General features: G+C 42.7%; 1 long non-coding RNA gene across 2 annotated transcripts; it reads left to right on the top strand.

Annotated features, from left to right (window-relative positions):
- The first annotated feature begins 1,544 nt into the window (after positions 1-1,544).
- On the top strand, positions 1,545-53,197 carry LOC142760878 (uncharacterized). Of its 2 annotated transcripts, none has more exons than XR_012883440.1 (3): positions 1,545-1,691; positions 50,022-50,066; positions 52,909-53,197. It is a non-coding gene; the product is annotated as an uncharacterized LOC142760878 (long non-coding RNA). The 2 variants fall into 2 exon arrangements; XR_012883441.1 differs by lacking the exon at positions 52,909-53,197 and adding an exon at positions 50,153-50,616 and having other exon boundaries at positions 1,547-1,691.
- Positions 53,198-72,089: the final 18,892 nt, after the last annotated feature.

Here is a 72,089-nt window from a genome sequence, read left to right on the forward strand (position 1 = left end):
TACACCCCTAAAATGTATATTGAAAACTGAAGATGATGCAATTCCCTAATGACTTTTAGAGATGTTTCCATGTCCCAAAATCATTCCAACACAAGGCAAAGATAGAAGAGGATCTGACCGAAGAGGCTTGGTTTGTTCATCTAAAACATGGACAGTCATTCATTCTTCTGCTGCACGGGAAATGTCTGGCTGGCCATGGCGATAACCGCTGATCACCAAGGGGCAGGTTTATTTGTAAAAACTGGTTTTCTGCATCTCTTCCTCTTCGCATCAAGGCGTAGGCATACACTCAGCCAGCAGACAACCTATTGCCAGGCTTTGTATATGCAGATCCCAACAATTCCAGACATTTGTATTCATATGCAGTATCTCAGTGGTCTTACGAGGAATATGTAAATTGAAGAAGCGAAATTCACATATCTCTTTGCTTTATATTGAAAAAGGATGTAGGGTTGCGGGGGCATATTCAGGAGTTTCTCATAGGTGGGGTTGTTCAATAAAAACCTTTTTTGAATATAATTTTGCAACTTTAGCCATACATCAGCCAGTCCAGACCCGTAGTATGAAGCTCAGCTGGCTGCCTGGCTCTCCTTCTCTCCCTAGCTCCAGCTCTTGTCACTGGCTGCTCACCCTCCCCATCCCGGAGCTCGCCTTTCTCCTGCTCCTCAGTCTTTCCAGTGCTCAATTACTTCACAGCTCAACCCTTGTTTTAGGTTTCTTTCAGCAATTTTACACAGACTTCCCCCTCTCCAATGTTCCAATGTTCAAGCAGGGGGAAGTTTGTTTAAAGTAGCTGAAAGAAAGCTAAAACAAGTGACTAGGCTGTGGCCAGCGCTCAGGTGGAGGGGGTGGCTGGTTAAAGTCTCCCCTCCTCCCCAAACACCGGCTGCGGCCCAGCTTCTTGGCTTCTGTTTTTTTCCAGCAAGTTTACACACACACACTACCCTCTTTCTGTAAGTGCTCGGAGTCTGTGTACAAGTGGCTGTGCAGCTCAATGATTAGGCACCAATCGACAAAGGGGCAGTTTAACCCTATAACCGTGCATGCTCTTGTAGGATTTATCCCTTGCAAAAACATGGGGCTGAATCAATTAACAACCAATGTCTGCAGTCCCGAGCCTAAAACACCAGTCACAAAATAATAAAATAATCTAAATTACTGTCCTGTAATAGTAGACCAAACCTCACAGTTTCACCATCATCACATAATCAACCTTTTTATTAAAATTGTCGGAATGATTAAAAATATTGCTGAGAATAGGATAACAGAATATAACATTATCACTAATGCAAATAATAAGATTACATTTATTGCTTTGTAGCACAGTGAACTACTTTTGCGGAGAATGAATAACTACTGTATATACAAAAATGCTTTAAATTACCACATTTATTCCAATTAAGACTATATCTCATGAAACCTTTTAGGATTTAAGGGTTTATTTTCTCTGAAATCACTATTGTTGATGTTGTTCCATAAATTGCGTATAATAATAGAATTGTTTTCCTATTTCTTTACAGCATTTCCAACAATTCTACCGCTGGTTTTGTAAAATTGCCTATTTTGATGATGGATAGTAGAATGGTGTCTTCTGTGCAATGCATTACAAATCATGTTGCTAATTTCATCACGAATAGAAGAATGTTACAAAAGACAGCAGGCATTTGATAGCAGATGATCAACAACTACAGGTAGGGCCTGTGTGCAAGTAATGGAATGGTAGCATGGGATAAAAGAGACAGTGGAATAAAAATTCTGAAAGCTTTTCCAGAGAGAGGTCTTATGTTTCATAAATTAACTTTTCTTTAGAATCACTGCTTCTTAAAACCATCTTCTGTTGTGTGTAGGGCTCATGAACACTGCATGCTGTGTGTTATTTGTTCAGTGTGCGTCTGTGTAATACAAGATGACAGGATATTAAGGTTATTTCAGGTTCTACTGTCTCCAAGGGTCATAAACCTTCTGCTATGAATGGTAATCTTTTCTAGCAGTCCTAAGTGTAACTGTATAAGTAGGCCAATCGCTTTAGTATTGCCTTTACATTTACAACTGAGGAAAATGAATCAAACTAATTTATTGCTGATACTAGACCATAACGATCCAGATAGTGTTATCATTTAATAATTTTTAAAAAATGGTACCAGAGAAAGTATCAAGTTATTTCTTTGGTGTCGTTGGTTAAATCTATGAAATAATACCTGCTCAGAACCTCTGTAGGATAAATACATGGTATGGAAAATTGACCAATTGATATTTTTACATCTTGTCCATCATACTTAGCTGATGTGAAAAAGTTCAACCATTTCCCTTATGGTCTCACTCTCAAAAATGTCTGCTGCTCCCCTGATGAACACCAGCGAGTATCTGTTGGCTGTCTCCGCTGTCATGGCTAAAACCTTTCCAAAGCACAGCTGCTTCTGTTTCCTCTCCTCCAACTTGTCTAATCCTGATGTTTCCATATCTGTGTTTGCAAGGTCCCCTGTCATGGAATTTACATTGTTTATTTCTGCTACACTTTCTAAAGCGTGTTACTGTCATCTGAATGTCCTTCTCTTGCAATCCATCCTTATTTTACTGTTTATACTGTTAATACCTCATGCGAACTACCTTTAAAAATCAATACCATGAGACATGCACAGGACTGCACAATCTGCACTTGTGAAGGTCCGTATAGTGTCTTATTTTTGACTGATATGTTGCCATATGGTGTTTCATGAGTTCCGATATATTTTCTTCTTCAAACTTGCCAGCAGTTTGGTGAAGAAAATCTGTACTTGTACATTACTTTTATGGAGGATTTACACAGCTCCGAATGCATGGATGTGATTTTTCAGTATCCATTGACTACTCTGGAAAAATCGGCACTCATACAGCATCCAATGGAACATGCCAAGATTCCTTTTGATACTGTGGCGCATGTCTATGCAAACATATGGCAGAACATAAAGGTACATAAACATCCAAAGGATAACATTACTGCCCTATTATGGCTCCGTAGATGTCAGAAGTTGTATGGAGCACTAATACAGACATGTGCATGAACTCTAGGGATATATTTATGCCAAGTTTTTGGGCTACATCGAAAGGATAAGTTTGGTTAGTAAAAAAAGTTGTACAAATGCATCCTGTGACATACCCATGGGTTTCTAAGATAATCCTTTTGGCTTACGTTTGACAGCTTAACATCTGGATATTGTCTCTGGGCGGTATTGAAAAGTACAGTCTACCATGCAATTCAGTACAGCAGACAAAAAAGTTATACGTTAAGGTATATGTCTTTATTACAGTGATAGTCAATGGCAGACTACTGACATACAGTTGAATATATTTTTTCCATACAATTGAGTGTACATTTTTTCATAAGAAAGACAAATATGTATCCCTCAACTGCATGTCTCAAGTGTGGAAAATTGAGCCTATTTCATGGCCTTATCATTCCTCAGCTAGACCATTGTCCAACATTTCTACTTATTATTCAAATAATTAAATTGGATCTGTTTCAGTCCCGAATACAGCATCACGCACCCTCATTATAACTTCAAGACTTCTCCTGTGCTGCCACCTACACTCTGGTCTGTCTCAGACGATCAGACCAACTCCTTTTAAAGTTCATCTTCTTAGGGATTCTAATCAATATCTCATAATTGTATTTCAGTTACGACAGCAGCTTGTGGGCCATAAAGAAACTTACAAACCTATCTCTTCACCAAAATCTGCTGTCATTTTAACTTTACTACACTTTTTTACTCAGCAGTAAATTTTCTCTTATTATTGCACATATACTGTCTGAGTGACTGATATATATACCATTCTTTATACTGTATTTCCCAATTACACTTACAATGGGCTGGTCATGTGGACAAAGTGAGTACTATGGACCTATAGAAAAGGGAGAGAACCTCCAGCTCACCGGTGTGCGTCTCCTGGCAGCGTCAGTCGGATCCCCGCGACGGCCCGCGGTGTAAGACAGCAATTGTAGAGAAGAATTGATCCAGCGCTGGTAATGATTTAAAAGGGAAAACGAAGTCCCATGTTTATTGGAAAAAAGTAAAACAGAAGGGAGACGCAGTCCCAAGGTGTAAGTAGTCAGGGCTTGAGCCTGAGCCTACGCGTTTCGAACACAGTCTGCGTTCTTAGTCATGGCAAATGAGTTGATAACCGTGTGTCTGAGATATCCCTATATGCTAAGCAATCAGCTGGTGAGGCCAATATGCAAATTATGGTAATTGGTAGATACCGTGAATTGAGGAGTGGCTAATGAATATGGTATGAATAGATGTAAATTAAACCATTGCCATCATATATATATTATATATACATTGTTGGTGCAGTTTGATATAAAAGATAAAGAGTATAAATATAACAATAGCGTTGATGGTAGTGGGTAATGAGCCCGTTTGTCATAAATGAATGCATACGGAAAAAACTGAGACACACGGCCTTGTTGGTACTTATGCATACATGAAAAGCAAACATAACATGTTGACAAATCGAAACATTAAAAGTGTGAGAAGGTATAAACGGATTAAAAAAGAAATGAAGAAAAGATCGATAGTGCTGTATTTATAATGTAGTATAATGGACTACTCATAGTCTGTGGTTATTCAAAAAACCTATCTTAATAGTTGTTCAAGAAATCTATCATTATGAGACCGATGCGCATTATATTGGGTAATTTAGTTGTGATAAATAATAAGAGTATCAAGAATTGCGTGTGGCTCAAAAATATAAGCCCAAATGTACGTCAGGAAGCCTGTTGATATCACAGAGGAGCACCTCTGTAGTTGAACAGACCGCAGATGATAAAGAGCTATTGAGAAAATGCACATTAACGCAACAAAATGGGTGTGAATATGGTCTAATAATGTATGCAAATAAATGAACTGCATTTGCTAATGAAGGGAGCATCAAATTAAATCAGATAAAAACAGCTGATAGTTAATGGTGGTAATGTTATGAAGGAAAATAACAGAATATCAGAATAAAAGAATGAGAAATGTAAATTAAACCTTCACGAAAAGACATTCAGTGAGTTCGATGACATGACTCAATATACTAAGGTGCGTTTTGTAGCCAGTCGATGTATGTCACATTGTCACAAATTAATGTAATAATAAATATTGCTAATTGCATACCAAAAGAGCCCCTATAAATGAGTAAACGATAATTGTATATATAACTATAAAAGAACATGTGCAAATAACATTGTTATATTGTCGTAAATTCATATAATGAAGTAAGAGGCTGTTGACAAAAAAGGAATTAAACATTAACGTAACTCAGTGAGTGTGAGTATGTTCTGATAATATATATGAATAAATGGAATGCATAGACTGATATAGGAAACATTAATTCAAATAAGATGAAACCGGCTATTAGTTGATGATAATAATGTTATTATAAGGGAAAGTAACCTAATGTCAAGAATAGAGACTGTAAGTTTAGAATCACAAGAAGTATGCCATAAATTCATTGTCAAAATTGAGTGTGCGGTCTTATGTTGCCATTGGATGCGTATCAAACTATGCTGTTCAGAAAGGTGAGCATTAACATGTCATAGTAAGTGTGATTGTAATTCAATAATAATATATATAAATGAAATGCGTTTTCTGGTGAGGAAGACACAAAATAAAGATAAATGAAGCCAATTAACGATGGATAATAATATCAATATGAGAATAAATGACACGATGTAAAAATAAAAGTGAAGAGTATATATATGATCTTGATCCTCATAGAAAAACATATAATCAATATAATGGCGTGGGTGCGTATTAATGATGACCAAATATGGCCAGTAAATATATGGCAGATTTAAATTGACCTTAGTACATATGGCAAATTGTAAGTATGTGGTCTCTTTATATATAATAAAATTGATGTGAAATGGCACGATACAATCAAGACTACAGTGAATGCCATGTAGGAAAAAATCCAACTCAAAACGAGGCCGAAAACACATGCAGACCAAGCCGCACAGAGATGCACCCCACGACCAGAGCCAGGAAACCCAACCACGACAAGTAAGTAACAAATGTGTTTGGATGATGGTATGAAAAGTCAAACAGAAGTTTTATGAATATATAAGGCTAATGGTAGCAATGTAATGATATAAACATGAAAATGTTGCCCTTAGTTGGTAAATGAAAATGTTAAAATTATCCACAATAGAGCCAGCATAGATAATGACAGTCAACACTGCTTGACTGAAAGGAAAATATCCATGCAGAGATTAAAATCGTATATTGTTAGAAGAAAAACAAATAATGGAACCCAATTACTGTCTATGCAAACCCTATTGGTAATGTGATTATGGGTACCCGATTAAGACAGAGTTATACGAGGGAAGACAAAGTCATGTATTAGTGAGCAAAAAATAATAATGATTAATTGGGTCTAATTGATGTTGTTGTATATATGTTTGTATATATGCTTGTTATCGTCAACAATAAGTATTAGATTCTATAATCTGGTTCATGTATATTTCAATATTTCAATAATGAAACATGAGATCCTTCCTGAGGTTGAGTCCTTTTGGGAAGCGAGTCTCCAAACTATAAATCCAAAAAGCCTCCCTTGTGAGTAAACGCTGTTTCAAATCTCCCCCTCTTTTTGTACCCCTTATTTTTTCAATAGCATATGTGGAAAAAGAGCTAACATTTCTATTATGGCAAGTCACAAAATGTCTGGCTGCATTGGAAATGTTGACAATAGATGGATTTCGTATATAACTGAGATGTTCCAATATGCGAATTTTGAGTTTCCTGGTAGTGCAGCCTACATATTTGAGTTTGCATATTGTACATTCGATGATATACACTACATGGTCACTGTTGCAGTTCATGTATGATTTAATTGTGAAAGTAGTGGTTTCTGAAGAGTTAGAGTATTGTTTGTTAGTTTTAGCAAAAGTGCAGACTTTGCAGGGATTAACCCCACATTTGTAAAATCCCTTATATGTTAGCCATGTAGGTTTTGGGTTATTAGTTGGTAGTAATGATGGAGACAGTATGTTGCCCAGGGTTTGTGCTCTGCGGGATACTATTCTACATCCATCTTTTAAGAGGTTCTCTAATTTTGGATCTTCGTACAGTAAGGGGATGTATTTCAACACCATATTTTTGATGGTATTGAACTGCTTGCTATATCGTAGTACGAGAGTTGGAGTGTTTTGACTTTGAATTGGAATAGTTTGGGTTTTATCCGTTAATATAAGAGAATCTCTATTTTTGGTTGCGACTATGTTTTTAGCCCTTGATAGGGTCCAGTCCTTATAGCCTCTTGCTTTTAACCTTTTACAGATGATAGACTCTTCTTTGGTATAACTCATATGGGAACTGCAATTGCGTTTGGCGCGTGTTAGTTCACCTATGGGAATGGCAGAAACAGTGTGCATGGGATGGCAGCTTAGTGCATGCAATATAGTGTTTCCTGATATTGGTTTGCAGTAGATGCAGTAGACTGGATGGTGTCACCAATTTTACATGTAAAACTCAGGTCTAGAAAATTAATGCACGTGGAGTGGAAATGAGAAGTGAATTTGAGATTGGATTTGTTGTTGTTCATAAATGATATGAACAACGGTATGGCAGATACATCTCCCTCCCATATGAGTAGGAGGTCATCAATGTATCTGCCATACCAATGAATGGAGTCAAGAAATGGGTTGGTTGGAGAATAGATGTAATGTTCCTCCCACCATGCCATGTTGAGATTGGCAATGGAGGGGGAGAATTTGGCCCCCATGGAAACTCCACATTTCTGTAGATAAAAATGATTTGTAAAACTAAAATAATTGTGCGTCATAAGATACTGAGTTATTTGTATCAGGAATGATTGCATGTTTGGGTCGTATCCACTGTATTTGTGGAGGTGATGCCTGAGGGCCTCTAGGGCAACATCTCGAGGGATGCTAGTATAAAGGGCAACGACGTCACAGGTAAGCCAGGTGAAATCACGATGCCAAGTTTTCTTATGGAATGCCTGTAGGACATCCTTGGTGTCCTTGAGATATCCCGGAGTTCTGATAACCAAAGGCTGGAGAAAAGTATCCAACCATTCAGATATCTTTTCTGTAAGAGAGCCTATACCCGAGACAATGGGTCGCATGGGAGGGGGATTCAAACCCTTGTGTGTTTTGGGAAGTGCATGAAGGATGGGAACTATCGGGTGTTCTACTAACAGATATTTAAGTTCTTTAGTTGTAAAAATGCCCAGATTTAAACCTTTATCTAATATCTGTTTTAGAGTGTTATGAAACATGTCAGTTGGATTTTGTTGTAGCTTGGTGTACGTATCTGTGTCATTTAACAATATCATGATTTGGTTGATGTACATATCCTTGTCTAACACCGTGACACTACCTCCCTTATCAGCCATGCGAATGACTATATCCTGGTTGTCATGTAAGGATTTAATTGCCTGTTTATCAAGTAATGTAAGGTTGTGTGAGGAGATGTCATTTTTGACTGTTTCTTGAATTTTGTGCAGCTCGCGTTCTACAATTTGCTGGAATGTGTCCATAGATTCTGTGCGAGAATGGATGGGGTAGAATCCTGGGTTCTTGGTTTCGAATTTAGATGCAGAAAGAGGAGATGAATTGGTATATTGTCCAGCTAAATCTTCCAGATGTAAAAGTGTGGTTTGTTCTTGAAACGATAATTTCCTATATACATTGACAGGTGAGGCTGTTGACAGTGTTTCTAGTGGGGAGATGGTTGAAGACTCTTGAGAGGTTGAGAAGTGTCTCTTAACGGTAAGATTGCGTACAAACTTGTTGATATCAAGCAAAGTGTGGAATAGATCAAAATTTGAGTTGGGTACGAAATTTAATCCCAGTGAGAGAACATGAATCTGAGCTTGAGTTAATGACACTGATGAGAGATTGACAACATCAAGAGTTCTTAGTATCTCTGGTTCCTCAGTCTGCGGGGCAATATGATGTCGGCTGGAATGATGCTTTCGGCCCCCCCTCCTCCCCCGTTTTTTGAAACATCTCGAGTGCGTTTATAGTTGGATCTTGATCGTTGGTTATATCTGGACGTGTCCGTGTCTGATTCTCCTTCTGCCCCATCTGTAGTTTCAGGTTCAGTGGAGCTGAAAATGACTCTGTGGGAGTTGAAGGAATGGTTGTGTGGAGAACGTCTGTTACTCAAAATGGATTTGGTCTTAAATCTGTTGTAATTGGCATGATGCCACGTATAGACTTCATTGTTGCTATAATCCTGGGTATCTCTATGAAACTTTGATTTTTTAGTTTCAGCAATTGATTTCTCCAATTGCTCCAGGTGATCTTCAGTGCGTTTCTGCAGCATAGCGAAGTCTGGTGAGCTGGAAAATGAATTGATCTCGTCCCTTACTTTACTGATGTCCTTTTGTAATTCCACTAGTTTGATATTCTCTTGCTTTGTAATGAGCCGCATGAGATTGAGTGAACAATCCGTCAAGATGTTATTCCATTCCTTTGAAAATTCATCCGAATAGTTGTGTGTAGGCATTTTTCTTAATCTCAGACCCCGAGGGATCATGACTACTGACTACTTACACCTTGGGACTGCGTCTCCCTTCTGTTTTACTTTTTTCCAATAAACATGGGACTTCGTTTTCCCTTTTAAATCATTACCAGCGCTGGATCAATTCTTCTCTACAATTACTATGGACCTACTGTGTCACCCCACTCATCTTTTATTTTATAGTCATTAAATATTGATTTGTTTTTAGTATTTGTCATTGTAAAGAGCTGCGGGATATGTTGGCAATATATGAATAAAGCTTGTTTATTATATTCCCCAGTATGACTATTTGCCATAGGGAAAACCATGACCAATTGTTCCTTCCCCATGAACAATTGTTGGTGTAAGGGCTTGTAAAGCATTCTATAATTGTTTCCTAGCACTATGTTATGGCTAAGATGTGTTCATGGTTTTGCCAAGCATCTATGAACAAGGGAACCCTGGTTAGGAAACACTGCCTTATTATATTGTATTCTACTGCATGACCTTTAACATTCTGAGAACCGAATTTACAAAATGGCCGAGTCACTGCCAGTATCAACTAATATGGCCAAAACCATTATAGTGTGTCCAGTCACAATATCTACAATAAAATTCACTAGTATAATTTTACCTGTTTCCATATCATCTGTAAAACTCTAATGGAGAGTGAAAGTATTTTCCTGGCTACTTCTTTGTGTAGAACAGGATTCCCTTCCTAAAAAAAACCCATAAAAAAAAGATAACTAAACACTTTACAATTAACTTTAGATATGCAAGCACCTTACTTCACATGTGGAAAGAATACATTCCAGCACAGACTTTGTTCTTTTAAGCTTCCTACTCCGTAACTCTATCTGTAGGATCATCATACTACTAGCAAACTACAAGTTCTTGGTTAGTTGATGATCTCATGTAGGTTGCGAGTCAATCTTATAGACTATCAAACCAAGTTTGACTTATGTGTTTTAGCTTGACAGGTCACAGATCATGTTGCTAGAAGGTTTCCATCAAGATTTGTATATCAAGTCAGGAATACATTCTAGATTAGTATTTGATTTTCCTCTTCTAGATGACCTAAAGTTAATAATAAGGACTGGAAAATTAAATATAAAGTCAAGGCTTGTATTTAGACGGCATTCCCAAAATATCTAGTGCTTGAGTGAAGAGACATATTCTGAGAAGATAAAAGAGAAGGCTTGAGATAAAATAACCTGCAATGGCCCTGTCTCTAAGCTTTAAAATATACTTTTTATGTTATTGATTTTCATTCAAGTCCCTGGAGAGTCCAAGCACAGTAGGCCATATAACAAGAAGACAAAATTCTACTTTGTGAACAGAATTTTATCTTACGGTATGTTCTCAAAGGAAACTGTATCAAGATTACTTGGTAAGGATTAAATATTTTTTTTAAACTAAATTGGACCATGAGAACATCTTACAAAGGGAGTTGTGTGGTCATTAGTGATGCAATACCCATCACATTTAGAAGCTGATGTGAATTAATGGAGGAAAACATTCAGGCTTATCATGACCATCACAATTGAATTCTTTTCACAACTGCTAAGGATTAAATAGAAATTGTAATGTTTTCTCTGAATCAATATATAGAGAAAGACTTTGTGGAAATTCAACAGCATATTACAGAGTGTTAAATGTTTTTCATGAAATGGTATACTATACTCAAAAGTGCAGACAAAAAAAAACACTTAAAAAAACTGTACAGCCAATGTATCATGATAGTAAACACAGCTGTAAATGTTGTTTAACCCCTCAAAGACCGCCGTATAGCCTTTTTACGGCGGCCGTTCGGAGTAGTTCTTCTGAAGTAGCTTTTCACGGCGGCACTTCAGAAGAACTTTTCCCGCATCGGGCGGGGAGCTCCTGAAACCCGGGCTGTTACGAACAGCCTCAGGCTTCAGGGCAACGATCGGAGACCAGTATCGGTGGTTTCCGATCATATTTAAACCCTCATGTGGCGCTCAATAGTGATTGCCTGTTAGGCCATGCCAGAGGCCATGACAGATGGCTGTCAGTTTTACACTGACAGGCAATAATACAATGCAATTCAGGAGTATTGCAGTGTATTATAAAAGCGATCAAAAGATCGCAGAGTAGAGTTACACTGCGTATCCGCCCTGTTGGCCACAGGGAATTCTGAATTCTGCGGTGGTTTTTCGCCTAGAATGTCCGCTGTGGAAAATTGCAGCATTTAGCCGGCCTGCTAGCAGGCTGGCCTCTTGAGATGACGTTTCATCCCAGGAGACCTCTGCAGCCTGTGATTGGCTGCAGTGGCGGTCACATGGTATGAAACGTCATCCTAGGAAGCTGGCCCTCTCATGTTATCCAGGCTGGCCTCCTGGGATTACGGTTCATCCCATGTGACCGCTGCTACAGCCTGTGATTGGCTGCAGCATTCACAAGGGATGAAACGTCATCCCAAGAGGCCGGCGTGGAGGAAGAAACACAGACTTCTGGGTAAGTATAACATTTTTTTATTCTGAGTTGTGTTTTTTGTGGTGGATTCACTGCGATTCTGCCACAATAAATGCAACAACTTCTATTTGTTGCGGGTTTTACCTCCCATTGAATTCAATGGGGAAAACCTGCAACAAATAAGCAGCATCTATGCAAATACAACAGACGTGCTGTGGAATGCAAGACAATAAAAATTGTCTTGCATGAAACTGGTCAGGAGGCCTGTGGGAGAGGCACGTGAGGCTGTGTGAAATAACATAGTATAAGTGTGGTCTCTGGGAGATAAGTAAAAACCTGTAAAGGAGTTACCCCTGGTTGGTTAAGTCCTTCCACTTGTTAAACATTTTGTAACAATTAAGGTATTCTGCCCCGTTATGTGTTGTAACCACCGAGATTGTGTGCCTCTTCTGAGAGTTGTAACCGTTAAGTTTATTGTTCCTCAAAAATAGACATAACCATAATAACTATGTGCCACTGTACTTGCAGCTGTGTTCAGTAAAGTTAAACGGTGCAAACTTGACTTGGTCTTCTGGAACCAATCCAAGAACCCCACATTACTTGCTGGATCCTTGTCACTTTAGAGTATGGAAAATGCATACAAGTAGTTAGTTGTCCATTTCTGTGCAATCGTTTCCAGAAAGCCGACATCTATTTTAGTTGTTTACTTTTATACACTTTTTATGTCATGTTTATGTAATTTTTACACAAAAACACAGAAGAAAACTCCAATCTTACTGTATTGTACCTTCTTTGAGCTGTATATACCGTTCAGGCATAACTTTAAAATAACATGCCTAATATAGTATAGGCCCCCCTTGTGCAATCAAAACAGCTCTGACCTGTGTCTAGACTTCTGAACGTGTCATGTGGTATCTGGCACTAAGACTTTAGCAGCAGATCCTTTGAGATCTAGGGAATTTTGAGGCCAAGTCAACACCTTGATTTCTTTGTCATGATTCTCACGTTTTTCCTGAATAATTTTTGCAGATTGGCATGGCGCATCATCCTGCCGAAAATGGCCGTTGCCATAAAAAGGTGTACTTGGTTTGCAACAACGTGCTAAGTGTCACAGTAACCTCCACATGAATGCCAGCACCCAAGGTTTCCGTGCAGAACATTGCTCAGAGCATCACACTGCCTCCCCTGGCTTACTGTCACGGACACTGGGTTTGTGGACCCACTAGGCCCTCCGCCGTAGCGGGGAGGCAGCTGACCAGGTCACAGTCTATGTGAAAGTATGATAGCAAACAGTAATGCTTAGGTACCTGAAATAGTCCGGACGGTGACTGTGGCTTCAGCACGGATGGAGGCAGGTGCGGAAAGTGGCGCCAGACGTGGCGGGCAGTATCCGATGAGCAGATGGCACTTGACGTGGCAGATGACACCTGACGTGGCAGATGGCACTTGACGTGGCAGATGGCACTTGGCGTGGCAGATGGCACTTGACGTGGCAGATGACACTTGAACACGGGTAGGCACAGGAACAATGCGGAATACAGGAACGGTAACAGGGCACGGGTAACAGCTGGAACGGGAGACACTAAGGGACCATTTGCGAGACAGACAGGGAAAGACTAACAACGCTCATGCAAGGATCAGAAGGGCTGGGGCATTCTTATAGAGCAGGGAATCACGTGGGTTAATGATCATTGTTTTCATGTGCGCGCTGGCCCTTTAAGAGCGGGCGCGAGCGTGCGCGCGCACCCTACGGGACCCGGCCGGACGGAGCGGAAGTGAGCGCTGGCATCTCCTAGGAGGGAGACGGAGGCCAGCGCTCACAGATCCATGGCTGCGGGCATCGGGAGGTGAGTGAACCCGACGGCCCGCGGCCATGGGCGCTACAGTATCCCCCCTCTTACACCCCCTCTTCTTGGGGCCAGAGTGAGAGAGGAACTTTTTAATAAGAGCAGGAGCACTGAGGTTCTCTTCTGGCTCCCAGGACCTCTCCTCAGGACCAAACCCTCTCCAGTCCACCAGATAGAAAGTCCTTCCTCCTACCCTCTTGCGGTCCAGGATCTCCTTTACCTCGAATACATCAGAAGGACCGCTGGAAGCAACTGTGGAACTAGAGGTCTTGCTGTAGCGGTTCAGGACCACTGGTTTCAGGAGGGACACATGGAAGGAGTTAGGGATTCTGAGGGTAGGGGGCAGCCGCAGCTTATAGGAAACAGGGTTAATTTGTTGCAGGATCTCGAAGGGACCAAGGAACCTGGGAGCAAACTTGTATGAAGGCACCCTCAAGCGAATGTTTCGAGAGGACAGCCAGACTTTAGTCCCAGGAAGATACTGAGGCGGCTCTCTTCTTTTGGTATCTGCCTTACGCTTCATGCGATCTACCGCCTGCAAAATAGAGAACCGGATCTGTTGCCAGATTTGCAGGAAGTCCCCATATGCAGAGTCAGCAGCGGGTACCTGAGATGAAGTCGACACTGGAAGAGGAACTCTGGGATGTTGACTGTACACGATGTGAAACGGAGTGGAGGTGGTGGACTCACTTGTGTGGTTATTATATGAAAACTCCACCCATGGTAGAAGCTGTACCCAGTTATCGTGCTGTGAAGAGATGAAGTGGCGGAGGTAATTTTCCATGATCTGGTTGATCCTCTCAACTTGCCCATTGGACTGGGGGCGATAGGCAGAGGAAAAGTCCAAACTCACATCCAGGAGTTTACAGAGGGCTCTCCAGAACTTGGAGGTAAACTGAACCCCCCGGTCGGACACAATGTGAAGAGGCAAGCCATGCAAGCGGAAGATGTGCTGAATGAAGAAGCTTGCCAGTCGAGGAGCAGAGGGTAGGCCGGTTAGCTGGATAAAATGTGCCATCTTAGAGAACCGGTCCACCACCACCCAGATGGTGTTGCATCCTGCTGAGAGAGGAAGGTCCGTGATGAAGTCCATAGCGATGTGCTGCCAGGGGGCACTGGGTACAGGCAGGGGTTGAAGCAGGCCGGCAGGCTTGCTGTGAGCCACCTTGTTAGAGGCACACCCCGTGCAAGCAGAGACAAAGTCCAGAACATCTTTAGGTAGCGTGGGCCACCAGAAGTGACGAGCGACCAGGTCTTGGGTTTTACGGACACCAGCGTGCCCAGCCAGTTTAGAACTGTGTCCCCAGCGGAGAATTCTTTTTCTGTCAGCCAACCGAACAAAAGTTCTCCCTGGAGGGATATTTCTAAGCTGCAGAGGATTGGCGGTGACAACGCAGGATGGGTCTATGATCGTCTGAAGGGACTCCACCGTGTCTTCCGTTTCGAATGATCTGGACAGGGCATCGGCCCTCACGTTCTTGTCCGCAGGACGGTAGTGGAGCAGAAATTGGAAACGGGTGAAGAACAGTGACCACCTGGCTTGACAAGGATTCAGTCTTTGAGCGGACTGAAGGTAAGTGAGATTCTTGTGGTCGGTGAAGATCAGGATGGGGTGAGCAGCGCCCTCCAGAAGATGTCTCCACTCCTCCAGGGCCAATTTGATAGCCAGTAGCTCCCGATCTCCAATGGAATAATTGCGCTCAGCAGAGGAAAACAGTCTTGAGTAGTAGCCACACACTACTGCCTTTCCTTTGGAGCTCCTCTGGAACAGAAGTGCGCCTGCACCAACAGAGGAAGCGTCCACTTCCAGTGAGAACTGCCGAGATATGTCAGGGTGATGGAGGATCGAAGCTGAAGTGAAGGCTTTCTTGAGGCTAATGAATGCGGACTCTGCCTCCGGAGTCCACACCTTGGCGTTCACACCCTTCTTGGTAAGGGTAGAGATGGGGGCCGTCAGAGAAGAAAAGTTCGGAATAAACTGCCGGTAGAAATTGGCGAAACCCAGGAACCGCTGTATGGCCCTTAGGCCTTGAGGACGTGGCCATTCCAGGACAGACTTTAACTTCTCAGGGTCCATCTTAAGGCCTTGATCCGAGATGACATAGCCCAGGAAGGGCAGAGACCTCTTTTCAAATGTGCATTTCTCTAACTTGGCATACAAGCGATTCTCTCTTAGTCGCAGAAGAACTTGACGAACGTGCCTCCGATGGGTCAACAGATCTGGGGAGAAGATTAGAATATCATCGACATAAACTACAACACACGTATAGAGGAGATCTCGGAAGATGTCATTAACGAACTCCTGAAATACTGCGGGAGCGTTACACAGTCCGAAGGGCATCACTTGGTATTCGTAGTGCCCATCGCGGGTGTTAAATGCCGTCTTCCATTCGTCACCCCGGCGAATCCGGATTAGATTATAGGCCCCCCGCAGATCTAGCTTGGAAAAATTTTTGGCTCCTCGTATGCGATCAAACAGCTCAGAAATGAGTGGCAACGGGTACTTGTTCTTGACCGTGATCTGATTGAGACGACGGTAGTCAATGCAGGGTCGGAGAGATCCATCTTTCTTTTTAACGAAGAAGAATCCTGCCCCGGCCGGGGAGGAAGATTTTCGAATAAAACCCCTCTCCAAGTTCTCCTTGATATAGGCTGACATTGATAACGTCTCTGGCAAGGAGAGAGGATATACTCATCCACGGGGAAGAGAAGCATTAGGAACCAGTTCAATGGGACAGTCATAACTCCGAAATGGAGGCATCGTCTCAGCCTCTCGTTTGCAGAAGACATCCGCAAAACTGGCATACTGAGAAGGTAGATCGGAGAGTGACTGAGGCAGAGGGGGCACAACAGGACGGACTTGTGACAGGCAATGGCTATGGCATCTGGAACCCCATTGAAGAACTTCTCCAGAACTCCAGTCGAGTGTCGGGGCGTGTAGACGGAGCCATGGCAGACCCAGCAGGATAGGATTGATAGCCTTGGGTAGTACCAGGAAGGAGATCTGTTCTGAGTGAAGAGCTCCGACCCGTAATGTCACCGGCTCAGTGATGAGCATGATTGGATCAGGCAGCGGTAGACCATTCACAGAGGCAACTGCCAGGGGTCTCTCCAGACGGACTGTGGGTAGTTGAAACCGATCCACTAGATCTTGGTTGATAAAATTAGCAGCCGCTCCAGAGTCAAGATAGGCGGAGGAAGGATGTGATGCCTGTCCGGTGACGATGGCCACAGGTATCGATAATTTGGAAGAGGTTTTAACGTTTGGAGACGTTCCACCTAGAGTTGCCTCTCCAACCAACCCTAGGTACTGGAGTTTCCCGGTTTCTGTGGGCATTGACGCACAAAATGACCCTTGAGGCCGCAATACATGCAAAGTCCAGAGGAGCGTCTGCGTTGCTTCTCCTGTTCAGATAACCGGACTCTGTCTACCTGCATGGGTTCCTCAGGTAGCGCACTAGGAGTGGACAATTGTGGTCTCTGGGCAGGGGGTGCTGGTCTGTGGACCCGGCTCTCCTGACAAACCTCTTGAGAGCGCTCCCGGATTCTCATATCAACCCGGGTGGCTAACAGGATGAGGGCATCCAAGGTAGAAGGAAGGTCGCGGGCTGCCAGTTCGTCCTTGATGTGAGAGGACAGTCCCTGCCAGAAGGTCGCCACCAGTGCCTCATTGTTCCATGCCAGCTCGGCTGCTAGGGTACGGAAGGAGATCGCATACTCCCCTACTGTGGAGCCTTCTTGCTTGAGGGTCAACAGAGTGGCTGCGGCAGAGGATGTTCGACCCGGCTCCTCGAACACGGCACGAAAGGACTGCAGGAACAAGGCTAGGTCCGCGGATACAGGTCCTTGTTGCTCCAAGATTGGGTTTGCCCATGCGAGGGCCTTGCCAGCGAGGAGGGAGATAATGAACGCTACTTTAGCCTCCTCGGAGGGGAAGAGATGAGGCCGTAGCCTAAAATGCACCGTGCATTGATTAAGAAATCCTCTGCATGCTCTGGGATCACGTCATAGCGAGGAGGAAGAGGCAGAGGAACTGAGGATCCGGAACAAACAGGGGGAGCAACAGGCAGTGGCACGGCAACAGCTTCTGGAGGAAGAACCGGGGGTGGAACAGCGAGTAGATCCAGGCGGACCAGAATAGAATTCACCGCCTCAAGGAGTTGATCCTGACGAGTGCGTAGGTCATGCATCTCTGTCTGAATCTTCTGTACTGGGGTCTTGGGCTGGCCAGTGGGTTCCATGGCCTGAGCGTACTGTCACGGACACTGGGTTTGTGGACCCACTAGGCCGCTCCGCCGTAGCGGGGAGGCAGCTGACCAGGTCACAGTCTATGTGAAAGTAAGATAGCAGACAGTAATGCTTAGGTACCTGAAATAGTCCGGACGGTGACTGTGGCTTCAGCACGGATGGAGGCAGGTGCAGGTGCGGCAAGAGCGGGCGCGAGCGTGCGCGCGCACCCTACAGGACCCGGCCGGGCGGAGCGGAAGTGAGCGCTGGCATCTCCTAGGAGGGAGACGGAGGCCAGCGCTCACAGATCCATGGCTGCGGGCGTCGGGAGGTGAGTGAACCCGACGGACCGTGGCCATGGGCACTACACTTACCATCTTCCCATAGTACATCTTGGAGTCACCTCTTCCCCAGGTAATCAACACCGTACCTGGCCGCCCACATGATGTAATAGAAAACATGATTTATCAGACCAGGTTACCTTCTTCAATTGTTCCATGTTCCAGTTCAGATGCTCATTGTAAGCGATTTCGTCGGTGGAGAGGAGTCAGCATGGGCACTATAACCAGCCTGCAGCTACACAGCCCAAATTCACCAAGCTGCAATGCCCTATGTGTTCTGACAACTTTCTATCATAGTCAGCATTAACCTCTTCAGCAATTTGTGATACAGTAGCTCTTATAGGTGATCAGACCAGACAGGCTAGCACCGGGCCGCACCGTCCATGAAGCGAGATGACTTTCTCGCCTCGTCCGGTGGCCTGCTACCTCTCTGAGGGGTCGGCGGCGCCACTGAAACCAGCCACTACCCCCTCCTGCAGTATAATTATACCTGCGTCTATGGAACGCAGATACAATTACATGTATAAGCGCTGAATGGGAGGGCACATTCCGTGCCCTGCTATTCATTGCCTTTTAACGATGCAAGCGGCGTGATGACATCACGCTGCTTGCATCGTTTAGCCCCAGCAGACCTGCTCAGAAGAGAGCAGGCCTGCATTGCAAAAGGATGGCGCAGGAACAGTATTTTGTGGGTATGCAACGTTTTTGTTTTTCTCTTAAAAGTGTGAGTGGCATTATCTACAGGGCTTCCAAACTACAGGGGGCACTGGGGGGCTATGTGGAGCACTATAGGGGGAGATATATGTAGGGCACTATCTACAGGGGTGGGTTACATGTTGGACACTATATACAGGGGTGACTATATGTGGGGCACAATCTAAATGGGGGCTATATGTGGGGCACTATATACATGTGGGGCACTATCTACAGGGGGTACTATATGTGGGGCACTATCTACAGAGGGGCTATATTTGGGGCACTATCTACAGGGGGCTATATGTGGGACACTACAGGTAGGGCTATCTGTGGGGAACTATCTACAGAGGGCTATATGTGGGGCACTATCTACAGGTAGGGCTATCTGTAGGGCACTATCTACAGGGGGGCTATATGTGGGGCACTATCTACAGGTAGGGCTATCTGTAGGGAACTATCTACAGGGGGGCTATATGTGGGGCACTATCTACAGGTAGGGCTATCTGTGAGGCACTATCTACAGGTGGCTATATATGGGGCACTATCTACAGGTAGGGCTATCTGTAGGGCACTATCTACAGGGGGTTTATATGTGGGGCTCTATCTACAGGGGGCTATATGTAGGGCACAATCTACAGGGGGATCTACAGGTGCAACTATCTACAGGAGGATCTATGTAGGGCACTATCTACAGAGGGCTCTTTAGGGAGGCACTATCTACAGGGGGCTCTATGGGGGGTACTATCTACAGGGGGCTCTATGGGGAGCACTATCTACATGGGGCTCTATGGGGGCACTATCTACAGGGGCACTCTATGTGTGTGTTTGGGACACAGTGTTTGCTGCTATTATAATCAGGGACACAGTGTATGGTGCTATTATAATCAGGTATGCAGTGTATGGAATTATTAGAATTAGAGGTGCATTGTATGGCATTATTATATTTGGGGGCGTAGTTTGTGGCACCATGAGAATTTTATCTTTGTTTATAGGTGCAGAAATGTTTGAAAAGTGAGGAGCTGAAGACATCTGAGCGGCAAACTGCAGAAATGGGCTGTGGCCAGGAGAAGTCATCATAGAGGACTGGACCAGATGGAGAGGAAAAGAGAAAAAGAACAACTAGAATCTGAGAAGACATCACCGGTGAGTCACTTAATGTATATATTTATTCTGCCTCTAATCAGCACCGTAGTCACTGTATGATCTGCAGCGAGATGAAGGGTGGTATGATTTTTCTTTTTTGGTGAAACAGCCACTCCCAGCATATCCAGCCATGTTAGGAGCTGTAGTTTTATGCTGTACAAACCTATATGGCAGGGGTTTCACTAAATTGAGCTGTATTTGTGCTAGTGCTGTATTTATCTACTGAGATTTGTTCTGTTGCTGTATTTATGTACTGAGCTTTGTTCTGGTGTTGTATATATGTACTGGGCTTGGTTCTGGCACTGTATTTATGTACTAAACTTTGTTCTGGTGCTGTATATATGTACTGAGCTTGGTTTTGGTGTTGTATACAGTGAAGGAAATAAGTATTTGATCCTGTAATGACAGGGATAAGGAAACAGACAAGTGAGCCCTAATCTACCCGCCACTCAGTCCCTGCCTACTTGCAACGACCCGCCCTAGGCGACGGGGTACAACTGGGCGACGGTCCCTACACTCAATAAGTGCACGACAAACAACCAGACAAGGAAACACAGAACAAAGGGAAACGGGGCAGTTGCCCAAGGCAACACCGTGAGCAACAAGAGTAGTAAACGAGCCGAGTCAAACCAGGAGAGTACGAGGTGCCAAACGCAGAGCAGAAGAGTAGTGAACAAGCCGAGTCAAACCAGGAGTGTACGAAGTACCATTGCAGAAGAGTAGTCAGTAAGCCAGGGTCAATACGAAGCAGGGACAAGTAGTTCAAGAAGCTGCAGCAGGGCCAGGAAACCAACAGAGAAGAATCACAAGCAAGGAGGAACAGGAAAGGCAGGTATAAATAGACAGAGGGCAGGAGCTAGCTCCGTCTGGCCAGACTGTGATAGGCTCTCCCACTCCTAAGCCTGCCATCCTGAGTGGTGGAAGATGGAGTCAGTCTCACAGACATAAAAGCAGGTGCAGACTGATTACCTATGGGCATGGATACAGAAGCTGTGCCTGGCAGATCCTTAACAGTACCCCTCCCTTTTATGAGGGGCCACCGGACCCTTTCTAGATTGACCTGGTTTATTGGGGAAACGAAGGTGGAACCTCCTGACGAATACCCCAGCGTGAACATCCCGGGCGGGTACCCAAGTCCTCTCCTCAGGCCCGTATCCTCTCCAATGGACCAGGTACTGGAGGGAGCCTTGGACCATCTTGCTGTCCACAATCTTGGCCACCTCGAATTCTACCCCCTCAGGGGTGAGAACGGGGACAGGAGGTTTCCTCGAGGGAGCCAAGGACGGGGAGCAGCGTTTAAGGAGGGAGGCATGAAACACGTCGTGTACTCGAAAAGATGGGGTCAACTCCAATCGGAAGGAGACAGGATTGAGGACTTCAATGACCTTGTACGGCCCTATAAACCGGGGAGCAACCTTCTTGGACGGGACTTTAAGGCGCAAATTCTTAGACGATAGCCACACCAGATCCCCGACCATAAACAAGGGGTTAGCAGAACGTCTTCTATCTGCCTGAGTTTTTTGTATGCTCTGGGACGCCTCTAGGTTCTAATGAAAATGGGCCCAGACTGTGCACAGTTCCCGATGAACGACCTCTACCTCGGGATTGTTGGAACTACCAGGTGAAACGGAGGAGAACCGTGGATTAAACCCAAAATTACAGAAAAAGGGGGAGACCCCTGACGAGTTACTGACCCGGTTATTAAGGGAAAATTTGGCGAGGGGAATGAATGAGACCCAATCATATTGACAGTCAGAGATAAAACACCTTAAATATTGTTAAGTCCTCTCGGTTTGGCCATTAGTTTCAGGATGGAAGGCAGAGGAGAAGGACAGGTCAATCTCCAACTTTTTACAGAAGGCTCTCCAAAACAAAGAAACAAATTGTACCCCTCTGTCAGAAACAATATTGACAGGGACCCCATGGAGACGCAGGATGTGTTTGACAAACAAGGTAGCTAACGTCTTAGCATTGGGTCGTTTTTTGAGGGGCACAAAGTGGCACATCTTACTGAAGCGTTCTACTACAACCCACACCACCGACTTGCCTTGAGATGGAGGCAAATCGGTGATAAAATCCATGGAGATATGGGTCCAAGGTCTCTGGGGAATGGGCAAAGAACGTAGTAAGCCCGCTGGTCGGGACCTGGGAGTCTTGGACCTAGCACAAACCTCACAAGCGGCGACGTAGGCCTTAACGTCTTTAGGCAACCCAGGCCACCAATAATTTCTGGTAATGAGGTGTTTGGTACCCAGGATGCCTGGATGGCCAGATAGTGCGGAGTCATGATTTTCCCTAAGTACCCTTAGCCGGAATTGCAGGGGAACAAACAGCTTGTTCCCAGGAAGGTTCCCGGGAGCTGAACCTTGATCAGCAGCAATTTCAGAGACTAAATCAGAATCAATAGAGGAAATGATTATACCTGGAGGCAAAATACAAGCAGGATCTTCCTCCGAAGGAGGGCTGGCCATGAAGCTACGCAAAAGTGCATCAGCCTTAATATTTTTAGACCCAGCCCTATAGGTAACCAAAAAATTTAACCTGGTAAAAAATAACGCCCATCGAGCTTGTCTCGGGTTTAGCCTCCGGGCCGATTCTAGGAAAACCAGATTCTTGTGGTCGGTAAGGACCGTTACCTGGTGCCTAGCCCCCTCCAGTAAGTGGCGCCACTCTTCAAATGCCCATTTAATGGCTAAGAGTTCGCGGTTGCCAATATCATAGTTACTCTCAGTGGGCGAAAACTTCCTGGAGAAGTAGGCACAGGGACGGAGATGGGTGAGGGACCTGGTACCCTGGGACAAGACAGCCCCCACTCCCACCTCGGACGCGTCAACCTCCACGATAAATGGCTCCATTTGGTTGGGCTGGACCAACACCGGGGCCGAAATAAAGCACTTCTTAAGGGCCTCAAAAGCCTGGACAGCCTCAGGAGGCCAGTGGAGGAGATCAGCACCCTTGCGAGTGAGGTCCGTAAGAGGCTTAGCGATGACCGAGAAGTTAGCAATAAATCTCCTGTAATAATTAGCGAACCCCAAGAAGCACTGTAACGCTTTTAGGGAGGCAGGTTGGACCCATTCCGCCACAGCCTGGACCTTGGCGGGGTCCATGCGGAATTCATGAGGAGTGAGGATTTGACCCAAAAATGGTATCTCCTGCACCCCAAACACACATTTTTCGGTCTTCGCAAACAGTTTGTTTTCCCGAAGGACCTGGAGCACCTTCCTGACATGCTCAACGTGGGAGGACCAGTCCTTGGAAAACACAAGTATGTCATCAAGGTACACTACAAGAAATACCCCCAGGTAATCTCTTAAAATCTCATTTATGAAATTCTGGAAGACCGCGGGAGCATTACACAACCCAAAGGGCATGACAAGGTATTCGAAATGACCTTTGGGCGTGTTAAACGCAGTCTTCCACTCATCCCCCTCTTTGATGCGGATAAGGTTATACGCCCCCCGTAGATCAAACTTAGAGAACCATTGGGCCCCCTGAACCTGATTAAAGAGATCAGGAATCAAAGGAAGGGGATACTGGTTCCTTACAGTGACCTTATTCAAGTTACGGTAGTCAATGCATGGCCTAAGACCACCATCCTTCTTCCCTACGAAGAAGAAGCCAGCACCTACCGGAGAAGTAAAGGGGTGAATGTAACCCTTGGCCAGGCATTCCTGGATATACTCTCTCATGGCTTCACGTTCGGGACAAGAGAGATTAAATATCCTACCCTTAGGGAGCTTAGCTCCTGGTACCAAATTGATAGCGCAATCGTATTCTCTATGAGGAGGTAACACTTCGGAGGCCTTCTTAGAGAAAACATCAGCGAAGTCCTGAACAAACTCAGGTAGCGTGTTCACTTCCTCAGGGGGAGAAATAGAATTAACAGAAAAACATGACGTCAAGCATTCATTACCCCATTTGGTAAGATCCCCAGTATTCCAGTCAAACGTGGGATTATGCAACTGCAACCAGGGAAGGCCTAAAACCAAATCGGATGATAATCCCTGCATCAACAGTACAGAGCACTGCTCAAAATGCATGGAGCCAACAAGGAGTTCAAAAACAGGGGTATGCTGTGTAAAAATAACCATTAGCAAGAGGAGTGGAGTCGATACTTACTACCGGGACAGGTTTAGGCAAATCAATCAAAGGCATAGCTAGAGACATAGCAAATTCCACAGACATGATATTAGCAGACGACTCTGAATCCACGAAGGCACTGCCAGTAGCAGACCTACCACCAAAAGAGACCTGAAAGGAAAGCAAGATTTTATTAAGTTTCATATTTACGGGAAATACCTGTGCGCCCAAGTGACCTCCCCGATGATCACTTAGACGCGGAGGTTTTCCGGCTGCTTATTCTTACGCCTAGGACAGGTGTTCACTTGATGCTTGTCATCCCCACAATAGAAGCAGAGACCATTCTTCCTGCGGAACTCTCTACGTTGTTGGGGGGACACGGAGGCCCCGAGTTGCATGGGTACCTCTGAGTCTTCCGTGGAAGAACGAAGCAACGGAACCTCGGGAGGCATCATGGGGGAGTCAGAGGAGAAAACACATAAACGTTCATGTTGTCGTTCCCTGAGACGTCGGTCAAGTCGTACCGCTAAAGCCATAACCTGGTCTAGGGAGTCAGAAGAGGGATAGCTAACTAGCAGGTCTTTCAGGGCGTTCGACAGACCCAACCTAAACTGGCACCTTAAGGCAGGGTCATTCCACCGAGAAGCTACGCACCACTTCCTAAAGTCAGAGCAATACTCCTCAACAGGTCTCTTACCCTGACTTAAGGTCACCAGCTGACTCTCGGCAAAGGCAGTCCTGTCAGTATCGTCATAAATGAGTCCGAGAGCAGAAAAGAAAACATCAACGGAGGAAAGTTCAGGGGTGTCAGGAGCCAAGGAGAAGGCCCATTCTTGGGGCCCTTCCTGGAGCCGGGACATAATTATACCCAGCCGCCGGCTCTCAGAACCTGAGGAGTGGGGCTTTAATCGAAAATAGAGCCTACAACTCTCCCGAAAGGAGAGAAAAGTCTTCCGGTCCCCTGAGAACCGGTCAGGCAACTTGAGGTGGGGTTCAAGAGGTGAGGTGAGGGGCACTACCATGGTAGCATCAGGCTGGTTGACCCTCTGAGCCAGGACCTGGACCTGTAGGGAGAGACCCTGCATTTGCTGAACCAGGGTCTCAAGGGGGTCCATAGTGGTGTGAGGGACCAGGGTAGAGTAGGTATATGGGCTTGTGATTATGTAATGACAGGGATAGGGAAACAGACAAGTGAGCCCTAATCTACCCGCCACTCAGTCCCTGCCTACTTGCAACGACCCGCCCTAGGCGACGGGGTACAACTGGGTGACGGTCCCTACACTCAGTAAGTGCATGACAGACAACCAGACAAGGAAACACAGAACAAAGGGAAACGGGGCAGTTGCCCACGGCAACACCGTGAGCAACAAGAGAAGTAAACGAGCCGAGTAAAACCAGGAGAGTACGAGGTGCCAAACACAGAGCAGGAGAGTAGTGAACAAGCCGAGTCAAACCAGGAGTGTACGAGGTACCAAACGCAGAACAGGAGAGTAGTCAGTAAGCTAGGGTCATATGAAGCAGGGTCAAATAGTACAGAAGCTGCAGCAGGGCCAGGAAACCAACAGAGAAGAATCACAAGCAAGGAGGAACAGGAAAGGCAGGGAGCTAGCTCCGTCTGGCCAGACTGTGATAGGCTCTCCCACTCCTAAGCCTGCCATCCTGAGTGGTGGAAGATGGAGTCAGTCTCACAAACATAAAAGCAGGTGCAGATCCTTAACACATATGTTCCACAGAACGTTTAAATCGGTACTTTCCAAACGCTATGCCTAAATGTGATTCTTATTGTTTGTTAAACCAACTGTGCCCTTCTCCCAATATGTGTAATTGGCACCACCGAATATGATAATAAATAATTGTTAACAAAATTTGGAGTGTTCTTTAAATTAAACTATTTACTAACTTATATAAATTTACTGCCTTCAGTTCTGCGATGTTAGCTCAGCAATGTTGAATTTCCCTGCTTGGTTTCCTTCATAACCAACAAATTGTCATTAGAAACAGCTTCATATCAGTTCCCACTCCCCACTCTCTTAGATCTTTTCTTTCAGTTGAATGTAAAGATCTTTTATACACTCCTTAAGGACATAGAACAATTCAGTTGCAGATCTTCTAAAGTTTTTATTTATGATCCTTAGTAGCATCCCTAGTGCCTATGTGTATACCATCTCCCTTTAATCTTTTTTCAAATGTCACTTCAAGAAAGAAATGTATCTAGAGAGAGGCAGATGTATTAAAATCTATAAGAGCACAGTACAAAGCATGAAGCACCTCCCAGCATTTATAAATCTATATTAGAAAGACATATCTCACAAAATAGTTTAAGATCCTGATCTGTTTAGCCTTCTTCATTACTGAAATAAATCTTACCGATGAGCTGGTTTATTTTTATCACTTGTTTATGTTTATTATCTTTGGTTGAGTTTGCACAAGAAATGCCTTTCTCTCATAATTCAACTTTATGTGCATACTGAGTACCACTAGGGTCAGGACTCCATGGCAATTCGCTGGCAAAGTTGCTTTGCCACAGAGCCCTAGCTTAAGGCTATATTCACAAGAAGGGAAATCCACAACGGAAGTACATTGCAATTCATGTGAATGGGGTTTAACAAAATCTTCACAGATTTGAGGGCATGCTTCACCCTGCAAAAATTGTTCAGGAATGGTTTGAGGAACATGACAAAGAGTTCAAGGTATTTGTAGCGCCGGGAGTCGCAGGTCTCCCTCACCCCAGCGGCCGCCAGTTTACCTGTCCCCAGCGCCAGCATCTCTCTGCTCAGGGACACCAGCGCTCTCTACTCTCTCCTCCTTCCCCGGCCTTTGCCCTTAGGGTAAGCTCTCTCTCGGCCCAATTTTTAAAGGGCCCAGGAATATTGCTCCCAGCCTATCCCAGCACACCCTGGACTTTTTTAGGAAATTTGCCCGCTTCCTCAGTGCCTGAGCAATGTTAGTGTTAATCCAGTGTTAGTATGCAAATATTCAGTTTCCAGTTCCCTGAAACCTATGTCTTTGACTATCCAGTATCCTTGTCCAGTTCTGTATCTTGTGTATGTGTCAAATTCTGTATCCGTGTCCAGTGTCTGTGATGACTCCAGTGTCTGTGACAATTCCAGTGTCGGTGACGACTCCAGTGTCTGTCACGAGTCCAGAGTCCGTGACCAGTTCAGTTTCCAATAATCCGTCACAACCAGCATCCGATAATCCAGTACAAAACAGCTTCCGATAATCCAGCACAAACTAGCTTTTGATAATCCAGCACAAGGCAGCTTCCGTTAATCCAGTACAAACCAGCTTCCAATAATCCGGCACCAGCCTGCCATCAAGGTACCATTGACCAGTCACTGTTATATACTTGTCTGTCAAGCAGTTACTTCATTACGCGGAGTAGCCCAGTGGGTCAATATTCCCCGTGGACGTGACAGTATTAACTTGGCCTCCAAATTCCCCAGATGTCAATCTGGCCCATCAGTGGGATGTGCTAGAAAAACCAAATCTAATCTATGTAAGCCTATCACACAACGAGGATCTGATGCTAACGTCTTGGTGCTAGATACTACAGGACATCTTCAGAGGTCTTGTGAAGTCCATTTCTTGATGGGTCAGTGCTGTTTTTTTGGCACGTGGGGGACCTACACAATATTAGGCAGGTGGTTTTAATGTTATGGCTGATTGGTGTTTATAGTAACATCTTAGAGATATCATACCCTAAATGGCATATCACAAACCGAATAATGCCCCGAATGATACTAGTGGTCCTAGTGACTAATTAAAACTAAACCAGAACAAGAAACAAGTCACGACCAGGTGTTTGAAAAAATACAAATAATCTTTATTAAAGTCAATTAGACACATGGAGACAACATATAACACTTAGACATAATAAAATGCCATGGACCCTCGAACACAAACGGAATCCGAACGTAAAAGCAGAGTAGCCCCCCAGATGTAAAAATGGTCTGACACAACCTATATATGGCTAAAGTGCATAAGTACATATTGATAAGCAGGTACTAGGCATGGTACGCTTTGCACAGATGAACACATAAATAAGTATAGAGAATATATATAAGGTACAATCTAAGTAAAAACGACATGTAAAGTAGTATACCTACACCTGCGTATAAGAAGATAAATAGGAGATCAAGACCAGGAGGGGGACCTCTGCTTAACCCAACGCGCGTTTCGCTGGTGCTTCGTCAGGGGTAAATGGCATATCCCCTATTAATCGTTCTATCCCCTCTGCTACATATGAACACTAAAATAAAAAAATACAGTATATGACATAAATTTTCAAGCCATTTTACTGTTAATACAACTATACCACATTGTGGATAATCGTGTAATAAAACAAATAAAATTTAAGCTGCATTGGGGCATTTACAGTAAAGTCACCAGTGACATACAGTTCCATGTGGCTTTAACTAAGCCCCAGTGTAGCTATTCTCCACCTCCTCTACCAGTAGAACTCACAAGAAGGAGGCAGTCCGTTTGAATTGTTATCATTAACACTGTTAACAAGTATCACATGACCCATTGTGCCCTGCTTTACTGTATGTTTTTGGCATTTGCAAGGCATGGGGACATTAGTAATCACTTAAGTCAATGATCATTCTCTTCTCATTCGTCCAACCAGAAGAAATTTGATTCATCTATTGAGACACCCATTTTTTATACCAGGCCTTAGTTTCATAATAGAAAAAGAGACTGACAGCAGAAAAATGAAGTAGTGTAGTGACAATATACAGGCTTCTGTTTTATGTCGGGGCATCTGAAGGGCAGTGGTGGGAAACTTAGGTTCCCTGTAGTAGAAATAACATATTCCTTCTTAAAGGGCATCTGTCACTAGATAGGCCCTGATGTCAGGCGTCTCTCAGATGCCCAACAAATTACTCTTTTGGTGTTCTGGCACCCATCAATGGCCTGCTGGTTTGTTGACCCTTAGGGAGCCCTCTATCAAATGTCACCAAAGGGCTTGCTTGGTAGTAAATTCCATCCTGCATAGACTTCTTCAGAAATAATGTGTTTATGCAGGCAGAAATTATTGCCAGGTGTATTGGATTGGCAGAGAGGGCTCAGAGTTATTAGCATGCCATGTGAGAAAACAAAGAGAACCTCAATTGTAGGATCGGTTTAGTGAGCAAGAATACTCATGGGCTTGTATTGTAGAGAATTTCAAAGATGCCTTAACATCAGGGGCCCTGTCTGGTGAGTAAATACGATTTATTGAATATTCTACATTAGGAGTAGCCACTAAACATTTGCTGCGTGGAATAAAACGCATGCACACCATTCAGAATATTGAATTACAGATAAAGATTTTAACTGTAACATATGCTGAGATGACGAGTGTGAGTGTAGAATAAATGATCTGCTATGCACATGGCAACCACATGATTTCCACTACAGATGTAAAGCAAATTTTTCCTGTAAACAAATTACAAACATCTGAACACAGAACATTTGGCAGAACTGCAGCAAAAATGTAATATGCCATGATATTATTATCGAGAGACTCACGTGTCCAAGCTACAGAGAGCTGATGCAGAATCTCGAGGAAGGGTATAGGGACAAATATGGCCTTGATTACTCATTTCACAATAATTATTGCCATAACTGTGCTGCTATTCTTACGGTAATGAAACAGTCGTATTTTATGTAACTTCGTTTCATGAGCATTTGTTTTAGTTAGAGAACGATTTTAGCCGCATCTGTTTATGAACATAGTTTAATTATAAAAGTACAGTGTTATGTAAATCCGTAAGAAATGAGTCATCTGCAAACAACACTGAAATTATACATTGAAAAAATATTGTATACGATGTGGTTTAAAAATATTGAAAAACACAAAATGAACGTAGTGGTCCACAATTGCCAAGACTGACGTAGCTAAAAAATACACAGTTAAAGTAATTTGGGCCAAATCTATTAAAAGGTGTACGTACGCCTTCAGAAAATTTGTACCATTTCCATCTAGTCTACATAAACTAATAAATCTGGCCTAAACTATGTCTACTTGAAAAACCATGCCCACTTTTTTCACCACTTTCCAAATTTGGCGACCAACAAGAAAAGTTACAAATTTTACCAATAAAATGCTGCATGTCATCATTTGTAATATTTTAGTGGTGTAGTTTACATCAAAAACTGACGAACTTATTACTAAATATGGGCCATTGTCCTTCAACTTATATTGACCCATCTCTAAAAAAAAACATAAAACGATATACGTTATCATGCATCATGTCAGTAGGGTACATAGAAGAGAGGGGGCCATTAACCCCACCCCACATATGACGTATACATACGTCATAGCTGGGTAGGGGGAAATATGGCTGAGCCTACTCTATACAACGCACAGTGTCGGCTGTATGTTGCAGCCGACACTTCACTGTAATGGGCTCGAGCGTGATCCCGCTTGTTAATAGCAACCGTGGCATCTAAAGCGTTAGACAGAGGGGGCGACCCCCTCTGACAGACCTGTGCAACGCGATTGCGGGGGGGGGGGGGGGCGATGTTTGACATGGCAGCATGGAGGCCCCCAGGTCTGCCATCTTTGTACTCCTATTAAGCCCTCCCTCCAGCAGAGCTTAATAGGTGCCTGTCAGAAACACGATATGCTGTGTATGTAGTGAATATGACCCAACGATCGCTGGTTCAAGTCCCCTATAGGGACTTATAAAAAAAAAAAGTAAAAATATGCAAAATAAAGTTTATTTTATGTACAAAAAAAATTAAATGTTAAAAAAAAAACACTTTTCCCCCTAAAGTATTGTAAAAATAAAAAATAATAAACATAATTGGTATTCAGGCATCTGTAAAAGTCTGAACTATTACAATATAACATTATTTAACACGCATGGTGAACACGTAAAACACCATGATCACTGTTTTTTTATTACCTCATCTTACATAAAAAAATTGAATAAAAATTCATCAAAAACTTGCATGTACCCCAAAATGGTAGCATTAAAAACTACAGCACTTCCCACAAGAAAATAAGCCCTCATACCATTTAATCAACAGAAAGATAAAAATGTTATGGCTCTCAGAATTTGGTTACACAAAATAAATATAATTTTATACAATTCGTTTTTTCCTGTAAAAAAACAATATAAATTTGGTATCACCATAATTGTATTGACCCACAGAATAAAGTTAATATGTTGTTTTAATTGCACGGTGAACGGCATAAAAACAAAGCGCAAAAAACTATGATGGAATCACAGTCGTCCCCCCCCCCACAATTTTTTTTCCTAGTACATTATATGGTACAGTAAATGGTGCCATGAAAAACTCGTCCCGCAAAAATCAAGCCCTCATAGGTCTATATCGACAGAAAAATAAAAAAAATTTTGCTTTTGGAAGGTGGGGAGGAACAAAATTATAATCCAAAAAATGGCTGCGGCGGGAAGGGGTTAATTATAGTCTTGAGTACAGCAAGAGCAAAAGGGCCTGGTTTTTATTTCTTGCATTACACCCTTGAGCCGCTTCAGCACCCCCAGTAGCAAAGGTTATGGTGCCAACCAGGGCTGGGCCCCCTCTCTTTACAAGGGCCCCTTACGAGCTGCATTGTTTGCCTCCATAGTATATATGCCCTGACATCATCATAATAATAATAATATAGAAGTTTCAGTTGAGATATAGCGGTCTTACCTCTGCAGCTAATTTTTTTAACATTGACAAAAACTATTACTAGTCTTTTAACTAAAAACTAGAGTTTTTTCTGCAAGTCAATGTAATTAAAAAAAAAAAAAACTAAAGAAAAAAAAGAAATCCCGGACATATCCAGCACACACTAGGATAAAAGAATTATATAACAAGTTTATTTAAATAATGTAATAGCTTAAAAATATTTTTTTTTCTGGTCAATGACCGTAAGTAAAAGGCCCTATTAAAAAATGGAGCCCACTAAAGGAACCTGGCCAGGTATAAAAAGGGACGATAATAGTGCAGCATGCAAATTACAAAATATTCCATTTAAATATACATTCACAAGGGCATGAAAGAAACTCAATGCCGGTACATATAGGAAACAAGATCGTAATTGGGGAAAGGTTATATTAGCCTAGGCTAGTGGGTTAAGTTCACCCCAAATACAATATTCATATTTCACTTGGAGATTGAATTTTCACCAAACAAATAGTAAGATGACAACCCATCTAATTCTTTAAAGATCCCAATAAAGTTCCAATATACGAGCCATTAATCACAGCCACTTGACGCAAAGTCAGTGTACAGAGCCAATCTCCATTTTCATAGCCTCATGAGCAGTTTTAGCCAAATAATGAAAGAACGGAGTATTCTCCGACAGATCTAGAGATGTTTTGAGCGGTAACTTAGGTATTATATATTTTTTTTCCACCTTATTTTTTCACTTCATTATGCATGCCCCACAGAGCAAATCTAGCCTATTCATACAAATTAAATATATGTGGATATCCTCCATTCTCATAGCCTTATAAGCGGATCCAACCACACAATGGAATATCGGAACAGTGTCCGGTAGGCATAGGAGTATTGCACTTTATTTCGCCTTTGGGAAAAGGCTATGATCCACAAAGATTAGCTGGCTTAGGTTACTGTTAAAGGGCTGGTATAATAACGGTGTTCACTCACTCGTGTCACTCACTATTACTACCTAGTTTATAATCAGGGTCACTAGGGTTATGCCTAGTTCCCCTACTTTTTTCTTATACTAACGTCGATCTAATTGCTTTGCTGCTAGTCAAGGGAATAAGACCGTATAGTAAATACAATTGTATAGTGAATAAAGGGTAATATTTATTACTAACAATAATCACACTTACATATAAAATACACCAAACACAGAACACAGTAACTGATCACAGTATAGTATCAGTATACCCCAATACATATAACACATTAATATATATTGAGTATACTCGCACTATACGTAGTACAGTATAAACACGGTATCACAATCCTACCTTATCCCACCACCCACTTACCTAAACATACATATGAATACAGTTACAACACAATACACGCTCACTATTTCTGTCCCACTCTCTCCTAATATAACTGTCCCTATACACTAAGGGTTAATCAGATAAAAGGGTTAACAACGTGTACCAGGGGATATGCAGGTAAGCAAGGGTTGACTCAGGGACAGCAAGGGTTACTGCAAGGGTTACTTAGGGCAGCAAGGGTTAACTGGGACCAGGGGATGTATGCAGGCAAAGGGTTGAAGTAAGGAGGGGAGGAGGGTTACGTGTAGCTGCCGCTACACGTGGATACTTAGCCGTTCATGTGGTCCAAGGTTGGTGAGTTGGTCTCTGAGGAGGGAGGCAGGAAGAAGCGAGTTAGTGTGGGACAGTTGACCCTCTTATACCTTGTCCTTGCACCTCTGTGTGACATCACATGCTCATGCACGTGCAAGTAGGAGGGGGGGGGGCATTTTCTCATTCTTACGGCTTTCACCCCCCCCAGGATGTCTCATTACCTGGTGAGAGGGGGGAAGGGCTGGTAGTGTGAATGCATTGGATGTGTCCAATGTCTTCTCCCCCCCCCTCCCCCAGAGGGAAGAGATACACACCTAACTAATATCTGACATAGAAAACACTTCACTTTACAGTTACTTTACGTAAAAAAATGTTTTTACTTTTTAGCTTTTGATTCTGTGGTAATGTTGTACCTATCATTTTAACAAACGTTTGACATGTTAAATCGGGTTCACATGTTTTCTTGGTACGCTGATTCCAATGCTTTTTCAGTGTTGGAATCAGCGTGGAAAACGTCTAGCTTTTGTAGTTCACACAGCGCTGACTTTTCAGCTCGCTGAAACTCATTTAGCAGCAATGAAAAGAAGTCAGCTGCCCTATCTTGGTGTGGATTCTTTCTTTACATAATACAAATCAATACATCAGTTTAATTGACCGGTATAGATCTACTTCCTCACCACCCATGCACCACAATAAGTGGAGGTTCATGTCTACTAAGGCTCTGTTCACATCTGCGTCGTGCCTTCTGGAAGCCACTCCGCTCCTCCAGGTCCATTAAAGAAACATAATAACACAGTACTTACTATTTAGTATTTATTCACATTTTATGCCCCTCGGTAAAATATTGAAATGAAGCTCCCCATTCAACTTTGAAATGCTTGGTCATGATAAAGCATAATATACTGTAAACTATTACTACTATTGGAAGTCATTTGAGGATGAAAACAGGTGTACGCTGCAAATGCTTGCTATGGGAGTAGTAGATATTGTAGGTCAAATACTAGCAGACCTCCTTCATTGTTGTGATATAGGGGAAAGATCAGAAAATGGTTTTGGATAACTGTGTCTGGAAAGTATCTGTGGCCAGGGTGGTTTTTTTTCCGCAGATCTTTTCACGTCCTCATTTATCTCTCCCCATCAAGGTCTGTCTTGTTTGTTTACTGAGGGAATAAAACCATGACCTTGACTCTGGGTTAACTCTCTATCAAACTGTATAGTAAGCAGACTAGAGAAAAATAAATCAATATGAGTATATTACAAAACATATGAGCAATGCAGAAATGCTGGGAAGTCATGCTGACAGTGGAAATAATTGGGATAATTCTTAAAGCAGCAGCTGGGCACAACTGACTAATGGCCTTAGTTTAGTGATGAATGAGAGTCAGTTCGTACGGCTTTATGGACTAGAAAGCAAATGTATATTTGTTCATCATAAGAAACTTCACAAGGAAACTGAAGACCAGTGGCACAAGATACTTCTGTATACAATGTCTTTTTGTTTTTTTACTAAACTTTTGGCAGCTTAGTGTATTGTATTTCAGGGCATCCTGGAGACTTGTGAAGTTACCAGTCTTTCAGCAGGTCTGGCTCCCGACACCCCCAGGAAACAGCGATTTGGCCAGGGGGAAGCCGCAGCCAGCTACACATTTCCCCTGCAGCTGCCACTGCAGGGTAAATGTAGTGTTAGATGGCAGCCAATCAGATAAATGGCCGTCCATGTAATAAATGGACGTCTTATGTCCGCCAAAGCGACTCTCTGTTCTGACTCATAGAGGAGGGTCCTGAGCGGGGACTCCACTTTATGGCGTTCATATCCTCTTTAAGGAATATCTCAAATTTTAATCAGTTATTTTATAACATGTTTCCTTAAGAGTGTTCAATTAACGATGTTTATTAAAGTTTTTTTAGTGTCCCATTGCGTTATTCAAGTTTTAGTGGTTTGTCAATCCCTGAACAAGTAAATGGGTGAAGCATATTCAGAGAGGCTTTCATCAATCGAAGAGGTGTTGAGGTGCCAAAACAGTAGGAATCCCCCAAAAGTGACCCCATTTTGGAAACTACACCCCTCAAGGAATTAATTTACGGTTGTTACCATTTTGACCCCACAGTTTTTACACAGTACGTATTTTAAATGGAATGTGAATTAAAAAATAATAATTTTTGCCAATAACATGTAGTTTTGGCTCAAAATTTCTTATTTTCACAAGAAATAAAATACCCCATTTTGTTGCCCAATTTGTCTTGAGTGTGGCAATACCCTAATTGTGGCGATAAACTGCCGTTTGGGCCCATGGGAGGGCTCAGAAGGAAAGGACCACCATTTGACCTACTGGGGATTTTCTAGTGCGAAGTCATGTATGCAGAAGCCCCTGAGATACCAGTAGAGTTGAAACTCCTGAGAAGTGGCCCTGTTTTAAAAACTACACCACTTAAGGCATTCATCTAGAGGTGTAGTGAACATTTTGACCGGAGACATATACCCCATAAACTGTAATGTGGTTTCTCCCGGGTATGACAATACCTTACATGTAGAGAATTGAGAAAGAAAAGCACGGCGCCACATAGTGTGAGTAAGCCCAAGAAATAACAAACTTTGTTTGACAGATGGAGGCTTACCACAGGTGAAAATCTCAGGAGCGTGTAGTAGGTAGATAAGTAATGGATGAGTGCTGCTGCCGAGATCCCAGCCGGTCAATCTTGAAGGACCACCGCGATGTAAATGTATAATTTATTTGAAAAAACGGGACCCCATACGGCGCTGCTACTCAGGAACGGATACAGTAGTAGTTTAGAATTGAAACTTTATTGTAGGCTACGCGTTTCAATGCCGCACCGGCATCTTCCTCAGGCCACAAAAGGAAGATGCCGGTGCGGCATTGAAACGCGTAGCCTACAATAAAGTTTCAATTCTAAACTACTACTGTATCCGTTCCTGAGTAGCAGCGCCGTATGGGGTCCAATACCTTACATGTGGCTGTTAACAGCTGCCTGGGCACACAGCAGGGCTCAGAGGGGAAAGACGAGGGGGATAAGCTGTGCGGAGTGCATCATGGTAATTAAAACTGGGGTAGATTAAAAATCAAGGGATGTATGATAAATTTTAAAACACTCTTTCATACAGAGCCCTGGCTTTTCGGGACACGTGTCACATTGATATATTGTGTCCTTCCTTATCCCCCTCTTATAGCAGACTTTGCACCTCTTGACTTTTTCCCTTCTTGCCAGTTTGGGGAACTTCTCCTGGAAAGTGTTGCCCTGGTACGATGCGTGTGGCCTCGCTTCCAGAAATACTGGGCGCCCCCCTTCTTTGTCCCTAAAGATTAGGTTCTTGATAACCACCTCTTGAAATTCCAGGAAAGTTCCCGTCTGGCCTGTACATCGACGAAGCACATACGCATTGTACAATGCCATCTGTATGATGTGCACGGCCAGCTTCTTATACCACACTGCATGGCGCTGTAGGGCTTCAGGACTTGATCTGATATGTCCAGCCTCCCCCCGTGTACTTATTGTAGTCCAGGATGCAGTCTGGTTTGGGGGTTTCTGTACTGGTATCTCATTCTGGTACATGGGTTGGGTACTGGTGTGGCCATGTATTGTTGTCAATACAAGGACATCTCTCTTGTCCTTGTACTTGACGCACAATATGTAGCTGCTAGAATGTGCCCTGCTCTCACCCCTTCTTAGTGTTTGCCCAAGCATTGTCTTAGGGAGGCCTATCAGATTTCTTCTAGCAGTGCCGCATGCCGCAGTACTTCTGGAAGCGAGGCACTTGAAGAGTGGGACACTGGTATAAAAATTATCCAGGTAGAGGTGGTAACCCTGGTCCAGCAGTGGGTGCACCAAATCCCCTACAATTTTGCATGAACTCCAAGTAAGGGGGGGGGCATTCTTGGGGCTGAATACTGGTGTCCTTCCCTTCATATATCCTAAATTTGTAGGTATACCCTGATGCACTCTTGCACAGCTTATACATCTTCACGCCATACTTTGCCCTCTTACTCGGCAGGTACTGGCAGAATTGAAGCCTCCCTTTAAAATGTACCAAGGACTCATCAATAGAAATACACTTCTCGGGGGTGTATGCTTGGGAAAACCGGGCACTGAAACGGTCTAATAGGGGTCTCCATTTATACAAACGGTCAAAACTGGGGTCATCTCGGGGTGGGCACTGCTCATTATCAGTATAATGTAAGAAGCAAAGTATTGCCTCATTTTTGTTATTTCTTAGGTTCCAGTTCAGTTCTGAAGTTGCTTTGAGGGGCCTATATATTAGAAACCCCTATCAAACACCCCATTTTAGAAACTGGACCCCTCAAAGTATTCACAACAGCATATAGAAAGTTTATTAACCCTTTAGGTGTTTCACAGGAATTTAAAGCAAAGTAGAGGTTGATTAACTTTTATTAACTTTTTTTGGGGGCGAATATAAAAAAACCTGCAATTTTGCCACAGTTTTTTGAGTCCTAAAAATACGCCGTTTACCGTGTGATATAAATAACACAATAACTTTATTCAGCGAGTTGCTGCGATTGCAACGATACCAAATTTATATAGATTTTGTATGTTTTACTACTTTTACTCAGTAAAAACACTTTTTTTTCAAAATTATTTGTTTTTGTGTCTCAATATTTGAAGAGCCATAACTTTTTTATTTTTCCGCCGATGCAGCTGTATGAGGGCTTTTGTTTTGTTGGATGATTTGTAGTTTTTATTGGTACCATTTTGGAGTGGATGCGACATTTTGATCACTTTTTATCAAATATTTTTAAGGCAAGATTCAGAGAAAACATCAATTTTTGCATTGTATTTTTATTTTATTTTTGACGACGTTCACTGTGCGGGTTAAATAATGTAATAACTTTATAGTTGGGGTCGTTACAGGCGCGGCGATTTCAAACATTTGTAACGTTTTTTTACTTTATTTTGTTTTTTTTATAATAATAAAGCAGTTTGTAAGGGGAAAAAGTGGGTTTTTCAAATTTTTTTTCCCTTTTTTTTTTTCCCCTTTTTTGCTGGTCCCTCTAGGGGACTTCACTATGCGATTATCCAATCGCATTTATAATACATTGCAATACTTCGGTATTGCAGTGTATTATGCCTGTCTGTGTAAAATGGACAGACATCTGCTAGGCCATGCGTCTGGCATGACCTAGCAGGCACACACTACAGGCAGACCTGGGGGCCTATATTAGGCCCCCCGGCTGCCATAGAAGACACCAAAACTCAGCGATCTTATTGCCGGGTGCCAGCGGGATGAAAGGGAGCTCCCTCTCTCCAAAACCACTCAGATGCGGCACTCGCTATTGAGCGCCGCATCTGAGGGGTTAAACGGGTGAGATCGATACTAATATCGATCTCACCCGTTAGAGCAGGGATGCCCCCAGCCCTCAGCTACCTCTGGTAGCTGAGAGCAGGGAGATTTAACGGCTCCCTGCTCTGTTTATTTTTTCCGATGCAGCGCTGCAAAAAGGCCAGGGCCGCCATTAGGACAGTACTAGTAGTACTCCCGTCAGGGGCCCTGCCACTTGAATGAAGAAAAGGGGTCTGCCGGGCTGTCGTCACCCCCCACTCGGACTGTCGGCCCCCCTCACAACGCTCAAGGGCGCCCCCTCACAACGGTCGTGCCCCCCCTAGCAACGGTTGCGGCCCCCCGTGAATACCTGTTGCAGCTAACCAGCTAACCAGCAACCACGAACTGGATGGGAGAAGCAGCATGTACAGATGCTCCGTGTGGAGATCCCGCCCCCCAGCCAGCTCCTCTACACAGCCGACCGGACCTGCAGGCTGGTGAGTGTTTCCCCCTCTGCATCCTGCTTCCCATTCCTCCTTACCCCATTTGTACAATTTATAAAGTATGTTGAAATGTTTTTTGTTTTTTTTTCGTTTTCCTAGCGGTTTTTTTGCCGCCATTTTCGCAATAGCGGCAAAAATGGCACAGTTTTTCTGCGATTATATAAAAATCGCGGAAAAACTGCATGATTTGCGCCGCGATTGCGAAAATTGCATTAAAAAGACAGGATACAAAACATGAAAAAATAGTGCTGTTAGGCTATATTCTCACAGTGCAGTCAAATCACGTTTTTGCCGCGATTTCGCAAAAATTGGGGCAAAAAAAATCGGATTTGACCGCACTGAGTAACTAGACTAAGGCCTTTTTCAGACAGCCGTGTTTGGTCCATGATATACGGAGCGTAAATTTGGCGTATTTCCAAGGCCGTCCACAATTCATGGAGCCGGACTCCTAACATCACAGTTATCAATGCTGGTGGGAGTCCCTGCCTCTCCGCGGGAATACTGCCCCATACTATAATGATGCTTTCAGTGCGGGATCAGGGACAGTATTCCCGCGGGAAGGGAGGTACTCCTATGATTATAGATAACTGTGATGCTAGAAACCCAGCTCCCTGAACTGTGGTCGGTCTGGGAAATATGGCCGATACACAGTCCATATATCACAGAGCGAACATGGACGTCTGAATAAGGCCACTTACTTGTCTCCTGTTTTTGGTGCGGATTGCGAACTGAAAATACACTACAAATTACAATATAAGGCGATATTCAGACCAACGTGTTGCAAATCAGACGTGAAGAACAGACGTTTTTCACGGCCGATTTGCACCCGTACGGGACCCGTTTTCACAGATCCCTTATAGACTCGAGTCTATTGAGGGATCTGTCAAAACGCACAAAAATAGGACATGTCCTATTTTTTTACAGGCCCTTCACACGGTCCGTTAAAACGACCATGTGAATAACCCCATAGAAATACATGCAGCCATGTGACGGCCGTTAAAAAAAAGTCCTTCACACGGACGATTAACACGTTAGTCTTATAAGCCCAAATAAGCCCTAACTCATGTGAATAGGGTTTGTCAAAACCCCATGCACGTGCAGCAGAAAAAAAATCTGCATGGAATTTAGGACGTGCTGCTGATTTATAACCGTAACTGTACTTGATAAGGGTCAGGTATGTATGGGAAGTATAGATCGAGCTCACGGACTGAGCGCGCTCCATACGCTGGGGGTGACGACAGTGTTACACAGCCGACACCTCACTGCAACGGGCGGAGTCAAAGATCACTTTGATTCCGCCCTTTTAACACCTTAAATGCTGTGGTCAATCGTGACCGCGGCTTTTAAAGTGTAAGGCCGGATTCACACGAGCGTGTGTCAGCCCCGTATAATGCGAGGCTGCGTGATTTTCTGTTTACATTCATAGTTTGACAGCTGTTGCGAGAATCACGCTCGTCCCACGGAAGTGCTTCCGTGTGGTGCGCGTGATTTTCACGCACCCCTTGACTTCAATGGGTGCGTGATGCGCGAAATACGCACAAAGAGCGGACATGTCGTGACATTTTCACAGCGGAATCACGCAACTGTCTGCACTGCCCCAGACTAATAATAGGTCTGTGCGACACGCGTGAAAATCACGCTCGTTGCACGGATGTATATCCCGTTCGTCTGAATAAGCCCTTAGAATCAGGGGGCGCACCCTGAATCAAGCCATTGTATCAAAAAATGGCGTATTCGCAGTTTTTTGCCCATTTCACCCCACAAATATTTTTTTTTCAGCTTCCCAGTACATTATGTGGTACGATAAATGGTGCCATGAAAAACTACAACTTGTCCCGCAAAAAAACAAGCCGTCATATGGCGATATAGACAGAAAAATAACAAAAATAAAGCTTTTGGAAGGTGGAGAGGAAAAAACAAAAGTGAAAATCCGAAAAATGGGAGGGAAGGGGTTAAATCAGCTGCATGCCTATTAGGCTCTGTTCACGCTTCGCAAAAACCGTCTGAAAATAGAGAGCTTTAAGGGAAGTTTTTTTTTCGCTGCGTTTTTCACGGCCGTTTTTGGAGCTGTTTTTCTATGAAAAACGGCTCCAGAAACGTCTGAAGAAGTGACATACACTTTTTCACGGCCGTTTTTTTACGTCGTCGTTTTTCAAAACGGCCGCGTAAAAAAACGGCCCGTCTGCTTCTGATGTTTCCGAAGTTTTTCGGCCATTTATGGCCTGAAAAACGGGCGAAAATAAGCAGTGTCAACATACTCTAATGTTGCAGAACTGTAACGTATTTCATCCTTTACAATGTAAAGGGTTAATTTGCTGTAAATCCCGAGCAAATTCTGTAATGCACACATTGAGGTATCTGGTGCACAAAATCCGCATCAAAACCGCAAGTAAAATCTGTACCTAATAGTGCGTTATTTGATACGTTTTTAGGTGCGATTTTTACATTTTGATGCGGAAAAAGGTGCAGGTTTTCTGCTGCAGGTTTTTTTTATTTTTTTTAAACTAGTCAGAAGAAATTCGCAAGTGGAAATGCAAGATAAAGTGAGATGTAACATATTTTCCAATACGCACTGCAGCTAAATTTTTGTGCAGAAAATGCGACATGTAGATGAGATTTCTTGATTTCATTTACTTTGCTGGGTCTTTATTACACTGCGGAAATACCTGTGACAAATTTATATGTAATAAGTAACATGTGCATTTGGCCTAACAGTTTTGTTTTAACTCCCCCTAAGGCCCCGTTCACACATGTTGGATTTGATGCGGATTCCGATGACATGCCGATGATTCTGCATCCCATGCATATGAGGTTTCCCCAACCCAGTTCACATGCTGCGAAAAAAAATTCACATGTATTTTTGTCCACACCATTAAAAGAAATCCACCACCGCAATAAGTATCATGCGACTTATATTACATGGAAAAGTCAAGGATGAGCAGCTCTGAATGACAATGGGACTTAGGCCTCGTTCGCACAGTTTATTGCAGGCAGAAAAATCTGCCTTGAAATTCCTTCAGGCTTTCTCTGCCTCCCATTGATGTCAATGGTAGGTCAGAGACGGAAATGCCCAAAGAAAGGGCATGTCGCTTCTCTTTCTCGTGAGCGTTTCTTCCCGCTCCTGGACGTACTATTAGGTCATGGCAGCTGTATCGTTCGCGCTCCATGACCTAATAGTACGTCTCGGGAGTAACGGCCGTTTCGGCCGTCCTCCCGACACATACAGGATCTGTGACAGCTGCTGTCTCGTACAGCAGCTGTCACAGCTCCTACAGCGGGGACCGATCGCTGTGACCCCGCTGATTAACCCCTTAAAATCCGCGTTCTATAGAGATTGCGGCTTTTTAGGGGTTAAGCTGCCATCGCCGGCCTGCTACACGATAGCGGCCGGAGATGGTGACTATGGCAACCGGACACCAAACAATGGCGTCCGGCTATGCCATAGACGGAAGCCTAGTGGGTCCTGACAACATCAGGACCCACTATGCTTGCTGTCAGTGAGTAGCTGACAGTTCTAATACACTGCACTACGCATGTAGTGCAGTGTATTAGAATAGCAATCAGGGCCTCCTGCCCTCAAGTCCCCTAGTGGGACAAAGTAATAAAGTAAAAAAAAAAAGTTGAAAAAAGATGTGTAAAAATAAGAAAATAAAAGTTTTAAAAGTATTAAAAGTAAAAATCCCCCCTTTTCCCTTATCAGTCATTTATTATTAATAAAAATATATAAACAAACAAATAAACTATACATAATTGGTATCGCCGTGTCCTTAATGGCCTGAACTACAGAATTATTTCGTGATTTATCCCGCACGGTGAACGCCGTAAAAGAAAATAATAATAAACCGTACCACAATCACAATTGTTTGGTCACTTCACCTCCCAAAAAATGGAATAAAAAGAGATCAAAAAGTCGCATGTACCTAAATAGGGTACTGATTGAAACTACAGTTCGTTACGCAAACAATAAGTCCTCGCACGGCTTTATTGATTGAAAAATAAAAAACTTCTGGCTCTTAGAATAAGGTAACACAAAAAGTGAATGATTTTTTACAAAACGTATTTTATTGTGCAAACGCCATAAGACATAAAAAAAAAACTTTAAACATCTGGTATCGCCATAATCGTATCGCCCCGCAGAATAAAGTGAATATGTCATTTATAGCGCACGGTGAACACTGTAAAAAAAATAGAATAGAAAAACAATAGTAGAATTGCTGTTTTTTAGTCACCACGCAACCTAAAAATAGAATAAAAACTGATCAAAAAGCTGCATGCACCCCATGAAAACTACAATGGATTCCTCAAGGGGTCTAGTTTCCAAATTGGGGTCACTTTTGGGGGGTTTCCAATGTTTTGGCACCACAAGGCCTCTTCAAACCGGACATGGTGCCTAATAAAAAAGAGGCCTCAAAATCCACTAGGTCCTCCTTTGCTTCGGAGTCCGGTGCTTCAGTCCATTACCACACTAGGGCCACATATGGGATATTTCTCAAAACTGCAGAATCTGGGCAATACGTATTAAGTTGTGTTTCTCTCATAAATCCTTTTGTGTTATAAAAAAAATGGTATAAAGAGGATTTTCTGAGAAAAAAAATATTTAAATTTCACCTCTACTTTGCTCTAAATTTCTGTGAAACACCTAAAGGGCTCATAAACTTTCTAAATGCTGTTGTGAATACTTTGAGGGGTCTAGTTTCTAAAATGGGGTGTTTTATAGGGGTTTCTAATATATAGGCTCCTCAAAGCAACTTCAGAACTGAACTGTAACCTAAAAAAATAAATAAATTAGGCAATACTTTGCTTCTTACATTATACTGATAATGAGCAGTGCCCACCCCGAGATAACCCCAGTTTTGACCGTTTGTATAAACGGAGACCCCTATTAGACCGTTTCAGTGCCCGGTTTTCCCAAGCATACACCCCCGAGAAGTGTATTTCTATTGATGAGTCCTTGGTACATTTTAAAGGGAGGGTTCAATTCCGCGAGTACCTGCTGGGTAAGAGGGCAAGGTATGGCGTGAAGATGTATAAGCTGTGCGAGAGTGCATCAGGGTATACCTACAGATTTAGGATATATGAAGGAAAAGCCACCCCCAAACCAGACTGCATCCTGGACTACAATAGGTACATGGGAGGGATGGACTTGTAAGATCAAGTCCTGAAGCCCTACAGCGCCATGCGGTCAGAAAACTGTGTGGTCAAAATGGTAACAACAACCATAAATGAATTCCTTGAGGGGTGTAGTTTCCAAAATGGGGTCACTATTGGGGGATTCCTACTGTTTTGGCACCTCAACACCTTTTCAAACCTGGCATGCTGCCTAAAATATATTCCAATAAAAAAGAGGCCTCAAAATGCACTAGGTGCTTCTTTGCTTCTAGGGCTTGTGTTTTATTCCACGAGCGCAGTAGAGCCACATGTGGGACATTTCTAAAAACTGCAGAATCTGGACAATACATATTTAGTAGTGTTTCTCTGGTAAAACCTTCTGTGTTGCAGAAAAAAAATTGAATAAAATTGAAATTCAGCAAGAAAAATGAAATTTGCAAATTTCACCTCCACTTTGCTTTAATTCCTGTGAAATGCCTGAAGGGTTAAAAAACGTTCAAAATGCTGTTTTGAATACTTTGAGGGGTCTAGTTTTTAAAATGGGGTGTTTTATCAGGGTTTCTAATACATAGGCCCCTCAAAGCCACTTCAGAACTCAAGAGGTACCTTAAAAAAAAGGCTTTTGAAATTTTCTTAAAAATATGAGAAATTGCTGTTTATGTTCTAAACCTTGTAACGTCCAAGAAAAATAAAAGAATGTTCAAAAAACGATGCCAATCTAAAGTAGACATATGGGAAATGTGAACTAGTAACTATTTTGGGTGGTATAACCGTCTGTTTTACAAGCAGATGCATTTAAATTCTGAAAAATTCTATTTTTCACGCTAGTAGAAGGATCCAGCCCTGTTCATAGACATTCCCCGGGCGACGTATCCCACTTTATGCTATAAAGTACGTTTTGGCTAAATAGATAAAAATCCAGAGCATTAACCGGTCACTGCCTGCTTCATTGTTTCCTTTACTGTAATTGACATCACCACCAAAATCAGTTAATGCGAATAACGTACAAACGTGATTGCCACAATTTTCGTTGCCCACCCCCGGTAATGGAGGTGGGGGGGGGGGGCACAGACATCTTGGCTGTATGGGGCCCAGAAATTCCTGATAGCTGCCCTGAAAAAGGCTATTGCATCGGAATAAAATCCGTTAGTGGCCGCCGTAAAAACACTATGGGGCGTTCACTAACTGGTTAATAAATTAGCTGATTCCATTTTATTCATAATAGAGGCGGACACAAACAGTAGAGGCTCCTATGCAAGAACAGTATATACACAACCCTTGCTCTTGAATAGCTAGTCATAAAATATCCTCTTTATATCCCTTTAACAATCTACTAGTATTTGTGAGCTATAAAATGTATTAGCTCAGTATTACATGCAATCTAATAGAGTAGTAGGAAGCTGCTTTGGAAGAAGACAGTGGCCCCTAATATACTGGGCCCCTGTGCAGCTGCACAGATTGCACATATTGTATATCCGCCCCTAATATATACTACAGAAATAAATGCTGTAGAAGAATAATTATAAATTAACTTTGTTTGTTCTGTTAGCATTTCCATTCCTTTGGATCTCTAATATTATAAAGAGCTCATGTGTTTGGATACTAGGCTGCTTGATATGGTATGTTTAAGGCCTCGTTTACACGAACGTATTATACGCGCGTGCGACGCGCGTGCTTTGCACGCATGTCTTACGCACCTATATTAGTCAATGGGGCTGTTTAGACGATGCGTGAATTGCGCTCATTGCGTGTGCGCAGAAAAAAACTCACGACATGTTCTATAATCGTGCGTTTTTCGCGCACTCACGCACCCATTGAAGTCAATGGGTGCGTGAAAACCATGCATGCCGCACGGAAGCACTTCCGTGCGAACTGCGTGATTCGCGCAAGAGCTGTCAAACTCCTGAATGTAAACAGAAAAGCACCACGTGCTTTTCTGTTTACAAACATCCAAACGGAGTGTCAAATTCGAGATGAGCGCCCCGAACTTCACCGGGTTCGGCCAAACTCGTTTTGACCGAAACCGGTAAAAAATGTTCGGGTACGCGACGTCAGGAGACAGTCACTGTCCACGGTGCTGAAAGCGTTAAACTGGTTCAGCACCATGGACAGTGACTTCCGCTCCGAAAATCCATGAACCTGTAAAAAAAAAAAGACGTTCTGACTTACCGATAACTCCGGTCCGACCTCCCGGGATGACAGTTCAGTCCAAATGACAGCTGCAGCCAATCACAGGCCAAGCACAGGCTGCAGCCAATCACAGGCTGCAGCGGTCTCATGGACTGCGGCGTCATCCTGGGAGGTGGGGCCGGATGGCAAGAGAGGGACGCGTCACCAAGGCAACGGCCGGGAGCCCGGACTGGGGGAAGCAGGAAGTTCTTGGTAAGTATGAATGTCTTTTTTTATTCACAGGTTGGTGTATATTGTGATCGGCATTCACTGTCGAGGGTGCTGAAAGAGTTACTGCCGATCAGTTAGCTCTTTCAGCACCTTGGACAGTGACGGGCCTCGACTACCTCATCTCTATGATGGCGGCTGCGTGAAAATCACGCAGCCGCGCATCATGACACACGGAGCTGTCAAATGCCTTTTGCGCGTTTAAAACGCAACAAGGCTGCGTTTACGCAGTGCATACGCCATGCATACGCGCGCAAAACGCAGCGTTTTTTGCGCGCGCAAAACGCATACGCTCGTGTAAATGAGGCCTAAAAGTTATGTACAGTAAAATGATTTTTTGTTGTTTATTTGGATGGATGAATATAATTGATGTAATCAATTTTACTTTTTTTTTTTTTAAGAATGTGCTATGTACGGTTTCGGAGCTTCAATAATAACTTCCACTGGCAATAATAATGTTCAGTTGTGATTATGACAAACGTAAATAATAAACATAATAATATAATCAATATGGAAACACAATCATAATAAAATAGGCCATAAAAGTATAATATAATAAAACGTGTATAACCATCTCACAGAAAATGTAATTAATATAAAAGATGCCCCCTAAGCCAAAACAGATAAAGCTACAGCTAAGATATATGGTTTAAAATTTGTGTCCACATTCAATAGAAAAATAAAAAGCAGAAGAAGCTGATGAAGAGTTCAATCATACCTAGAAACCTGAATCTGTCTTTCACTGGTACGATTAAACTTTTTTCCAGATGTTTGCTATATATGCCTTATACTTCAATATTAAAATGCTATATTTTTTACAAAAAAATGTAATAACTTACTATATTTGTATTTCTATGTTTACATTCTCAGAGCCATTTATTTAAATTCTAGTAAAATTAGGACTTTTGAATCACATGATCGAAACTGTCAGTTATGGAAACAGGAGAGAAACAAAAAGAGAGCAAGACACAACTAGGCTTCACCAAAGTTGCTCAGGCACCAGGTGGACTGCTGAGGAGGTGCCTTATATAGTCCAGGAGCAACAGAAATTGGATTTAGGAATTTTAAAATCCCCTTATGCACCCGCCCTAAGGTGGGCAAGCAGGAGAAGAGGCAGTACAGAGACGCCGTTGGCCACGCAGAGCAGGGGAACCAGGTCGCTGGTCAAGAAAGTAGGGGAGCCAGCAGCGGGGATTGGTAGCAGGAACGGCCCCTGCCACCAGTATGACATCCTACAACATACGTAAAATTTTGACTAACATTCAGAATGCCATTTTTTTCTGAATGGGGCTTTACTATCATTAAACACGAGTAAGGCATTCTACGTTGAATAGAAGTTCCTGTGGGAATTGCTCTCCAGATTTAGCTTTGTTGACACGTTCATTTCATGGATTAAAATTCTTTACCATCAGCCTAGGGCCCAGATAGGCTTCAAGGGTGCCAAATTAACAATTTTTCAGTTGTGTAGAGGAACACTGCAGGGATGCCCCCCCCCCTTTTTGATTACACTATTGATTTAGCTCTTAAAATCAGGGCTGATCCTCTGATAAGGGGCTTTAAATTTGAGGGGGGAGGGGGATCTTCCTATACTCAGACGACATGCTTCTGTATCTCAGCAAAGTCGGAGATGTGGAGCATGTCTTCGTAGTATATTCTAAATTTGGGGGGTATTCTGGTATTGAAATTATTTGGACTAAGTCAACCCTCCTTCCATTAGACAATGAGGATGGTGGTCACGGTTGTGCAGGTCTTCTAAAGGTGGAAATTTTTCAATATCTGGGTATTTAATTTTCTAGAAACATGCAGTTTTCTTAATATATTCTGGTTCTTGATCTGTATTATTCCTCAAAAAATTTATTTTATATAGGTTATTTCTCCTCTTCATCCTAGATGTGGTGCAGCAGATGCGTATCTTGTACTCCTGGCGTGGCGCTGCCCCAAACTACATATTTGTTGGGATAGGGTTTTTCAACACTTGAATTCTGTTTTTTGGTATTGTGTTGGAAAAGAGTTTGTCCCTAGCATTGCTGGGAGAATACTCTGCAGTCCCACAACTTCAAAATAAATCTTATTTACATCTACTAATGCAACTGGTTTTATGGCACGACTGCAAATCCTTAGGGTTTGGATTTGCAAGTCGATCCCAAATTTGTTGGCTTGAAAACGTTTCAGAAAGTGTTATTGGAATAGATTATATTTAAAATGGCTGCTGTGGATAGACCATCTGGATCCCAGAGATAGAGAAGGGTGAGGTCAGATATCTAGACTATTGGAGATGGGCTTTTTTTTTTATTATTTTTTTTTTCTTCCGGTGCGTGTTTTGAGCTGGAAAGGAGAGGGTGAAGAAATGGCTCTGCGCTTGCACTGTTGAATTGTATTGTACTTATTTTTTTTATCCCTTATTGTATCTGCATTATACTGTGTACCAGATTTTTTTTTTTAAAAAAGGAACGCATGGCGATCTAAAAATGTGATCAATGTTTTATTTTGATAAATAAGTTCATTTAGCTACAGTTGCCTAGTACTTTTCAAATGTCTTATTTTTCTTCTTCTTCCTTAGATCGACATATAAAGACCTTGCATCTGAATACATATATATATAAGAATGAATTTACATTGCTCTCATGCTTATTTTGAAAGAAATTTAAGTATTTTTTCAATCATCCACCACCAACATAATGATTAAACTTTATTACAGGAATTGCTATATGAATTAGACATCCCAAATATACATATATGCTGAGCTCAGATAATGTGTAATACTTGTGTCAAAAAGGATCAGGGTGGATAGCCTATTGTTCTCTCCTTTAAGAAACCACAATACAATATTCTATTTCTAAATAAATACTATAATAAATGAAATATTGCAGCTGTAGAACACGTTCCATGCTGAGTGAAATGAATATAATTATACTTCATTTGCTGGATGTGTATTATATTATAGTGTTAGCACTGAACAGAAACAAGAAAGTATCAAAAACTACTTTGAATATGGTGGATCCATCTCTCCATCACTGTCTGGAATGGAATCAGAACAGATTGCTTGTGATGTCATAATGTACAATCCAAGCAGGGAGCATCTGCAGACACTTCCTGTTACATCATCTAGAATCTGGGTGTGGTCTATTTACACATACTTCTTGTGATATCATGATATAGTTCTGACATCATCAGGCCTATAACTATGTCTCACACTGTACAATTGTTTTCTATTCCTAGATCATTGATAACATCTGCTGCCTGGGCCCATTACCATCGATAGAGGTAAGTGCTTTGCAGTGATTATATTTTTATTACAGAAGTGTTCTGTAATTATGTGAATACTAAACTTAAATTTATTTTTTACTTAGGGTAAATTTTTACAAGAACAACAATAGTAACATCTAGAACATCTATAATAACACTTTTCTTTACAACGCTCACTTGGTCTAAAGTAAGGGGTCGCGGCAGCCGCAAAAAGAATGTGCCTGGAGACACAAGAGTTTCTAAAATCATAAACTAATGTCATTTATTTTATGATTTTAGAAACGCTAGTGTTCCCAGGCACTAAATTGTTTACACTGTACTCACCACTGTCCTGTGTTTTCCTGTCCTCTGCTGTGCTCTGCTCCGGTGGGTCTGCTCCCTCTCTCCAGGCAGACTTCTGCATCATGGACTGTGCAGGCAACGTTTAACCTTCCCCATGAAGGCATTTTCAAGCAATGAATATGTGTGCTCAAAGCATATATATAGTGTGCAAAACATGCAAATCGGCAATGAAAGATAATCATACATGATTAACAATAATGTGAAAAATACAATACAATGATACAGAATAAAGTGTTTGCAATTAATGCAAAACATGTAGAAAATATGTGAATCAATAGTTGAATATCAAATATAAACATATCTAAAAATAATCACATAAAATACATAGATATGTCATAAAGTGTCAATTATAGTGATAAGAGTTACAGCTGGCCCTCACCCATAGTCGTCACGAACACAATATCTGTTCTGGCTAAGAAAATCAAGGTAATGTATTATTAACGTCATTACGCGCCGAAATCTCGGCGTTTTGAAAAACCCACAGCGCATGCTCACATCGGATCATTCAGTGCTCACTAACCAAAAATCATGTGTTAGATTGGGGAAGGTTGTGAGAAGAAGGTCACCTGACACATCGCGTCACGCGCGCATGCGTATTATTTGAAAGGAGACCAAGATCGCCATCTTAGAATAGGTAAATATATTTCTCAAACGATACATCTCCTGAGTTGTAATATTTACAGTAGAAACTAGTTGTTTACCATAGTCGTGAACGCATTATCATTGCATCTATTACTGAATCCCCCAGACTTATTGCATGGAGCAAAGTCCCAGTACCCGGACAGTCATTTTTAAGAGGGAATACCCATATAGAACGGCACTATATTTATGGTTCTCAGAACAACCCAAACTCAGGAGGAACATGTCCCTATATACAGGGCCACAATCTAACAGAGGATCACCAATATAAAACGCAGGATGCGTGTATCACCTACCCCAAGGAAAAATTAGGATCGACGGATTCCAGTGACCAATATATGTATGTGCCCTATCAGGTTGTCTTTCATAGTACAGGGGAAAATTACACAAGGATGTACAAGGAAAATTTAGATGTAACTTGAATAATTGATATGAGATCAGGCATACACGGGGTTTCATAATATTAGTTCATCGTCATGACACAAAGAACAGTTTTAATGTAACAATTCTCAAGTCAGTCGTGTTCATCTCGACCAGTGAGTGCTCAGCCGACTTCCAACAATATTCTGTGAAAAATAGAAAAGAAGTGTGAATATAGTAAAGAATACCCAATTTGGCTCAATATAACAAATGTCAAAAATACTTATAAAACTGAGCGGTACGGCCATGGGGGCGAATATGGCACCCACATATGGCAATATCATTATGGCGGACCTGGAGGAGACGTCTATCTATGTATCCCACCACTTCTTAAATATTTTGAGGTGGTGGCGATACATAGATGACGTCTTTGCAATTTGGACAGGTGGCCCTCTATTATTGGAAGAATTCTTTATCTTCCTTAATGATATAGATCAAGATATAAAATTCACAATGGTCCACTCTACTAATTCCATCCAATTTTTGGACACGACGGTCTATGTGACATATTCCATATATGCTTTGAGCAACATATTCCTTGCTTGAAAATGCTTTCATGGGGAAGGTGAAACGTTGCCTTTTGTATTTCTCTATACTACCGGAGTGCTGCCTCTTCTTGTGGATTGTTTTTTTTTTAACATGGTTATGTTGGAGGGGGGTGAATGGATGGGAGTGATGTTTCGCATGTGGAACTGTATGTTGGAGGGGGCTGACTGGATGGGAGTGATATTTTGCACATAGAACTGTATGTTGGAGGGGGCTGAAGGGGGGGGGTAATGTTTTCCAAATGGGACTTTATGTTGGAGGGGACTAAAGGGAGGGGAATTATGTTTTTACGTAGGACTGTATGTTTGAGGGGGCTGAAGGAAGGGGAAGGATTTTTTTTAACATGGATCCGTGTGTTGGGGGGGGGGGGCTGAATAAGGGGAAGTGGGGAAGTGATGTTTTGCACATGTGACTGTATTTTGGAGGCGGCTAAAGGGACCGATGTGATATTTTTTTATGTTTGAGGGGGCTTAAGGGGGAGAGTGAGGTTTTGCACATGGGACTGTATGTTGAAGGGGGCTGAACGGAGGGAAGTGATGTTTTGCACATGAGACTGTATGTTGGAGGAAGATGAAGGGAGGTTGGTGATGTATTTTTTTATTTACGTTGGACTGTATGCTGTAGGAGGTGGAAGGGACAGGAGTGATGTTTTGCACATGAAAATGTTTGTTGGAGGGTGCTGAATGGAGGGATGTTTTTTTTTTTTTACATAGGACTGTATTTCAGAGGGGGCTGAAGGAATGGGAATGATGTTTTGCACATGAGACTGTATGTTGGAGGGGGCTGAATGGAGAGGAGTGATGTTTTGAACGTGGGACTATATATTGTTGCAACCTGTAGAAATTTTTAGCAGCCCTAGGATAGGTGAGCCCTGCTGTTTTGCTCCACTATATATTTATAACTTGACTATCAGTCCGGCCCTGGTTGCGGTTTGTAAGGCTAGACTGACTACCATCTTCACATCATGTAAAGCTCCTTCCACATCTCCTCATCATTCTGGACCTCTGTAGAGATACTACAATGATCATCAGGCTAAGTGCACCATATCCAGTATTTCATCATCCTTGACAGAACAGACCTCCGAGGATGGTGACATTCCACAAGTGTCTTCAGGCTCTAAGATGCCAGGTTCTCCTGCCTCCAGAAATCAGCAAGGCCTTCAAAAAACTGACTCTGTCACAATGCTGCAAATAAAGGAACGTTTTACACACTATCAGTGTCTATTGTTTTACAGGGTAGCTTTGACTTTGAACTAAATTAGGGAACCTCTATAAGTAATTATAAATATCATACTTACCTCCTACTTTATTGGCCCTTGGAGTAAAACATAAACCCTCTAAACAAGGGCTAAACCTACTCTTTTAGTAAATATTTCCATATTACAGATACAGCTTTGTCATCTGTGTCGCACTTAAAAGATGGGGGGCACGATAACAAAAGATCAATTATGGCTTTGGATTTTGCCACTCAGAAAAGAAGGGCCTGCTGTTTGTTCCTCGCTTGATGTCCTTTTCAGGACCCATGGGACAATTTCCTCCTTTGCTAACAATGCAGTTTCTCTGGAAAGGGAAGTCCTGATATATGTACTTACCTCTCTGTGGTCCAGCTATGTCTCAAGCCGCAGCAATGAGACTCCTGTCAGGGTTGTAAGGGATATGGGGTGGTGCAATAATCTGCTGGGAAACCCATGCAGATTGGGGTAATGAAACCTACAACTTAACAAGCTTGTTGTAGTAATCTATTTCTCTGCTTCTACAATGGTTAGACCGGACACCAAGTCATCACCTATTATAGGCAACAACAGGCAGGACTTCAGCGCCTAGGTGAGTCCAGGGAAGCTTAACGAGGCGCACAGGTATTCCCTACTGATAATTCGCTGTGGTCACAGTTACAACCGTGCCCTGAATCCATATGGGCCTCCCACATTATGGTTTGGGATGCAGTGCTGGGTCCCGATGCTGTTCAGTGTAAGAATGTTGTATGGGCAGAATGTCATGTCTCGGGGAGGGCAAAACATATGTCTTGGGGCTTTTGCCCCATATCTTTTAAGAACCTAGCAATGGCCATGGCTGCTATTACTGCATCAATGGGTCACTTAAGAGACCCAGGAATATAGCTGAGAGTTATAAGTTGTAAGGGGGACAAGAAGAAGTTTTATTCTGGAACCCACAAACTTTTAGCTATGCTCTGTATATACACAGTCAAGTTAAATTATTATGACCACCAGCTAATATCCAGAGTAACCGCTGTGTGCAGCACGGACAGCAGCTAGACAGCCTGGGAGTGTCTCAATAAGGTTCTGGTAGATTGTCTCCGGTATCTGGAGCCATGCTGACTGCAGTGCATTCCACATTTGCTGGAGGGTGCGCGGGGAGCGAACAAGACAATCGAGGTGGTTCCACAGATGCTCAATTGGGTTTAAGTCTGGTGAATTAGGGAGCCAGGGAAGTATTTGGAAGTCTTGGTCGTGCTCTTCCAAACACTTTCGGACATTTCTAGCCGTGTGACATGTCGCATTGTCTTGCTGGTAGATTCCATCTGCCCCAGGGAGGACAAACAGAAAAGTATGGGTGGTCGTGATCTGCAACGATGGATTCATACCCAAATCGGTTCAGAGTGCCTTCCTCATGGATGAGTGGGCGTGGAGAATGCCATGAAAAAATTCCCCAGACCATAACGCTGCCGCCGCCCCCAGCTTGTGTTCTTCCAGCAATGGTTGCAGGGTGTTTGTTCTCTGATGTGTCTCGCCTGACACGCCAATGTCCAACCGTTTGATGAAGCAGAAATTGTGACTTATCGGAGAAGACAACCATTTGCCAATTATTGGTGGTTCAATTCCAATACCGCCGTGCAAACTGAAGCCTTTTTTTCTGATGCACCTTTGTTAGAATAGGAGCAGTGACCATCTGTCTGCTTCGGAGCCCCTATATGCAGTAGGATTTGCTGAACTGTTGTTTTAGACATACGTCTGGTAGCCCCCTGGTTGATTTTCACTGTGAGCTGCTCCACTGTAGCATGTCGTTTGGCCCTTGCGCACCTTCGTAGCCGACGTTCACCTCACATCAATGTGCTATGATGCTAGGAGCCCGGCTCCCTGCAGTGTGTTTGGTCTGGCACTTGCGGCCGAAATATGTTCCGTCCTTTACGGACCGAACATGCTCGTGTGAATCCAGCAAAAAAGGGTAAACAGCAAAGAGTACACAACCAGGAGAGACTGTAAGTCCAAATCAGAAAGCAGATTTCCAGGAGTTGCAGAGGTCAAAACCAGCCGAGAGCAGAATTTCCAAATCAGTGAGCAAATGGGTTAATCTAAAGACAAAGCCGAGGTTAATTTCCAATAATCCAAATAGTCAGGTGATACAGGGTGTAGCCAGGATCTTGATCAGATACTTACATACACATAAAAATTCACAAGCAACAATGAAAGAACTGACCAGCCTTAAATACTCCACCCTATAATCTGATAGGAAGAACACAGACAAATGAGATTGGCTCTGCAACTCAAACCAGAGCCACCCAGAAGCTAGGCTAGGAGTCATGACAATCTTAAATAGACGTATGTTTCCTAACAGCTGTACTGAGATTATCATCATCTACATTAAATCGCTGTCCCTGTCTAATTTTTTTTTATCTCGGGCACACAAACCAGGATCAATTTCATAGGAATCCTATTAACCCATTTATATATTTTTTGAGTATGGAAGGAAACAAGATAACCCAGGGGAAACCCACAAAGACACAGGGTGGACATAGAAACTCCACGCAGGTGTTCTCCTTGGTGAGATTAGAACTTAGGACCCCGCTGCTGCAAGGCAACAGTGCAAACCCGGGATTCGTGTGGAAAAAATCTTTAACCCCTTCCCGACATCTGCCGTATATATACGGCACACGTTGGGTAGGGGAGAATGGAGCGGGCTCATGGCTGAGCCCGCTCCATAGGACAAACGTGTCGACCCTGTGTTACAGCCGACACTGCCGGGTAACAAGCGGGATCCCGCAAGTTTAACCCGTTAAATACCACAGTTAATAGCGACCGTAGCATTTTAATGACTAAAACAGAGGGGCGACCCCCTGTAACGTTCCAACGGCCCCCCCGTGGTGAGATCGGGGTGTTCTTTTGCCATTTTTCCTCAAGCACAATGTATAAAAGAAAAAAAATTAACATAACTGTATTGACATGTCTGTAAAAGTCTGAACTATTACAATATATCATTATTTAGTACGTGTGGCGAACGGCGTAAAAATAAATAAATATTAAAACTGTCAGAATTGCTGTTTTGTGCTCAATTCATCTCTCACGAAAAATGAAATAAAAAGTGATAAAAAAGTCTCATGTACTCCAAAATGGTACCAATATAAACTACAGCTTACCCCGCAAAGATAAGCCCTTATATCTCTAAATCGATGGAAAAATAAAAAAGCTATGGCTCTCAGAATATGGCAACAAAACTCAAATTTTATTTTTAACAATCAGTTTTTTCCTTGTAAAAGTACAAAATCTTAAAAAAAACTATATAAATTTGGTATCGCTGTAATTGTATTGACCAGTAGAAAAAAGTTAACATGCCATTTTTACTGCATGGTGAACGCCATAAAAATAAAACCACCCAAAAATTGAGGCATCGCTGTTATTTTCCTATTCCACCCCACAAATATTTTTTTTCCAGTTTCCCACTACCATATATGGTACAATAAATTGTGCTGCGAAAAGCTACAACTCGTCCCGCAAGAAACAAGCTCTCCTACGGCAATATTGATGGAAAAATAAACTTACGGCTTTCAGACAGTGGTGAGGAGAAAACGAAAGTGAAAATTCGAAAAATGGCTGCGGCGGGAAGGGGTTAATATATCGATCTCCGCTCATTTCCATGAAGGGTGTCCATGATTCTGGAGTTGACTGCATATAGATAAGAGCAGTGCTTGCAATTTAATGAGAAAGAAAAAGGCTGGAAGCTTCCCATTCCTGCTTACAGGTCATTGTGTGGGCGAGCATATACAGTTAATATCTATCTATCTATCTATCTATCTATCTATCTATCTATCTATCTATCTATCTATCTATCTATCTATCTATCTATCTATCTATCTATCTATCTATCTATCTATCTATCTATCTAATCGCAGAGCGTGCATTTTTTTTAATGGGAGAGGGGAATAAGTCTCTGGCAGACACCTCTGTCAGCTGCTTATCTTTTGTTGAAAAAAAGGATTCGGCGCGCTGAAATCCAACATGCCTAATCCTTGTTTTCCCTGACATCTGCCATTTTTTGGGAGACCCCCATACACATTAGATAGTTGGCCAATCCTGCCAAAATCAGCAGGTTCAGGCAACTTTTATTTAATGTTGACGGCCAGCTTTTGTCCGTTATGTTATAAAGAAGAGACCAAGCACTGTGCAAAGCAGACAAAGGTCACCATCGGTGTGAGTCCCAAGAGGCGATTAAATCATGTCATATCTAGGATGTAGCCAAGTTTAACTTGACTCTGATAACTTGCTGCATCGTGATATCACACAACAAAAGCCATTGAAAAGCCATTGAAAGGTCAAGTTAAAGTTTCTTGACACTGTGTATTTAATGCGAGTGTAGTTAATAGAAGTCAAGATAGGGATGGCTACATCTGTAAATCTTTATTGTGAATTCTTAAATCCAAAATTACTATGATTATTATGAATATTATAATAATTTTTTGTAAAGTCAAAATAACAGTAATAAAATATAGGGTAACCCAAAAAGCGTACCATTTTTTCTTACATTTTTTTTAAATAGCTCTCTGTATTATCAACATGGGTGTTGGGAATTCAATTGAGTATATTTCTCAATAAAGGATGTCTGTCATAGTGGTTCAAACGGTAAGCAGGACACAGTGCCAGATCTGTCATCTGATGGACCCAAATGATTTATACTGGGGTGTCGAGTTCCGTCATGGTGTCTGACATTTTAACCCCTTCCCGCTGCGGCCAGTTTTGAGCTTCCTGACAGAACCTAATTTTTCAATACTGACGTGTCAATTTATATGGTAATAACTTTGGAATGCTTTTACCTATCCAAGCTATTCTTTTTTTTTTTTTTGTCAAATCTGTTTTTTATTTTTGAAAAGAGTAAAAACAAACATACAAGCAAATAACATAACTGTACCCATGTGCAACATGGGTTTAGAAACATACATAAAGGCCATCAGCTTTGGGTAATTGTACATTATCACAAGAAATAAGATCTAAAAGACAAGCATTTCAGGTACTTTAAGATATAGGTACAAGTTTGAAGAAACCTTGGCACAATAGGGGAGGAGAGAAAAACAAGGTAAGGGGGGGGGGGGGAAAGGGTAACAAGATTATGTAGCTTACAGGAATCTTTTCAGCCTCATTTCAATGCAAAATTTTTCAGTAGACTGTGCATCTCATACGTAAGTTTATGCACCTTCAATGTATGCTCGTTCTATAATGTAGCCACGGTCTCCAAGTGTTTAAGAATTTTACATGAGTGTGTTCTTGCCAACTGGTCAGCTCCTCCAAACTACAAATCTGCTGAACCTTGTCCAACCATTGTGTTTTGGATGGGGAGGCGGTTTGCAGCCAGTAAAGGGGGATTAAGTATTTGGCCGCAGCTATCAGGTGTGCGGCTAGGTGTACTTTAGAGGGTTTGAATGTTTTTGAGGGCAATGCCAAAGCTATCAATTCTATGGAAAGGGGTATGTCAGAGTTACAGATTTTGTTAATCGCTACTGATATCTCTTTCCAGAAGCCTGTGACCAGCGGGCAATACCACCAGATGTGGGACAGTGTCCCCACATCCCCTTGACAGCGCCAGCATAACTTAGAGGCCGCTAAACCCAGATGGTGCATTCGCTCCGGCGTCTTGTACCACCTTGTTAATAATTTGTAATGGCTCTCCTGAAGTTTTACACACCTGGAAAAACCATGAGAGTGTCTCAATATCCATTTCTGTTCCTGTTCAGTGAATTTCTTGTTAAATTCCATTTCCCAGGACACTAGAAAAGTTGGGGTCCCAGGTGTGCCTAAGCTCAGCAGTATGGGGTATATTCTAGATAATTTGCATTTAGTCACCCCCTTGACAAGGAGCATTTTCTCTAAATCGCCCAGATCTCTACTGCTTTTTTGGGAAGCTAGGAAGGTCTTGCAAACGTGTTGCACATGATTGATCTGAAGGAAATTTAGAGAGCCCGGTGAGACCAGTGATCTAATTTTGGCCGTTGAGGGAACCCTATTAGCTTCTAGCAAGTCTGAAATATTCATATGAGAAAACAAGTCCCATACATCGTCTGGTGGGGGATCCTTATATTCAACATTGTAAGGCAATAGAGAGGCAGGCATAATCGGTGAGGGCGTCCAGGGAGGTATGCTCACGGCTTTGTGCGATATCCACACCGATAGTGTTCCCTTCAGGAGAGGATTTGTGATGGATTTTAGAGCTCTCTGGTCGGGTAACCACAGCAGTCTCAAAGAATCTCTACCTAAGGGTGCTGTCTCCGGTTCTATACACCAATCCATTGACCCCGGCGATGCCAAATCCATCCATCTTTGTAGATGAATCGCCTTATAGTACACCTCCACGTCCGGTAGCCCCAAACCTCCTCTATCCCGTTTTAACGACAATAATTTATAGGACAGGCGGGGCCTACGCTGATTCCACAGGAAGGAGGAAAATATATGTCTCACAAGTGTAAAGAAGGTCTTTGGTAGATATATAGGGACCATATTCATAACATATAATAGTATCGGCAATATGTATGTCTGCAAAAGATTTTTGCGACCCATCCAGGACATGAAGGGTATGTGATAAGAGGAGAGGTGTGTCGACACTTTCTTTAATAGTGGTTGGTAGTTAAGCTTATATAGGTCTTGTAATTGGCTCGGTATTTGGACACCCAGGTATGTAATATAGTGAGAAGGCCATGAAAAGAGCGAGTCTCGTTGTAGTTCCTGTGCTAAAGAGGGAGGAAGGGAAATATTTAGTATTTCAGATTTGTTATAATTAATCTTGAAGTTGGAGACCCTTCCATACTCAGCAAAAATATGTTGTAGCCGTGGCAGCGCTTGTTGCGGGTTAGTAACCATGAGGAGTATGTCGTCTGCAAAGGCCGCCACTAGATGTGTACGTTCTCTTATCTGTAACCCCCTTATCAGAGAGTCTGATCTAATTTTTTGCAGGAGGGTTTCCAAAGTCAAAATGAAAAGAGTGGGGGATAGTGGGCATCCCTGTCTAGTACCGTTCGTGATGGAAAAGGACGGTGAGAGGACCCCATTAACCCGTATCCGAGCATGCGGTTCTGTATAAAGTGAGAAAATTGCTGCAATAAATTGAGGTGGGAATAAAAATTTAGCTAGCACTTGTTTCATGAAATCCCAGGCCACTCTATCGAACGCTTTCTCAGCGTCAGTGCCCATAAGTATTAAAGGTAGTTTAAAATGTTTAGCATAATGAATAGAGTTTATCAGTCTACTCGCGTTATGTTTACCTTCCCTTCCTCTTACGAACCCCATCTGATCCGGATCGACTAGTTTAGGCAATAGGGTCCCAATTCTCAGCGCCAAGAGTTTGGCCCATATCTTCAAGTCAATATTCAATAAGGATATAGGCCTGTAGCTAGCACATAGGGATGTGTCTTTTCCCTCCTTCGGTATTATGGTGATATATGCTTCTAAAGATTGTTTCGAGAAGGGGGTGCCATTTAAGAGCGCGTTACACATGTGGGTCAGGTGTGGTAAAAGATAGTCTAGAAATTTTCTATAATAGGTGAGAGAGAAGCCATCTGGGCCTGGGCTTTTACCAGTTGGGAAAGAAGAAATTACGCTCCTCACCTCCTCTACCGTAATGGGGTGTATAAGAGTGTCAGCCTCTTCTGAGGAGAGAGTGGGTAGTTTGAGTGACCCTAAAAAGTCAAGAACCCGTGTGTCCCTCTTATCAGACTGAGTTCCAGTTTCCTCTTCCCTGATGTTGTAAAGGGAGGAATAGAATGACATGAATTCTTTAGCTATCTCAGACGTGGAGGTGTGCATTATCCCATCAACTCCCCTAATTCTTGAAATTAAAGATTTTTCTTTTTGTTTTTTAATAAGTGCCGTCATGAGCCTACCTCTCTTGTCCCCATGTGCATATATCTTCTGCCTATAGTACATCAGATTTTTGGCCATTTTCAAATTCAATAAGTCTTTTAGTTTTACTCTCAGGGTGCCAAGTTCGACTTGAGCATCTTGTGCCGCTGATTTTTTATGTACTTTTTCTAGTGCAGCAATTCGGGTCAATAGAGAGTTAATTTGTTTAGATTTTTCTTTTTTGACCCTAGACCCTAGGGAGATCAACAAGCCCCTCATATAAACCTTATGTGCTTCCCATGTGCACGTTGCCGTTACGTCAGAAGAGGTGTTAGTGTCAAAGTAAAATGTCAGTTGTTCAGTTAAATATTTTACGTGTGATTCACTATCTAAGAGGGTGTCATTTAGTCGCCATGACCACTCTCTGATGGGCAACCCCACCAAAGGCAAAGTAATGCTGACCGGGGAATGGTCCGAAACAGTCATTTGACCTATCTGAGCTGACTTTAGGGCTGGAAGCAAACTCTCATGAATAAAGAGATAATCCAATCTCTGATGTGACCTGTGCGCTTTAGAATAAAATGTAAAATCTCGAGTCGAGGGATGTACAGCCCTCCATGCATCTATCAGTTGTAGGCCCTGTAATTTCCGTTTAATTTTCCCCAGAGCAACGAAGGTTAAGGCAGATCTTTTCGTGGAGGAATCTTGAAGAGGGTTCAGCGTGACATTGAAATCCCCCCCAAAATTATAGGTCCCTCCGCAAAAACAGTTAGTGCGTCTAAGATCTTATCAAACCAGCCTGCCTGCGATTTATTTGGGGCGTATAAATTTGCGAATGTGTAGATAGAGTTTCCAATATGTCCCTTCAAGAACAGTGCTCTGCCATCAGCAGTACTGTGTTGTGCTACCAGACCAAAAGGGAGGTCTTTATGAAATGCAATAGACACCCCTCTCGCTGCTGAGCTGGATGATCCAGTATGGAACCACTTATTCAAATAACGGGTTGGTAATCTAGGTATCTTTCCCTCTTTGAAATGCGTTTCCTGCAGGAAAACTATAGCGGCTTTCTCCTGTTTGAGCAGCATCAAGACCTGGCTCCTTTTATTAGGAGAGTTAAAACCCTTTACATTGTAGGTGAGTATGTTAGTTAACGCCATGAGATGTCAGAGTATCTTTGTGTCTTAGTGAGCTGTAGCAATATCACATTTATCGTGTAAGGTTCCGGGTGAGGGGTAGAGGTAACATAGGAGACATACAAAAGGGGTAAACATTGAATGAACAATGAAAATGAATGCAGCCAGAGATCAAGGATCAGGTCCCCCTGGGGGAGCTCACGACCCTTAGTCCCTGGGGCATCTTGATAAACATAGCTCAAAGATGGTACAGCACCCAATATAATGAAACACAATCCCAGCGTTACATTAGGGGCGCCGCATCTCATCCTAAAGCGTGGGGTACAGAGAAGCATCAACCCTGAGCCGATACTTGATCCCGGATCACTATAGCAATATACATATTCTCATTAATTTAAGGCACTCTTGTATAATAGCAATAAACATCAGTATGACACATAACGGGAACTCAGCAAACCTGTCATAACATACTCACTATTCCCGTGCATAGTATACCAAAGGCAATTATGACATACAAACCCCATGTGGGGTCGCTGATGGAAGTCCACATTCAGGTAAAATCTCCATCTTCTCTTCTTGCTTGACCTTTCTTGGACCTGGGAGATCTCGATTTTCCCGACGTCGCCCATGGTGTTAGCTCTGGTAGGCTCGGCAGATGTAAGTCCGTATGAGCCGGCATCCAGGAAGGTATATCTATCGGAGCAATTCCCAATTTTTCCCAGGTGTCTTGTAAATCCTCAGGAGTGTGAATGATGATGCGTTTACCATTTTTCAGTATGGCCAGGCCGAAGGGATACATCCAGTTGTATGTGAGCCGCATGTCTTGCAATTTTAGCAGGAGAGGCCGCAGCATTCTGCGTTTTGCGGTGTGGAGGCTGCAATGTCCTGAAAGAGCTGAATTTTCGTGCCATCTAGTACGATATCCGCACGTGCTCTGTTAGCCTGTAGAATAGCCGAGGTGTCCACAAAGCTAAGTAAGCCACATACCACATCTCTTGGGGGTTCAGATGCCCTCGGTGCCGGGCGTAGTGCCCTGTGGATCCGCTCGATGACAATTACAGAAGCGCGTTCCTGTCCCAGTAAATCAGCAAATATTTTCCTGGCCACCGCTTGCAATGCCTCTGATGTCACTGATTCAGGTATACCTTTAAATCTCACGTTCTTCCTCCTGCTTCGATTTTCCTGATCCTCCAGCAGTGTCATTACTTTATTTAACTGGGTCTCTTGTTGCTGCACTTTGTGGCCTAGTGAGTCACAGTAGTTAACCGAGTCAGTGACCACAGACTCCAGGTGCTCCACGCGGTTTCCAATATGGCGGACGTCCGCCTTGATGTCTGCAAGCTCCTTCATCATTAGCGTTAGAGCTTGTACTATAGTTTTCTTTAAGTATGCTCAGGAGATCGGAGCTTTCTCCTGGCGTGAAGATGTGGAGGCAGCCACAGACTCACGATCGCTATCTTCCTCCGAGTCATCTTCCTGTCTGGGTTCCATAGTCACCGGCGGCGCCATCTTGGTTTTCTGGGACGGCTTCATTTTCAAGAATTTGTCTAGATCTGCCTGACCTTTGTGGGTTTTTGGTGTCCCTGAGTGATCTCTGATGTCAGGTTTACCGATCTTCACCATTCTCAGGTTTGTGCCTTGCGATGTCAGTGATCCTAGATCATGTGTGTGAGGAGCCGAGAAACTAAGCTGCCATCACTCTCCGCGGTCAGGCTCCGCCCCCCCCCCTATCCAAGCTATTCTGAGATTGTTTTCTCATGACACATTAGACTTTGTGTTAGGGGTAAAATTTGGTCAATGCATTTAGTATTTAATTGTGAATAACACCAAAATGTAGCGAAAAATGAAAACAATTTGCATTTTGTATAAATTTAAATGTATATGCTTGTAAGATGGATAGAAATACCACACAAATAAGTTGCTAAGTAACATTTCCCATATGTCTACATAGATTGGCATAATTTTTCTTTAACATCCTTTTATTTTTCTAGGACGTTACAAGGCTTAGAACTTAAGCAGAAATTTTGCTCATTTTCAAGAAAATATCAAAAGGCTATTTTTTCAGGGTCCATTTCAGTCCTCAAATGGCTTTACAATACCATACTTTACAAACCCCCATAAATAATCTCATTTTAAAAACGCCACCCCTCAAAGTTTTCAAAACAGCATTTAGAAAGTTTCTTAACCCTTCAGGCGTTTCACAGACATTAAAAAAATGGAGGTGAAATTTACAAATGTAATTTTTTTTGCAGAAATTAATTGTTAATCCATTTTTTTTCTGTAACAGAGAAGGTTTTAGCAGAGAAATACAACTAAAATGTGTTACCTAGATTCTGCAGTTTTTAGAAATATCCTACATGTGGCCCTAGTGTGCTAATGGACTGAAGCACAGGCCTCACAAGCAAAGGAGCACCTAGTGTATTTTGGAGCCTTCTTTATATTAAATTATATTTTAGGCCCAATGTCAGGTTTGAAGAGGTCTAGAGGTACTAAAACAAAGGAAAACCCTAAAAAACACTCAATTTTGGAAACTACACCCCACAAGTAATTCATCTAGGTGTGTAGTGAGCATTTTTACCACACAGGTGTTTCATAGATTTTATTAGAATTGGGCTGTGAAAATGTTTTGTTTTTTTTTCCAATAAAACGTAGATTTTTTTCATTTCCACAAGGACTAAAGGAGTAAAAGCACCCCTACATTTGTAAAACAATTTCTCCCGAGTACAGCAATAGCTCATATGTAGTCATAAACGGCTATTTGGACACACAAGAGGGCACAGAAGGGAAGGATCGTCATTTGGCTTTTGGAGCTTAAATTTTGCTGGAATGGTTTGCAGAGGCCATGTTGCATTTTTAAATACCCTGAGGGGCCAAACACTGGAAACCCCAACAACTGACCCCATTTGGGAAACTACACCCCTCAAGGAAATGACATAGGGGTATAGTGAGCATTTTGACACCACAGGTTTTTACAAAAATGATTGGAAGTTGGCCATGAAAATCTAAATTTTTTCCAATAAAATATAGGTTTAACAAATTTTTTTTCATTTCCACAAGAACTCAAGGAGAAAAAGCACCCGAACATTTTTCAAACAATTTCTCCCAAGTACGGAAATATCCTATATGCGGTCATAAACTGCTGTTTAGACACATGGTAGGGCTCAGAAGGGAAGGAGTGCCATTTGGCTTTTGGAATGGTTTTTGGGTGCCATGTCACATTTGCTGAGCCCCTGTAGTGCTAGTACAGTGGAAAGCCCCCAAAAGTGACTCCATTTTGGAAGCTACACCCCTTGAGGAATCATCTAGGGGTATAGTGAAAATGTTGACCCCAAATGTTTTTTGCTGAAATAATTAGATCTAATTAATTATTATTTTCCCAATAAGGTGTAGATTTAGATCAACATTTTTCATTTTCACAAGGAATAAAGAAGAAAGATCACCACAAAATTTTCAAAGCCATGTCTCCTGAGTATGGAAATACCCCATATGTGGTTATAAACTGCTGTTTGGACATATGGGAGCGATCAGACGAAAAGGAGTGGTATTTGACTTTCGGAGTGTAGATTTTGCTAGAATGGTTTGCGAACACCATGTCGCATTTGCAACACCCCTGATGTACCAAACAAAGTGACCCCATTTTAGAAACTACACCCCTAAAGGCATTTATCAAGGGGTGTAGTGAGCATTTAGACCCCACAGGTGTGTTTCAGAAATTAATAGTGGATATTGGATGATGCAAAGTGAAAATTTTAATTTTTCCACTGATATGCCATTTCATCGCTCAATATGTTGTGCCCAGCCTTGCCCACTGGCGAATCTTACCCCATAAACTGTTAAGCAGGTTCTCCCAGGTATGGCAATGCCTCACATGTGGACGTAAACCGCTGTTTGGGCACATTGTAGGGCTTAGAAGGGAAAGGCCGCCATTTGGAGCGCAGATTTTGCTTGGTAGTAGTTTTGTTTGAGTATTACTGGTAATTTATCCCAAGTGGTATATCACCACTTGGGATAAATTACATAATAGTTTTCTAGTTTGGGTCGTTACGGACATGACAATACCAATTATGTATAGGGTTTTTTTTCCATTTTTTTCAAATAATAAAAGACTTATGAAAAAAAGGCAATTTGGGTTTTTTAATTGAAAACTTTTATTTTATTTTTTTTACAACATTGTTATGAACTTTTTTTTTGTCCCACTAGGACTTGAAGGCCTGCAAATCTGATCGTTGTTCTTATATTAGAGATGTCAGTTATACACTGACAGCAAGCCTACAGCTTTTGCCATTGCTAGGCCTCTGGTTGCCATCTCAACCATCGACACCCCAGGGATCACATCGCTGGGGTGCCGATTGGCTAAAAAACCATAAGGATGCTGCGATCGTTATTGAGCGCAGCATCTGAGGGGTTAATTAGCCAGATCGGAGACTATCTGCGGTCCTGGCCATTACAGCATGGTGTCAGCTATAACATACAGCTGACACCTGACGATGATGGTGCGGGCTTAGCTTCTGAGCCAGCACCAAATCCTCGACATAAATGTACTGCGCTATGCGGGAACCCCTAGCCGACAACAGTCTATATATACGGCGGATGACGGGAAGGGGTTAACTGTAAAAACAATAGTTATGCAGTGCTATTTTTTGCCTGCAGAATAGAGGACTGGTTTTGCTCCCAGACCTGTAGAAAGTCTCCAAATGCAGAGTCAGCTGCGGGTACCTGGGATGTAGCTGGAACAGAAAGAGGGATTTGTGGATGTTGGCCGTACACAATGTAGAATGGTGCAGAAGTGGTGGACTCACTTGTGTTGTTGTTGTAAGAAAACTCGGCCCATGGAAGAAGCTGTACCCAGTCATCATGCTGCGCGGAGATGAAATGGCGAAGATAATTCTACATGATTTGTTTAATCCTCTCGACTTGGCCATTGGACTGGGGATGGTACGCTGAAGAAAAGTCCAACTTCATGTCTAGGAGTTTACAGAGGGCTCTGCAGAACTTCGAAGTGAACTAAACCCCCCCCCCCCCCGATCAGACACCATATGAAGAAGCAACCCATGCAAGCGGAAGATGTGTTGGATGAAGAGGTTAGCCAGTTGAGGAGCAGAAGGTAGACCGGTCAGCGGAATAAAATCAGCCATCTTCGAGAACTGATCCACCAACACCCAGACCATATTGCATCCTGCAGAGGAAGGAAGGTCTGTGACAAAGTCCATTGCCATATGCTGCCAGGGAGCATTGGGCACAGGCAGAGGTTGGAGCAGACCGGCATGCTTAGAGTGAGCAACTATGTTGAAAGCACACAGTGCAGGACGAGACAAAGTCCACAATATCTTTGGGCAGCGGGGGCCACCAGAAGTGATGGGCAATAAGATTTCGGGTTTTAAGAGCACCAGCATGCCCAGCCAGATTGGAGCTGTGCCCCCAGCGAAGGATTCTCCTCCTGTCTGCCAACCACACAAAAGTCTTCCCCAGATGGTTGTCTCTCCAACCAATCCTAGGAATTGGAATTTTTTGGCTTCTGAGGACACAAACGCACAACATGGCCTTCGAGGCCGCAATACAGACAAAGTCCTGAAGTGCGTCTGCGTTGTTTCTCCTGGGCTGACAATTATAGCCGATCCACCTGCATAGGATCCTCTGGTGCAACAACTAGTGAGGGCAACAGGAATTTCTGGAAAGTAGGAGCCAGCCTGGGGAATCTTCTCTCCCGACGAACCTCTTGGGATTGCTCCCGGATCCTCATGTCAATCCGGGTGGCAAGAAGAATGAGGCCATCCAGGGTAGGTGGCAGATCGCGAGCGGCAAGTTCATCTTTCATCTCGGAAGACAGTCCCTGCCAGAATGCATCCACCGGGGCCTCGTTGTTCCAGGATAGCTCTGCCGCCAGGGTGCAAAACTGAATGGCGTACTCGCCCACGGAGATGTCTCCCTGGCAAAGGGTCAGTAGAGATATAGTTGCTGACAAGACTCGCCCAGGTTCCCCAAATACCGTGCGAAAAGTCTGTAGTAAACACTGGAAGTTATGGGTCTCCAATGTTCCCAGATAGGATTCGCCCATGCAAGGGCCTTGCCAGTAGGGAGAGAGATGATGAAAGCGATCCTTGCGCCATCGGATGGAAATGCTCTGGCACGTAGACTGATGTGGATCTGGCACTGATTTAGAAATCCCCTGCAGGTACTCGCGTCTCCGTTGAAGCGAGGAGGTAGTGTCAGAGAGTATCTGGAGTCGGTACCGGTACTGACAGAAGGTGTAGTAGGAGGAACAGCCGGACCAACCGGAACAGGTGCCTTGATGGCTGCAGCTTGCGCAACCATTTGTTGTGCAATGGAGTTTACTGCCAGGAGGAGTTGGTATTGTCATGACCGAAGGTCTCGCAGGTCTGCCTGCATAGCTTGTGACATTGTTATGGTCTTGGGTTGACCAGCGGGGTCCATGTCCCGACCATGTAATCACTAAGTGGCCGGGAGGCAGCATGAGCACAAAAAGATTGAACGGGGTTTAGGGGGCCCCATTCCAGAGATAGGTGTTGGTCCCAGAGGTGGGACCTGCATCTATCTGACATTTATGACATATCCTGTGGATATGTCATAAATGTCCGTAATGGGAAAACCCCTTTAACCCTTTGAAATCCAATTTATTGCGAGAAACTTTATTGTTTTAAGTCTACAAAGAACAAATATGTTACTAAGAATATTTGTAAATTCAAGGAGCTCCATAATATTGTTATATAATATAGCGACAACATATGATGCAATGAGTCAGTTGTCACTTTGCAGGCAGAAGTACAGAAAGAATAACAGCGAAACAAACCCCAGTAGCATGTTATGAGTGTGTGACTGTGGTTGCATTGTACTCATGTTATTTCTAATGAGGTTGGTTGGGCTAGTTTGGCAAGTTCATGTGCATTTCCTCATTAATAAACATGATAGCGATCTTACAGTATCACATTGTAACAAAAGACCTCCTGTTAAATGACTGGATTGTTGAGAAATATCATCTTGATAAAAAGCAACAATAACAACTTAGCTATTCAGTACAAATTTTATGGTAAGATCACTTGGCAAGGTTATGAATACATTTTCTCTCTAAAACGTAGGTATCTTGCTGGAGTAAAAATAAATCCAACTAGAACAAAAGTGAACCCAACATCAACTAACTGAAAATAGTATTTTTAAAGAGAATTAATAATGAACATTATTTAAAAAAAAACAAAAACAAAACAGAACCCCAGCTTCAGAAGACTATTAAATGGTTGAACTCAATCATGAAAGGCAGAAAACACACACTATTTTGTGGGACTCGTTATATATATGTAAATATTTCATTACAAAGACGGTAGTTTGTGTCATTGATGTCTAGATGGAGTCAACAATCTAGAGGGAGGAGAGGTCATGGATTGAGAAGTAGAGGTTTGGGTACTATTTTTTGAGAGATGAACAGACAATGAGTAATATTGGAGGGTCCCAAAACATGTGATGAATCTGTCTGATTTGAACATGTTTATGGATATATTTTTGGAATTTTTATGCATATAACAAAGTAGGCATACACTCCTGACTCCTAATCCCAGAGTGTGCAGGGGGTTAAATCAGTATATTACAAGTTATAATAAATATTTCCCTACAAATCTATTGTTAATCTGCTTAGCCCAGGGGTGGGCAAACTTTTTGACTCGCGGGCCACAATGGGTTCTAAAATTTGACAGAGGGGCCGGGCCAGGAGCATTTGGAGGGAGTGTTTGGGCCGGATATACTAAAGCATTAAATGTAGTGTGTGCAAACCTCATAGCACAGTAAGAACACTACAACCCAATTTATTAACTGTCTTTCAAATGTGAAAAATAGCCCTTATCAGTTAATAAATTTGTCTCAAGGAATATGCAAGATATGGCATTTACATACTATTTCGCAGATACTGGGAGGAGGAAATGTAAATAGATTAAAATAACATACGCACTGTGATTTATCAAGAAAAAAGTTCTGTTGACTCTGTAAATTAGCTGCCAACCTCTGAGCAGTAGCCGCCCGTTCTTGTGTTGACTGCTTGCTAGCATAGTTTGCATGCTTCGTGGCAAAGTGACGGCTGATATTGTACTCTTTGAAAACCGAAGGGCTTAATGGTGACGTGAAACGAAGTGAAAATTAAAGTGAAATAAAGAGAAATACGCGCCACATTAACCCCTTAATGACCGGGCCATTTTGCACGTTAATGACCAAGGATTATTTTTTGTTTTTCCACGGTCGCATTCCAAGAGTCGTAACTCTTTTTTTATTCCGTCGACATAGCCGTATAAGGGCTTGTTTTTTCCGGGACGAGTTGTATTTTGTAATTGTACCATTTTTAGATGCTTATAACATATTGATTAACTTTTATTAACTTTATTTTAGGAGAGAATTGAAAATAAGCAGCTATTCCAGCATTAATTTTCACGTTATAAATTTACGCCGTTTACTATGCAGCGTAAATAACATGTTAACTTTATTCTATGGGTCGGCACGATTACAGGGATACCAAATGTGTAAAGGTTTTATATGTTTTTTCTACGTTTGCACAATAAAAACCCTTTTAGAAAAAAATTACTTGTTTTTGCATCGCCGCGTTCCAAGAGGCGTAATTTTTTTATTTTTCCGTCGATGTGGCCGTACGTGGGATTGATTTTTGCGGGACAATGTGTAGTTTTCATTAGTACTATTTTGGGGTACATAGGACTTATAGATGAACTTTTATTTTATTTTTTATGGGGGGAATGGGAGAAAAGAGAGAATTTTGCCGTTGTTTTTTGCGTTTTCTTTGGACGCCGTTCATCCAGCGGTTTAATTAATGTGTTCATTTTATTGGTCAAGTTGTTACGATCGCGGGGATACCATATATGTGTATGTGTGATTTGTTTTGACCGTTTTATTAAATAAAACCACTTTTTGGGGCAAAAAAGTAGTTTTATTTGACTTTGACTGTAATTTTTTTTATTTTTTTTTTCACAAACTTTATTTAACGGTTTTACTTTTTTTTTTTTAGTCCCACCAGGGGACTTCACTATGCGATATGCCGATCGCATATATAATGCTTTGGTATACTTCGTATACCAAAGCATTATTGCCTGTCAGTGTAAAACTGACAGGCAACCTGTTAGGTCATGCCTCTGGCATCGCCTAACAGGCAGATGCTGAAGACAGACCTGGGGGTCTTTGTTAGACCCCCGGCTGTCATGGAAACCCGACGGCGACCCGCGATTTGTTTGCGGGGGCGCCGATCGGGAGACAGAGGGAGTTCCCCCCTCTGTCAAACACATTAAATGCCGCTGTCACTGTTGACAGCGGCATTTAATGGGTTAAACTGCCGGAATCGGCGCGTGCTTCGATTCCGGCAGTTGCAGCAGGAGCCAGGCTGTGTATAACAGCCGTGCTCCTGCCGCTGATCGCGTGGGTAAACTGTCAGTACCCGCGCGATCACAGAACGGATATATCCGTCCTCCTGCGCGAACTAGCAGCTGCTGAGGACGGATATATCCGTCCTTCGGCGTTAAGGGGTTAACAACGGTCAATGTGTTTTGAGTGCGCCATCTATTGGGAAAACGTGGGCATTGCAGGGAAAGGGGAAAAAAAAGGAGGTTTTTACTATTATTTGGACAAGTTCGGCGGGCCGGATTAAAAAGCCTAACGGGCCGTATGTGGCCCGCGGGCCGTAGTTTGCCCATGTCTGGCTTAGCCCATCCTGCTTTATAATATAGAATGGATCTGCTAATATTTACAGAAACAAACATTTTTTTTCAATAAGCAGAAACAAACAGGGATTTAAACTCAATAATCATAGTCCTAAATAGGAGCGGGGAATAAAAAGGTTTCCAGGTTAATGGAAGTTTTAACTATAGTAAAACAAGAAAAGAAAGGGACAATAATATTAACTGGATA

The sequence above is a fragment of the Rhinoderma darwinii genome, chromosome 4 (assembly GCF_050947455.1).
Source record: "Rhinoderma darwinii isolate aRhiDar2 chromosome 4, aRhiDar2.hap1, whole genome shotgun sequence".
NCBI classification, from domain to species: domain Eukaryota; kingdom Metazoa; phylum Chordata; class Amphibia; order Anura; family Rhinodermatidae; genus Rhinoderma; species Rhinoderma darwinii.